Raw genomic sequence first — 72089 nt, forward strand, 5'->3', positions numbered from 1 at the left:
TGGTGTTGCGCCGCACTACATCTCGTCGCCATCAACCTTCAACGTGCTTCTTGACTCCTACTGGTTCGATAAACCTTGGTTTCTAACTGAGGGAAACTTACTGCTGTACGCATCACACCTTCCACTTGGGGTTCCCAATGGTCGCGTGCTGTACGCGTGTCAAGCTAAATTTCTGGCGCCGTTGTAGGGAGATCAAGACACGCTGCAAGGGGAGTCTCCACATCCCAATCTCTTTACTTTGTTTTTGTCTTGCTTAGTTTTATTTACTATTTTGTTTGCTGCACTAAATCAAAATACAAAAAAATTAGTTGCTAGTCTTACTTTATTTGCTATCTTGGTTGCTATATCAAAATAACAAAAAAATTAGTTACTTGCATTTACTTTATCTAGTTTGTTTTATTTACTACTGCTAAAATGGGTACTCCTGAAAATACTAAGTTGTGTGACTTCACAACCACAAATAATAATGATTTCTTATGCACACCTATTGCTCCACCTGCTACTACAGCAGAATTTTTTGAAATTAAACCTGATTTACTGAATCTTGTTATGCGAGAGCAATTTTCTGGTGTTAGTTCTGATGATGCTGCTGCCCATCTTAATAATTTTGTTGAATTGTGTGAAATGCAAAAATATAAAGATGTAGATGGTGACATTATAAAATTAAAATTGTTCCCTTTCTCACTAAGAGGAAGAGCTAAAGATTGGTTGCTATCTCTGCCTAAGAATAGTATTGATTCATGGACTAAATGCAAGGATGTTTTTATTGGTAGATATTATCCCCTGCTAAAATTATATCTTTGAGGAGTAGCATAATGAATTTTAAACAATTAGATACTGAGCATGTTGCACAAGCATGGGAAAGAATGAAATCTCTGGTTAAAAATTGCCCAACCCATGGACTGACTACTTGGATGATCATCCAAACCTTTTATGCAGGACTGAATTTTTCTTCGCGGAACCTATTGGATTCAGCTGCTGGAGGTACCTTTATGTCCATCACTCTTGGTGAAGCAACAAAGCTTCTCGATAATATGATGATCAATTACTACAATGGCACACGGAAAGAGCTCCACAAGGTAAGAAGGTAAATTCTGTCGAAGAAACCTCTTCCTTGAGTGATAAGATTGATGCTATTATGTCTATGCTTGTGAATGATAGGACAAATGTTGATCCTAATAATGTTCCGTTAGCTTCATTGGTTGCACAAGAAGAACATGTTGATGTAAACTTCATTAAAAATAATAATTTCAACAACAATGCTTACCGGAACAATTCTAGTAACAACTATAGGCCATATCCTTATAATAATGGCAACGGCTATGGTAATTCTTATGGGAATTCTTACAACAATAATAGGAACACACCCCCTGGACTTGAAGCCATGCTTAAAGAATTTATTAGTACACAAACTGCTTTTAATAAATCTGTTGAAGAAAAGCTTGGGAAAATTGATATACTTGCTTCTAAAGTCGATAGTCTTGCTGCTGATGTTGATCTTTTGAAATCGAAAGTTATGCCTAATGAAAATCTTCATAATAAAATTGTTACTACAGCAAATGCCATCCAAGTTAAAATTAATGAGAATATAAGATTGATGGCCGAATTGCGTGCTAGGTGGGAAAGAGAAGAAAATGAAAAAGAAGAGAATATAGCTAAAGTTTGGACTATAACCACCACTAGTAATGCTAATGCTACACAAGTTGCTGCACCTCCTACTAATACTAATAAAAGAATTGGTGTTAGCAATGTTTCCACTTCTAATGCAAAGCGCGAGAAACCGCTGAAATCGCTAAAAGCAAACTGCCTGTGATAAAACTGCTGAAATTTTTTCCAACATTGGGGATGATGATCCCATTGCTTTAGATTTTAATGGTTTGAATTTTGATGATTGCCACATCTCTGAAGTTATAAAGTTCTTGCAAAAGCTTGCTAAAAGTCCTAATGCTAGTGCTATAAATTTGGCTTTCACGCAACATATTACAAATGCTCTCATAAAAGCTAGAGAAGAGAAACTAGAGCGCGAAGCCTCTATTCCTAGAAAGCTAGAGGATGGTTGGGAGCCCATCATTAAGATGAAGATTAAAGATTTTGATTGTAATGCTTTATGTGATCTTGGTGCAAGTATTTCTGTTATGCCTAAGAAAATTTATAATATGCTTGACTTGCCACCGCTGAAAAATTGTTATTTGGATGTTAATCTTGCTGATCATTCTACAAAGAAACCTTTGGGGAAAGTTGACAATGTTCGCATTACCGTTAACAATAACCTTGTCCCCGTTGATTTTGTTGTCTTGGATATTGAATGCAATGCATCTTGTCCCATTATATTGGGAAGACCTTTTCTTCGAACTGTTGGTGCTATCATTGATATGAAGGAAGGTAATATTAAATATCAATTTCCTGTCAAGAAAGGTATGGAACACTTCCCTAGAAAGAGAATGAAGTTACCTTTTGATTCTATTATTAGAACAAATTATGATGTTGACACTTCATCTCTTGATAATACTTGATACACATTTTCTGCGTCTAGCTGAAAGGCGTTAAAGAAAAGCGCTTATGGGAGACAACCCATGTTTTTACTACAGTACTTTGTTTTTATTTTGTGTCTTGGAAGTTGTTTACTACTGTAGCAACCTCTTCTTATCTTAGTTTAGTGTTTTGTTGTGCCAAGTAAAGTCGTTGATAGAAAAGTTCATACTAGATTTGGATTACTGCGCAGAAACAGATTTCTTTGCTGTCACGAATCTGGGCAAAATTCTCTGTAGGTAACTCAGAAAATTATGCCAATTTACGTGAGTGATCCTCAGATATGTACGCAACTTTCATTAAATTTGAGCATTTTCATTTGAGCAAGTCTGGTGCCTCGATAAAATTCGTCAATATGAACTGTTCTGTTTTTGACAGATTCTGCCTTTTATTTCGCATTGCCAGTTTTGCTATGTTCGATGGATATTTTGATTCCGTTGACTTTCAGTAGCTTTGTGCAATGTCCAGAAGTGTTAAGAATGATTATGTCACCTCTGAACATGTATATTTTGATTGTGCACTAACCCTCTAATGAGTTGTTCTAAGTTTGGTGTGGAGGAAGTTTTCAAGGATCAAGAGAGGGAGATGATACAACATGATCAAGGAGAGTGAAAGCTCTAAGCTTGGGGATGCCCCGGTGGTTCACCCCTGCATATATCAAGAAGACTCAAGCGTCTAAGCTTGGGGATGCCCAAGGCATCCCCTTCTTCATCGACAACATTATCAGGTTCCTCCCCTGAAACTATATTTTTATTCCATCACATCTTATGTATCTTGCTTGGAGCGTCGGTTTGTTTTTGTTTTTGTTTTGTTTGAATAAAATGGATCCTAGCATTCACTTTGTGGGAGAGAGACACGCTCCGCTGTAGCATATGGACAAATATGTCCTTAGGCTCTACTCATAGTATTCATGGCGAAGTTTCTTCTTCGTTAAATTGTTATATGGTTGGAATTGGAAAATGATACATGTAGTAATTGCTAAAATGTCTTGTATAATGTGATACTTGGCAATTGTTGTGCGCATGATTAAGCTCTTGCATCATATACTTTGCACCCATTAATGAAGAAATACATAGAGCATGCTAAAATTTGGTTTGCATATTTGGTCTCTCTAAGGTCTAGATAATTTCTAGTATTGAGTTTGAACAACAAGGAAGACGGTGTAGAGTCTTATAATGTTTTCAATATGTCTTTTATGTGAGTTTTGCTGCACCGATTCATCCTTGTGTTTGTTTCAAATAGCCTTGCTAGCCTAAACCTTGTATCGAGAGGGAATACTTCTCATGCATCCAAAATACTTGAGCCAACCACTATGCCATTTGTGTCCACCATACCTACCTACTACATGGTATTTCTCTGCCATTCCAAAGTAAATTGCTTGAGTGCTACCTTTAAATTTCCATTCTCCACCTTTACAATATATAGCTCATGGGACAAATAGCTTAAAAACTATTATGGTATTGAATATGTACTTATGCACTTTATCTCTTATTAAGTTGCTCGTTGTGCGATAACCATGTTCACTGGGGACGCCATCAACTATTCTTTGTTGAATATCATGTGAGTTGCTATGCATGTTCGTCTTGTCTGAAGTAAGGGAGATCTACCACCTTATGGTTAGAGCATGCATATTGTTAGAGAAGAACATTGGGCCGCTAACTAAAGCCATGATCCATGGTGGAAGTTTCAGTTTTGGACAATATCCTCAATCTCAAATGAGAAAATTAATTGTTGCTACGTGCTTATGCATAAAAGAGGAGTCCATTATCTGTTGTCTATGTTGTCCCGGTATGGATGTCTATGTTGAGAATAATCAATAGCGAGAAATCCGATACGAGCTTTCTCCTTAGACCTTTGTACAGGCGGCATAGAGGTACCCCTTTGTGACACTTGGTTAAAACATGTGCATTGCGATGATCCCGGTAGTCCAAGCTAATTAGGACAAGGTGCGGGCACTATTAGTATACTATGCATGAGGCTTGCAACTTGTAAGATATAATTTACATAACACATATGCTTTATTACTACCGTTGACAAAATTGTTTCTTGTTTTCAAAATCAAAGCTCTAGCACAAATATAGCAATCGATGCTTTCCTCTTTGAAGGACCATTCTTTTACTTTTATTGTTGAGTCAGTTCACCTATTTCTCTCCATCTCAAGAAGCAAACACTCGTGTGAACTGTGCATTGATTCCTACATACTTGCTTATTGCACTTATTATATTACTCTATGTTGACAATATCCATGAGATATACATGTTACAAGTTGAAAGCAACTGCTGAAACTTAATCTTCCTTTGTGTTGCTTCAATGCCTTTACTTTGAATTATTGCTTTATGAGTTAACTCTTATGCAAGACTTATTGATGCTTGTCTTGAAGTACTATTCATGAAAAGTCTTTGCTATATGATTCACTTGTTTACTCATGTCATATATATTGTTTTGATCGCTGCATTCACTACATATGCTTACAAATAGTATGATCAAGGTTATGATTGCATGTCACTCCAGAAATTATCTTTGTTTATCGTTTACCTGCTCGGGACGAGCAGGAACTAAGCTTGGGGATGCTGATACGTCTCTGACGTATCGATAATTTCTTATGTTCCATGCCACATTATTGATGATATCTACATGTTTTATGCACACTTTATGTCATATTCGTGCATTTTCTGGAACTAACCTATTAACAAGATGCCGAAGTGCCGATTCTTTGTTTTCACTGTTTTTGGTTTCAGAAATCCTAGTAAGGAAATATTCTCGGAATTGGACGAAATCAACGCCCAGGGTCCTATTTTGCCACGAAGCTTCCAGAAGACCGAAGAGGAGACGAAGTGGGGCCACGAGGTGGCCAGACTATAGGGCGGCGCGGTCCAAGCCCTGGCCGCGCCGACCTATGGTGTGGGTCCCTCGTGACGCCCCTTGACCTGCACTTCCGCCTACAAATAGCCTTCGTCGCGAAACCCCCAGTACCGAGAGCCACGATACGGAAAACCTTCCAGAGACGCCGCCACCGCCAATCCCATCTCGGGGGATTCAGGAGATCGCCTCCGGCACCCTGCCGGAGAGGGGAATCATCTCCCGGAGGACTCTACGCCGCCATGGTCGCCTCCGGAGTGATGCGTGAGTAGTCTACCCCTGGACTATGGGTCCATAGCAGTAGCTAGATGGTTGTCTTCTCCCCATTGTGCTTAATTGTCGGGTCTTGTGAGCTGCCTAACATGATCAAGATCATCTATCTGTAATTCTATATGTTGCGTTTGTTGGGATCCGATGAATAGAGAATACTTGTTATGTTGATTATCAAAGCTATGTCTATGTGTTGTTTATGATCTTGCATGCTCTCCGTTATTAGTAGATGCTCTGGCCAAGTTGATGCTAGTAACTCCAAGAGGGAGTATTTATGCTCGATAGTGGGTTCATGTCTCCATGAATCTGGGGGAGTGAGAGAAACCTCTAAGATTATGGATATGCTGTTGCCACTAGGGATAAAACATTGGTGCTATGTTCGAGGATGTAGTCACTGATTACATTACGCGCAATACTTAATGCAATTGTCTGTTGTTAGCAACTTAATACTGGAGGGGGTTCGGATGATAACCTGAAGGTGGACTTTTTAGGCATAGATGCATGCTGGATAGCGGTCTATGTACTTTGTCGTAATGCCCAATTAAATCTCACAATATTCATCATAATATGTATGTGCATGGTCATGCCCTCTTTATTTGTCAATTGCCCAACTGTAATTTGTTCACCCAACATGCTGTTTATCTTATGGGAGAGACACCTCTAGTGAACTGTGGACCCCGGTCCAATTCTCTATACTGAAATACAATCTCTTGCAATCTTGTTCTACCGTTTTCGCAAACAATCATCATCCACACTATACATCTAATCCTTTGTTACAGCAAGCCGGTGAGATTGACAACCTCGCTGTTTCGTTGGGGCAAAGTACTTGGTTTGTGTTGTGCAGGTTCCACGTTGGCGCCGGAATCCCTGGCGTTGCGCCGCACTACATCTCGTCGTCATCAACCTTCAACGTGCTTCTTGACTCCTACTGGTTCGATAAACCTTGGTTTCTAACTGAGGGAAACTTACTGCTGTACGCATCACACCTTCCACTTGGGGTTCCCAACGGTCGCGTGCTGTACGCGTGTCAGCGTCTCTGGAAGGTTTTCCGTATCGTGGCTCTCGGTACTGGGGGTTTCGCGACGAAGACTATTTGTAGGCGGAAGGGCGGGTCAGGGGGCCACACGAGGGGCCCAGGAGACAGGCCGGCGCGGCCAAGACCTGGGCCGCGCCGCCCTACCTCCTGGCCACCTCGTGGCCCCACTTCGTTGACTCTTCGGTCTTCTGAAAGCTTCGTGTGAAAATAGGCCCCTGGGCGTTGATTTCGTCCAATTCCGAGAATATTTTCTTACTAGGATTTCTGAAACCAAAAGCAATGACAAAGAATCGGCTCTTCGGCATCTTGTTAATAGGTTAGTTCTAGAAAATGCATAAATATGATGTAAAGTATGCATAAAACATGTTGATATCATCAATAATGTGGCATGGAACATAAGAAATTATCGATACGTCGGAGACGTATCAGCTCTTCGGTGCATATGCTTCCTCCACAAAAAAAAACATATTTCTAATTGTCAAAAAATTGTAATAAAAAAATTTGCATGTACATCTCGACAATCTATGTGTGTTCATGCAGTTTCGCGAAAGACCTATATTTTTTGCGATCAATGTAAAAAAGACAAAATAAGTCTCACAAAAAGCCTTATTTTTAGACCTAAATTTTGTATTGTTTTACACAACCCAAAGGGCAAGTTCATTTTTCATGGAAAAATTTTGTGCGCACTTAGCATGTGAAAATGTACACGTGAATTTTTATTTAGATTTTTTTAACATTCTAAAATATGTCAAAGTTGCAGTTTAAACTATAGGGAATACACGTGTGAAAGTCGCTCTAATGAGTTATAGAAAGTATGGCCTCATGGAGGTTTAGCAAGTCGGATTAAAATTGGAAAATAATTGTCTTCCCCGGAATCACGCGCTGCGCAACCTCCGGGTACCTCGTGGTTGGATGGGACTTGGGAGCCATCGCGTGGACGTGAGTAGTCAGGGACAGCACCACGTGCGTGGGCCCCGCATTCTTTTCCCTTTCTTTCTTTATTTATTTTATCTTCTCAACATTGTCTTCTCGTTCTTCTTTCAAAGAGAGCTCGAGACCTCCGCTGAGCCGTCATCTCCGGCCGCCTCCTCCGCAGTGCCGTTGTCGCCCCACGCAGAGCTCTGCCTTCCCTGCCCGTGGTCGACGCCTCCCCTGACCTCCTCCTCCCGACTACCGTCGAGTCGTCTTCTCTAGCCGCCTCTGCAGGTTACGCGTCGTTGTCTTCCACACGTCGAGCTTTGCTTCCCATGCGTGTGGCCGCCGCCTTCCCCGACTTCCTCCGCATGCAGCCGCCGCGCCCTCGTCGTCGTCCGCCTCCTCATAGCCCCCACGCCGAGCACCGCCACTCCTGCCCGCTGCTGCCGCGCTGACCCTGAATCCTCCTGCAGCCGCTGTGTCCCGTCCTCGCCGGCGCCGAGATGCGCCTCCCCAACGCGAAGGCGCTGGCTCCCCTGATCCCCTCCACCTACAGCCGTCGTGCGGGAATCCAACAAAAACGTAGCCTGGAAGGGCGTGATATGCGGCCATTGTTGGAGTTAACCTTGTTTTTTTTTTGAGAGAAACCACATATTTCATTAATCGAAAACCAAGTTACATAAAGCAACATATGTGGAAACTAAAAGACAAACCGGGATAAAATGATTATCCTGAATTTGCAGAGAAAATCCTAAAAGATCGAGAAATACAAAACGATTCTTAGAGTTTCCTGCAACCACCATAGCCAGCGGCCGCCGTCTAAATCCACCGCCGCCGAGACGAACGCAAGAAGAGACGCCGAGCCTCCACCATTGCAAGATCCGAAAAGGCACCATCGCCAAAGAGGCTTTGTGAGTCGATGAACAGGCCTGCTGCAAGCAGCGATGCACATGTCGCTGTGGCACGTCGACCGGGGGACGTCCCCGTGCTGTCTTGGACCAAGATACGCCGCCTCCCATCGACGAAGTCGGAGAAGAACGGCATATCCACCACCTCCGGACCAACATCTTCGCTCCAGAAGAACCACCTCGCCCCGGCCCCCAGTATCGTCGTGGACAACGACAAACGCCAGTGACACGTCGAGAAACAGATCTCACCAGATCTGAAGAACGGCGAGAAGACCAAGCTACCGACCTGAAAGATCGACAAGCATACTTTGCCAACAGGAGTTAACCTTGTTGTGTAGGTGTCTAGCTCATGTTAAGTTCAGTTTCGTTTCTAAGTTTATTTGCATTCAGTCAAAGCTGCGGCAGTCTGCACTGTAGATGCGTTTTCAGGTGTACATGCAAGCTTGTTAGTCATGTCAGGATTAGCTTGGTGCTGTGCCTGTACGGTGGTTAGTTGCATGCCTTGCTAGTAGGAGGAGAGATATACATCTGCACGCGTGGATAGAGTTAGCTGATCGATAGGATTAGTATGGACCAGGTAATCACCCGTTGTCTCCAGCTGCGAGGAGAGCGGCCAAGTGGTGTGGTTGTGGTTACTGGGTAGTGGAGATCAAGCAGTCGTGGGCTAGGGGGGATGGGGCCACTCCATACTCCTCGAAACCTCTCCTTTCTTCCACCACCTTGAGAGTCGTTCCCGGATGGCCGGGCCGATCTGATGTCCCGCTCGGCGGCGTAGCCGGCCGGAGATGGACTAGGAAAGGCGCCGGATTTAGGCATGTATATAGTAGTCTGAATAAAGTTAGTTTCAGATGTGTTCGGCTTTATCTTTGGTCTTCACCTTGTCTTTGGGAGTTTGTCACTGGATTTTGCGGGCCGAATCCGGTGTCATCTACTGGTTTTCCTCGTCGTCGCGGTGCTCCTTTGGCAGGAGCCGAAGGTGACGATGAGGGGAAGCGCTAGAGGCTCCATCAATAAGGCCCCTTGTGGCTGTGGCGATCTCTGCCTCCAAGATGCGGTTACTCTTCCTCCTCTTACTCGCTGTGGTAGCGAGAGGAAAAGGAAGATCGATGGCCGACTTGGCGACGGAGCTCTGCTGCGGCGGGGAAAGTGCGGTGCGATTGTTCTCAACAGGAGCTCACCATCGGTGGTCCTCTGCCGACCATCGAACTCGGAAGCCGACGGGCGGCTGCTCTCTGCTCTGTGCCGGTTAATCGGCATCAATCTCTCAACCTCCAGAGGAGGCCCTATGTAGGAACTGCGGCGGCAATCCACGGCGTCATCGACCCAAGTGGCAGGTTCCCCGGCGATGGTGACGACGGCCGGCGGCAGTTTCCTTTCAATCGAAGCAGTGGTCAGGGACCCGATTGCTTTTCCCATTTTTTGGATATGGTCCGTTGTGCTAATTTGCAGGACGAGGTTGTATCTTTCTGTATTCTGAGGGTCCTGCTTGTAAATCACTGCTATAATCAATGCACTGTCTAGGCCCTTCGTGGCCTTTCCCTGGTTCAAAAAAAAAAAAAAGCAGTCGTGGGCTTGACCGTGTATGTGCATGCATTACTTATAGGCACTGTAACCAGTTTGTTTAGCGAGGGAGAACAAGAGAAAAGAGCACAAGTGCATGTGCGGAAAAGCTCTCTGTGTGTTCATTGTATCCAGCCGTGTGTGTCTCTGTCAATTGGTATCAGAGCCAGGTTGGCGCTTGTCCCGTACGGTGCCGGGGGGAGCTCGTTGTCGCTGCCAATGTCGATGCTCACGTCGACGAACTACACCGTCTGGGCTATCAAGGTGAAGGCGAACCTGGACGCTGCGGGCGTTTGGGAGGCGGTGTCTCCTGCGGATGGCGCGGCGGTGGACGTGAACAAGAACAAGGCGGCAAGGGCGCAGCTCCTCGACGCGCTGTCGGAGGACATCCTCATGCAGGTGTCCGCGAAGAAGACGGCCAAGGAGGTGTGGGACAGCCTCAAGACGAGGTTCGTCGGCGCCGATCGCGTCAAGGCAGCGCGGCTCTCCACTCTCCGTGGCGAGTTCGACAAGCTGTACATGTCGGAAGGGGAGCTGCGCGACGACTACGCCGGCAAGATCAGCGGCATGGCAGCAAGGTACGCGAGTCTTGGCTCAACGCTCGACGACGTCGCCATGGTGAAGAAGCTCCTCGACACCACGCCTGACCGGTTGTACCCCGCGGTGGCCGGGATCGAGCAGTTCCGCGACCTTGAGAAGATGGCGTTCGAGGAGGCGTTGGGCAGGCTCAAGGCGTTCGAGGAACGCTCACGACGGCGCGCGCAGGCTGGCGGCGCACGGAGTGACAACCACCTCCTCCTCACGGAGCGCCGCGAGGTCCACCTATCCCCCTTTATCAGCTGTTTGAGCTGCATGGCCTTGCTACCGGCGGAGGACGGCGTTGCTACATTTAGCGTCTAGCGTTGCTACCGGTGGAGGATGGATTTGTTACCTTATGTGTCCAACGTTGCTACCACCGGCAGTCTGAGGCATTGCTATCTTAGGTGGACTGAGTTGCTACAACTTTGGATGACGCTGCTACATGCGAGTTCTCATTTCCGACGAAGTCTCTATCGTGTTGTAACGTAGGTTTTTTTTGCTAGAACTTTTATGCGGCTTTGCTACAGTTACACAATATGTTTGCTACGAGGTTTCCGGCGAGTTCTCCGGTGAAGTCTCTAGTGAGGTCTCATTGTTGTCTCCGGCAACTTTTTTATTTTGCTACAATAGCATAACTATTTTGCTACGTGGTCTCCGGCGAGTCTTTGGTGAAGTCTTTGGCGAGATCATTTTTTTATTTTATTTCGTGGACGAACCATTTTTTGCTACACTAAAGAAAAAAAACCGAAACTTTTTTTCTACATGTAGCAAAAAGGACACGTATCAGCATGGGGATCAAGAGGCTGGGAAATCAAATCCCCAGGAGATTTCCAGCACTGTCCAAATTTAGGTACAACCTCTAATTTAAATTAGTTATCGCAGGTTTAATAAGAAACCTAAACAGATTTGGAATGGAGAGGGGGTAATTCTGTAAGCACCTCGTGGAAACTGTTTTTATTTGTAAGTGTCACGTTGAACAACCCGAAAGCTGAAACTACTCCAACACGTCCCTCCGTCCATGGATGAATCACTGAACATCGACAGATAGCTTCAAGCCGTCGTTGCAGTCGCCCCCGACGCCGCTGGAGAAGTACCACGTTCCGGACTGCCTCAGCACCACCGTGTCGTCCCCGGAACTCAGCGTCGGCAGGTAGTTCAGCGAGGTACAGTCGTTGTAGTCCCCCTCGTCCATCACCACCACGGTGTGGGCGTCATCTCTGCTCACAGAATACACGAACTCTGCACATACATATTTAATTAGATTAACCAGCTCGATCATTCTAACTCCTATATCGATCGTGGGTGCTGTGCCAACGGAGAACAATACCGAGCGTGTCGCCGACTACGAACTCTTTGCCTTCCACCCAAGCGCTGTAGTCGACCCCGGTGTTCCATCCGTCGTCATCTCCGACCATGTACGCCGTGGCGGCGGAGGCAGTCGCCGGGAATAAAGCGACGACGTACACGGCGACGACGATGGACATGACAGCGAGAGTAATCCTACGAGAAGCCATTAGGCGCAACAGAGATTAGTGGCTTATTTATTACTGGGTTATTTAGCGCAGTACGTGCTTACGATTAATGGAGGCCGCGCACGTACGTATATATCGAGTGGCAGCCGGGGCATGTCGGATATGCGTGTATTCGACCAGTGGCTTTTGGCTTGTTTGGAACAAGACGGGCATCCTACGATTTCATCTATGGCGAAATAATGCACCGTTTTGGTTTGACAAGCTCGCCAAGTTCTCGATACAAACGTGCAAACGCTTTCATATGTACATCCCCGCTGTCGTCAGGATAAATAAGAAAACTATCAGGAATAAAACAGAGAAAAACAACGATAAAAGATCAATCCATATAAAACTCATGTCATCAGCATCATCCCAACACATTTTTTTCTACGATAAAGGCATCAGCATCATCAGCACATACAAGAGTGGGTATACATTTTGTATTGTATACTAGTACTATGCGAGTTTATACCGAGTGTCAGTTTTCCAATTTCCACAAGTATGCTATTGATATATCCTTCAAACCTAAGTCAGCGTTATAGATCCTTGTTCAGCTTATTTTTTACTCTACACATTTCTTGTATATCTATCTCCCAATCATCTGAACATCAGGGACTAGAAGATCTTGGTGATTTTCTATGCAGAGGCGTCTTTGCAGATGCCAACTTAGTTTTGGAAATACAGTCTTCCCCCAATTTCCAGCAAACACGGGGAAAATATACTACCATACGAAAGTATATACGATACTCTATTGGTTTGAGTATGTTACTACACTATATCTAACATACTTCAAACCAAGTTTGATGAAAAAAATGCAATAGAGCCTATCATTTGCATCATATATCTGCAATACATGCATATTTATACGAAAAAGGTGTGTACGTAAAAAAAATTATACATACTACCTACAAGATACTATATACACTACTGAAATAGTCTTATATACTTCATCTACATATACATACTCTTCGGTATGATAGATACCCTCTAGATTGCGAGAAACACACGTGGGTGTAACTACCCTCTAATATGTTTTTTTGACATGGAGGGAAAAAATTTCCCCACAATTGATCAAAGAGGTTCCTCCTGGCAGCGCGCAAGGTTATCCTTATTGTTTCAAAGATGATTGAACAACATAACCACCCTTTGTGAGAGTCTTGTGACGAAGAAGATGTATTGAGGTAACGGGGGTCTTACGGGAGGATATATGAGTACGACACAAATATGATTATTACTTAAGAGATAGAAGTATCATACTGAGCAAGGTGCACAACATTATAGGTAGCATGTACCATTCCATATGTTACTGTCCATATAATCTATGTGAACTCTATGTCAACAGCTAACTATATATCGTAAGATGGGAAAGAATATATTGTTACGTCCACCAATTCAACCAACCAAAGAATTTAATATGGAAAAATCATCATAGTAATATACAATATGCATGTTTTGGGGATGTTTTCACATCGACGAACTATACAATATATATAATGCATTTGATGTATTGAGTTCACATAGATTATAATGCATTTCATTTATTTGTCAGGGTGAACAATTATTTCAAATTTCCATATACTGATGTCAAGAATTTCATCTAAATATTAAGTGAGTTCTTTTCTACAATCGGAACAAAATCACCCATGACTATTTTTCTTATATGTATTGTCATGACATATGTTCATTTTAATAAAAGCCATTAACCAAAATATTTTTTTATCACACTTAACTAAATTAGCGAATACCATTACTCATAAATATCAAGATACAATATCATTTTCCGTACGATAACAATGCTTATCATTGCAAACATATTTTCACTAAGTTTAGCTGGCAAAAGGAGCTCTATCAGTCATTTTTTTCCATTCATACAATGCCTTTTGAAAATACTCACAAAATTGAGTCCTCTTAGATAATGAGAATAAAATACAAAATCACCTCACATATCTAATTTACGGCACTCTTTTAAATTTTAGTGTATATAACTTTGTGTATATGTGTGTTCCTTCTAACTTATATATTGGTTTTAGATTTCTAGAATGTATAGTTTCCTATACGAGGTAAGTGGAGCATTCTAGGATATATGAGGTGAAGTACATATAAAGTTATAAACTGTAAGGAATCTCTAAAAGATATGTTCTGGGAACTTGATTTGGCAAGTCGATTATTGCTTCTTTTGGGCTTAACTGATTTTTGTTTTCTCTTGAGTTCAGCAATTAACGTTGAGCATATTTGTGCTAATAAAACCCGATTTGCTCTTAGAAAAGAGTAACAGATTGTATATCAAATGTGATATACATACTTGAGAGATATCGAAAGTTTCTACAACTGTATTGTTATGCTTTTTTTATGTTGCTTCTTTTTTGAGATGTAGTTTCTATATAAGGGCTTGTTTGATCCATAGCCTCTGCAAAGGAATTGTATAGGATTCTTACCCATACAATTTTTTTTCTATAGAGTCCGTTTAATCCAAATGATTAAACCCTACAAAATTCTTATGGATTGCTTTCCTATACCACAATCACATAGGATTTCTTGCAAGAGGTTAGATCTCTTGCAAAATTTCCTATATGCCTATGGAAAATATGACATGCACTTAATCTCTATAGAAATTTTCTTTTTTTTTCCTGTGGTACAATCAAACGACTTATACAGCTAATTCCTACGTTTTTTACTACTGTTCATATGTTTTCCCAATTTCTATGTTTTTACAATCCTTTGAAAAAAAACATGCCCTAAGTGTGGAACTCAACTAAGAAAATAATTGTTACTTGCACCACCCCTAAGCGGCTCAAAACCAGCCCAATTCACCAAGTTATATGTATTCACATGCTGATGTATGGAAATACAGTTGTTCCATTAGAAGATATTGATGTCCAAACTATGCTATGGCACTTGAACATGTGCAAACATTATGTACCGCATATATTTGGGGAGGTGGTGTTTGCATATATAGGTGCATATGAAATTATGAATCCATTATACAAAATGCATAAAAATAAAAATTTAAAATGTCAAAAGATTCCGAGATAAAAATTCATGTGTGTTCATTCGGACATTCTATGTTCGCACATAAGTTTCGGTGAAAGCAAACATTTTATGTGGCATGTGTGGAAAACACAAAAACATATCCCATGAAAAGTCATGTTAGAACATCAAAAATTGTCTTTTTTTTACACGGGGCACAAAAAAATGTTTTTGTTTCCTCAAATTTGTGTGCGAACATAGAATATCTAGATGTATTTGTGCAAATTTATTTCAAAACTTTTTTATATTTTAAAACATGTTTTCGCATAGCAGGTTCATATGCACCCATGTGAGAGAAATGAAAATGAATATCCCATATATTTGGTTATGAAAAAAGAAATGATGAGCACTTTACCAAGCAATTGGCACAAATCATCGGAAGCACAGTCGGACTGTATCCAACTATCCAAGGCACACTTCAACTGGGAAAATGGAGAGAAAAAATGTTTCCAAGCAAACGGAATTAAGAGCATCTTCAGTCGCGTCCCCCAGATCGTCCCCCAAAGCGATTTGGAGCGCGCCGGACAAAAAAACGTTTCCAGCCGCTTCCCCCAAACCCATTTTTTGTCCGTTGGGTCCGATACGGTGTCCGGCGCCCCGTGATACGTCTCCAACGTATCTATAATTTCTGATGTTCCATGCTAGTTTTATGACAATACCTACATGTTTTGCTCACACTTTATAATGATTTTATGCATTTTTCGGTACTAACCTATTAACAAGATGCCGAAGCGTCAGTTCCTGTTTTCTGCTATTTTTGGTTTCAGATATCTTACACAGGAAATATTCTCGGAATTGGACGAAACAAAAGCCCACGATAGGTTAGTGCAAATTGTCCGAGAATATTTCCTTTGTAGGATTTCTGAAACCAAAAACAGCAGAAAACAGGAAGTGGCGCTTCGGCATCTTGTCAATAGGTTACTGCCGGAAAATGCATAATAATGATGTAAAGTGTGTATAAAACATGTGAGTATTGTCATAAAAGTACCATGGAACATAAGAAATTATGGATACGTTTGAGACGTATCAAACATCCCCAAGCTTAGTTCCTACTCGCCCTCGAGTAGGTAAACGATAACAAGGATAATTTCTTAAGTGACATGCTATCATAATCTTGATCAATACTATTGTAAAGTATAAGAGATGAATGAAGTGATTCGAAGCAATGGTAAAGACAATGATTTAAACAACTGAATCATATAGCAAAGACTTTTCATGAATAGTACTTTCAAGACAAGCATCAATAAGACTTGCATAGGAGTTAACTCATAAAGCAATAGATTCTTAGTAGAAAGTTTTGAAACAACACAAAGGAAGATATAAGTTTCAGCGGTTGCTTTCAACTTCAACATGTTTATCTCATGGATAATTGTCAACACAAAGTAATATGATGAATGCAAATAAGCAAGTATGTAGGAATCAATGCACACAGTTGACACAAGTGTTTGCTTCTAAGATAGAAAGAAGTAGGTAAATTTACTCAACATAAAAGTAAAAAAATGGCCCTTCGCAGAGGGAAGCATGGATTGCTATATTTGTGCTAGAACTTTTATTTTGAAAACATAGAAACAATTTTATCAACGGTAGTAATAATTCATATGTGTTATGTATAATACATCCTATAAGTTGCAAGCCTCATGCATAGATTACCAATAGTGCCCGCACCTTGTCCTAATTAGCTTGGATTTACATGGATTATCATTGCATAGCATATGTTTCAACCAAGTGTCACAAAGGGGTACCTCTATGCCGCCTGTACAAAGGTCTAAGGAGAAAGCTCGCATTGGATTTCTCGCTTTTGATTATTCTCAACTTAGACATCCATACCGGGACAACATAGAAAACATATAATGGACTCCTCTTTAATGCATAAGCATTCAACAACAGATAATATTCTCATAAGAGATTGAGGATTGTTGTCCAAACTGAAACTTCCACCATGGATCATGGCTTTAGTTAGCGGCCCAATGTTCTTCTCTAACAATATGCATACTCAAACCATTTGATCATGATAAATCACCCTTACTTCAGACAATACGAACATGCATAGCAACTCACACGATATTCAACAAAGGTGTAATAGTTGATAGCGTCCCCGGAAACATGGTTACCGCTCAACAAGCAACTTATAAGAAATAAGACAGATAAGACATATTCTTTACCACAATAGTTTTTAAGGCTATTTTCCCATGAGCTATATATTTTAAAGATAAGGAATGAAATTTTAAAGGTAGCACTCAAGCAATTTACTTTGGAATGACAGAGAAATACCACATAGTAGGTAGGTTTGGTGGACACAAATGGCATAGTTTTTGGCTCAAGGATTTGGATGCACGAGAAGTATTCCCTCTCAGTACAAGGCTTTGGCTAGTAAGGTTGTTTGAAGCAAACACAAGTATGAACCGGTACAGCAAAACTTACATAAGAACATATTGCAAGCATTATAAGACTCTACACTGTCTTCCTTGTTGTTCAAACACTTTACTAGGAATGCTAGGATCCGATTTTATTCAAACAGAAACAAAAATAAAAACATACAGACGCTCCAAGTAAAGCACATAAGATGTGACGGAATAAAAATATAGTTTCACTAGAGGTGACCTGATAAGTTGTCGATGAAGAAGGGGATGCCCAAGGCATCCCCAAGCTTAGATGCTTGAGTCTTCCTGAAATATGCAGGGATGAACCACGGGGGCATCCCCAAGCTTAGACTTTTCACTTTTCTTGATCATATTGTATCATCCTCCTCTCTTGATCCTTGAAAACTTCCTCCACACCAAACTCAAAACAAACTCATTAGAGGGTTAGTGCATAATCAAAAATTCACATATTCAGAGGTGACATAATCATTCTTAACACTTCTGGACATTGCCCAAAGCTACTGAAAGTTAATGGAACAAAGAAATCCATCCAACATAGCAAAAGAGGCAATGCGAAATAAAAGGCAGAATCTGTCAAAACAGAACAGTCCGTAAAGACGAATTTTTCAGGGGCACTTAACTTGCTCAGATGAAAATGCTAAAATTGAATGAAATTTGCGTACATATCTGAGGATCACGCACGTAAATTGGCAGAATTTTATGAGTTACCTACAGAGGGGGCTACTCAATTTCGTGACAGTAAGAAATCTGTTTCTGCGCAGTAATCCAAATCTAGTATCAACCTTACTATCAAAGACTTTACTTGGCACAAAAATGCAATAAAGTAAAGATAAGGAGAGGTTGCTACAGTAGTAACAACTTCCAAGACACAACAAAACATTAGCAAAATAAACACATGGGTTATCTCCCAAGAAGTGCTTTCTTTATAGCCATTAAGATGTGCTCAGTAATTTTAATGATGCTCACATAAGGATGAGAGTTGAAGCAAAGAGAGCATCAAAAAGCAAGTATGAAACAAATTTAAGCCTAACCCGCTTCCTAGGCATAGTAATATTGTACACAAATAAATTCATGAAGATCAAAGTGACAAGCATTGGAAGATAAAACACGAGTAACTTCAAAATTTTCAGCATGTAGAGAGGTGTTTTAGTACCATGAAAATTTCTACAACCATATTTTCCTCTCTCATAATAATTTACAATAGCATCATGAACAAACTCAACAATATAACTATCACATAAAGCATTCTTATTCACATGCATAAAAGAATCATTACTCTCCACATAAGTATAATCAATTTTATTAGTAATAGTGGGAGTAAAACTATCACAACCATCATTGTAATCATCATAAATTGCAGGCATGGTATAATCATAATAAACTTTATCCTCCATAGTAGGTGGCATAAAAATGCCACTATCATTATAATCATCATAAATGAGAGGCAAAGTATCATCAAAGAAAATTTTCTCCTCCATGCTTGGGGGACTAAAAATATCAAGCTCATCAAAACCAGCTTCCCCAAGCTTAGAATTTTCCATAGCATTAGCAACAATGGTGTTAAAAGCATTCCTACTAATAACATTTCCATTAGCATGCATATAAAGTTACATAGGTTTTTTAATTTTCGCATCACACAATTCATGTCTTAACTCAGGAAATAGATTAAAAAGCTCACTGTTGTTTTCCATTATGCCTAACTAGTGAAATAAAAACAAGAAACAAAAAGATGCAATTGCAGGATCTAAAGGAAATAGCTTCGAGCACTCACACACCGGCAACAGTGCTAGGAAATAGCTTAGTATTCGGAGAATGTAAATACCTTTTACCTTACCTCCCCGGCAACGGCGCCAGAAAATAGCTCGATGTCTACACACGCTTCTATTCCTGTAGACAGTGTTGGGCCTCCAAGAGCAGAAGTTTGTAGAACAGCAGCAAGTTTCCCTTAAGTGAATCACCCAAGGTTTATCGAACTCAGGGAGGTAGAGGTCAAAGATATCCCTCTCAAGAAACCCTGCAATTAGGATACAAGAAGTCTCTTGTGTCCCCAACACACCTAATACACTTGTCAGATGTATAGGTGCACTAGTTCGGCGAAGAGATAGTGAAATACAAGTAATATGGATGATTATAAGTAGTAATTGCAATCTGAAATAAAGATGGCAGCAAGCGAACATGTAGTAGAACAGTAAATAAACGGTGATTTGATATTTGGAAACAAGGCCTAGGGATCATACTTTCATTAGTGGACACTCTCAACAATGATCACATAAATAAATAACTTTTCTTCACTTGTGCTACTTTCTCACACTCTCTTGTTGGATAACAAACACCATTCATTGTGTAGGGCTATAAAAGCACACCTCAAGCCGGAGTAAACAAGCTCCACAACATCCGGAGTTCATATTAAAGTAACCTCTAGAGTGCATAATAGACCGTTGCAATTTAGACCGAGTACTAACATAGCATACACGCTGTCAACAATAGCTATGAAAGGGGGAATAGATCGCATCAATACTATCATAGTAATAGTTAACTTCATAATCTACAAGAGATTACAATCATAACCTACGCCAAGTACTACATGATGCACACACTGTCAACACTACATCATGGAGGAGGAATAGAATACTTTAATAACATCACTAGAGTAGCACATAGATTAATAGTGATACAAAGCTCATGATCACATAAAGATCACACCATGGGAGAGAGAGATCAACCACATAGCTACCGGTAGAGCCCTCAGCCTCGGGGGAGAACTACTCCCTCCTCATCATAGGAGACAGCATCGGCGATGAAGATGGCGGTGGTGTCGATGGAGATGGCTTCCGGGGGCACTTCCCCATCCCGGCGGCGTGCCGGAACAGAGACTTCTGTCCCCCAAACTTGGCTTCGCGATGGCGGCGGCTGCGTAACTTTTCTCGTATCGTGGCTTATGTTTTTAGGGTTTTCGCGATGGAGAGACTTTATAGGCGGAAGGGCAGCCTCGGAGGAGCCACGGGCCCCCCCTCCCCATAGGCTGGCGCGGCCAGGGGGGCACCCGCGCTGCCTTATGGTGTGGGCCCCCTGCTGCCCGCCTCCGACTCTCCTTCGGTGTTCTGGAACTTTCCGGGGAAATAAGATATTTGGTCTTTGTTTCGTCGAATTCCGAGAATATTGCCCGAACAGCCTTTCTGGAACCAAAAACAGCAGAAAACAGGACTGACACTTCGGCATCTTGTTAATAGGTTAGTTCCGGAAAATGCATAAAATCATTATAAAGTGTGAGCAAAACATGTAGGTATCGTCATAAAACTAGCATGGAACATCAGAAATTATAGATACGTCTGAGACGTATCAGCTGCCACCGGCTGGTAGGACAAAAGATGTCATGCAAGTTTCTCATTGCGAGCACGTATGACTATATATGGAAAACATGCCTACATGATTAATAATCTTGATGTTCTATCTTAATGCTTTCAATCCTATCAATTGCCCAACTGTAATTTGTTCACCCAACACTTGTCACTTGTTATTGGAGAGTTACCACTAGTGTAGATAGCTGGGAACCCCGGTCCATCTCTCATCATCATATACTCGTTCTATATGTCATTGGAAGTAGTATCAACTATTTTCTGGTGCCATTGCCTTTGTGTTACTGTTACTGCTACTGCTGCTGTGTTACTGTTACTACTGCTCTCATATTACTGTTGCTTTCACATCACCCCTGTTCGGATGAAGCCTGGTGACCGGGTGTATACGTGAGCATGCACTGATTGACTGCCACGTGTCTAACGTCATTAGTTCAGCTGTGAGGCGCATGTGCGTGTGTGGCCCCGAGCGGTGGGCGTTGTGATTAGAAAACATGGATCCCTGCTCATTGCATCTTATCCCCTCCGTGTCCTTATCCTCTCGAGAAGTACGGAGTAATAGTACTCTTCACCACGCAGATCACCATGGAAATAGCATCGCTGCTGGAAAATGATCTGGGGAAGAGCCTGCCGCCGGCTCGCAGCAGTGGGAGAGGAGGTCACCGGCAGCCTGCAGCGAGGAAGGAGGCCGCGTCGAGCAGCGGGGTGAGGCCCGTCGCTGAGGACGCATGAGCGGAAGAGGAAGCTGCTGCGAGCGGACGAGGCACGGTCGTCCAGGACGGACGGCGCCGTCCGTGCTTCGCGTCGCGCTGCCGTCGGCCGCCGCCTGGGATTCGTGCATGTCCCATCTCCGACCGCGGCCCCGCGCTGTCTGGCTGCGGCCGTGCCGCCACTCCGATCGCGCGTCTGCGCGCAGCTGCTCCTCTCCCCCGGCGGAGGCCTGCTCGCCCGACCACGTCCTGCTCCGGCCGCCGCGCTCCTGGGCGCGCTCCGCTCGGCCCGGTCCGCTCCAGGCCGCAGTCAAGGCCCGAGCCCGCCTGCGTCCATGGTGTGGCCGGGATCGTGCAGACGCGGTTGTCAATCGTCCTCCTCCATGGCATGGCCGTACGCCCCCTCCACCACCGCGCATCGTCGTCGGCCCGTCCGTCCTCGACCCGTCGACTGCCTTCCGCCACACCTGCATCGTCATCGGCGACCCCGGAGCCATCGCCGATAGGCACGGGTGCGCGGGACAATGCGCAGCTCTCCTTGGCGAGTTCACAGGGGCGGCGTCTGTGAGCTTGGACGGGACGCGTGTGCATCCGCCCGGACCCTCCGTGCGCAAGTCCCAGCAGCAGGCGCCCGCTACTTCTCCTGCCCCGCGCTCAAGCTCCGCTGCCCGGCATGCTCACTTCTTCCCAAGCCCCGGCATGCTCGATCTCGCCGGCAATTTCTGGCGTCCCATCCTTGCGCGGCGCGGCTCAGCTAGCCTGGTGATCTATGGACATGGAGAACTGGAGATCCCCTAGCCTTGAGTCCACATAAGCATGGACTCGTCGCATCTCTATGGACATGGAGAACTGGAGATCCCCTAGCCGCTGCATACTGTGGAGCACATCTGTCGCCGGCGCGGCTCAGCTAGCCTGGTGACCTGACTGCACGAGGGGGTTCGTGTGGCTGCCGGCGGCGGAGCAACGATGGATGTTGAGGGTGCCGTCCGGGCAAGGTCAACGCTCTAAAGCTGCAATCCTTGCCCCTTTCCGGCCGCACAAAACATTATTAGCGCTAGAGACTTCGTTTATTACTACCACATGTACTAATTAGCTAGTACGGAGTACTATATTGCTAGTGGTTCATATCGGCCAGGGTAGCTGCGATGAGGTGCAGCCCTGAAGAGATGATCCACACCAGTACAGCACTACCACAGCTGCACGCGAAGGTTCAGGAAAAAGACAGTGCAGTTGATGGGTGCTTTTGGATTGGAGTAGTTTGTTTGCCCCGCGTCGTCAGAAAAGTGGACAGCAGCCCCAAAAAAATAGATCTAACGCCGTTTGGCTCCCGTTTGTGAGGCGAGCATCTTAAAGCAAATCCAATGGTAATGGATGCGTGCTCACGTATACACCCGGTCACCAAATCCACTCTTCGCCCCTGTTACTAGTGTTTTTCCAGGTGCAGCTGAATTGACAACTCAGTTGTTAAGGTTTATAAGTATTCTTTACCTCCCCTTGTGTCGAATCAATAAATTTGGGTTTTACTTCCCTCGAAGACTGTTGCGATCCCCTATACTTGTGGGTTATCACCCCGAGGCCATCCCCGACCCCACATGGGACACTCCGGGTACGCCGGACACACGAAAAGCGTGGCGTGGCGGGAACGACGTGTCAGCGGCTCGGAAGCCTAAAACCCGTTGCCTACCTTTGGTCAAGCGACGTTAATGGCGCTCCAGTTTTCCCAGGCGACGCAGGGACGCGTCTCATTGTGCATGGCCGCGTGGCCGTCCACGCCGGCGTTATTGCGTGCAACCACCCGCTGCCGCTTCGCCTGCCGCCGCTGTACATTAAGAGGTCCTGCGGTTCATCCCAATCTCTTGCCGCCCCCGGATCTTCTGCTCGCCGTTCCAAGCAATGTCTTCATCCTTCCGCAAGATCGCCGCGGCGAACGGCTTCGGCCGTGGCAGCCTCACCGTGAAGGAGGCATGGACGTTGTACCGCGCGGGATATCCCGTCCCGACGGACATGCGCCTGCCAAGCAGCGGCGGCTGGAAGATGGCCGTGAACGGCATAGGCGTCCCGCCGACGCCGGGCACGGAGCGCTGGAAGGACGCCATCAAGGCTCGGCGGGCTGAACTCGACGCCGAGGGGCGGGCCGATCCGACCTGGGCGGCCAAAAACAATGACGCCTGGTGGGGCACCTACTTCCAGGCGGAGTATGACATGGAGATACGTAGCACCACCGGCATCGTCGGCGGGCTGAACAGCTGGAACAGGGAAGGGCGCGCCCTGTTCTGGGGCGTTCCGGGGCGTACCCTGCAGAACGTCATCGACGACACCCACAACGGCGCTCCAAGGTTGGAGGCGCCATCCTCACCACCACCGCAGTGCAATGGCAGCCGTGGAGGACGAGTCCTCCTCCAACTCTTCCTCCTCAGGACCGGCCCGATCGACGCCGTCCTCGTCGTACCGCACCGCGCCCTACACCGTCCCCAATCGCGTGGTGAAGGAGGATCCGGCGATGCCCGTCAATCCGAGGCGCAGCGTTAGCCGGCGTCGGCAAGAGAGGCGCGGCGGCGCCCTCCTCATCCTGAAGCCGGAGGTGAAGGAGGAGCAGGACGATGAGGAAGCGGTGAAGGCGGCGCGCCTGGCGTAGTACGAGCGGCAGCAGCGGCTCATCGCCAGCAGCGACGACCCCGAGGACTGCCTAGGGCTGCGAGCGGCGTAGTTGGCGTCGCTGAACGACAAAGACGCCTGAAGGGGTGACCTTGATACGGTGATCGCCATGTCCATCCGCGACACCGGCAAGCCGCTCGTGGACCTCACCGACGACGGCGAGGCAGGACCAAGCGGCCTGGTGAAGGACGAGTCCGTCGATGAGCACGTTAAGTAGGAGGTCATCATCGACGACATGTACAACTTCCACCAGTACTATGACGCCTCCGGCCTCCGCAAGTACTTCTAGATTAGGTTTAGTTTAAAGTTAGTCGAATTTATGTAATATATGCCAAATTTGAATGAAATTTCGCTAAAATTTAAAATTTTATTTGGAAAACGCGACTAGAGATGCTCTAAAGTATAATCAGAAAGGTAAAAAAGATGGAGATGCGGGGTATCAGACTAGAGATGCTGATGCTCTAAAGTATAATCAGAAAGTATCTCATAAAAAAGATGGAGATGCGGGGTATCGATCCCCGTGCCTCTCGCATGCTAAGCGAGCGCTCTACCATCTGAGCTACATCCCCTCGATGCTGCAGTAACAACTTTGATCTTTATATCAGCTAATCTGCTCGCTGCCCTTTAACCGATCCGCCGCCTACGTCTCGGCGCCGCCAAAACGCAATGGACTCTGCTTCCGCGTCTGCGTCCTCGCCGGAGGACGAGCCCGAGCTTGCTCCACTGGCGCGCATGACCACAGTATCTCGCCACTACTTCGGCGGTGCCTCCTCCGAGCACGACCATACCCTCCGCGTCGACATCGTCGAGGTCCGTCTCGTCTCACCTCCCTCCCGCACACCCGCTCCACCCGTGGACGGTGCTCGTTAATTACACGGCCAAGAGCCACCGCTCCCACCCACTGTTTCCGCCACAGCACTCGATCTCGTTCGTCGGAGTGCCTTGCCGATCAGCGACGGCTGGTGATGTGTAGGCCGGACGGGCTCAGTGGGCGCAGCCCAGCCGTTCGGCGAAATGCGGCTGCCACCAGGAGTCCAGGGCTAGTGCTCGGCTGTCTTATCCTCCAGTGCTGATGCTATTCTACGTCCATAACTCCATATTGACTTTCACTGACAAGCTGAAGCTGCATGAATTTTGGGTGCGCAGAATATCGAAGAGGATTACGGGATGTTCGTCTGGCCGTGCAGCGTCATCCTCGCGGAATACGTCTGGCAGCAGAGGCCGCGGTTCTCCCACTCAAGAGTTGTCGAGGTACTTGTCATCTTTATGCCAATCCTGAATTTTATGTCAACCATGAATCGAACAGTATGCCTGTTATGGCCTCTTTGTATTCGTGATGGAGTGTTGTAGGTCTGAAGTCCCTTGTTGTGAAACTTAATTTTGTTATGGCAGAAGAACTACTTTTCGGTTCTACAAATAAAAGATTTCTCTGAAACTGGGTGTCATTGTTCTTATTTTACACTTTTCTGATTCACGTCTATGGCTTACAGCTTGGTGCCGGAACCTCGCTACCCGGTTTAGTAGCTGCAAAAGTTGGAGCAGATGTCACGCTGACAGACATTGCACATAATACAGAAGTCAGTTAGCTCAAATCCATCTTGGCGAGACCTAAAACGTAATTGATGCGACCTTATTCAGTTGTTGATCTCTCAATACTGACAGCTTTTCGCTTTTGTTGTCAATGCGTAGGTGCTGAACAACATCAGACAAATATGCGGGCTCAATGATGCCAACTGTAAGGTATGCTTTGATCTGAAGTTGTTTGTTACAGGTTGCATCCTTGGAAAGTAGCTTTACAAGTAGGACACCACTTAACGATACAGGTGGTAGGGCTTACTTGGGGAGAATGGGATGAACCTGTATTTGATTTGCACCCTGATATTATTCTTGGAGCCGATGTGCTTTATGATTCAGCCAGTAAGCTACTTATTTATTACTTCATTTGGTTTGCATTCTTCATGCTGGTGGACCTACATTAAGTAACATGCGCTTCATCTATTTTGGTAAGAATTTGATGATCTGTTCGCGACGGTCACCTTTCTCCTTGAAAATTCTCCTGGGGCAGTGTTCATTACCACATACCACAACCGGAGGTTTGAAGAAATCGCTCAACTTGATATGCTGTGATTCCTTCAAAGAAATCTGCTGGGAGTGTTCCCTAATATACCACTTTGATTCTTCTGTGCAGTGGTCATCATTTGATTGAATTCTTGATGGTGAAGTGGGGTTTGAAATGTATGAAACTCTTGGATGGGTTCTCTTTCCTTCCCTCGTGCAAGGCTGATTCACTACAGGGAAACATCCAGCTTGTTGAGATTGCACTTGAGAAGGCAAAACCTAAATGATCTTCAGGTAATGGGAGTACACTAGCTTCATGTATTTGATTAGATTAAAAAATAGCATGTAATATTCAGAACGGTTCTTTGTTTTCATGTGCTCTAGTCTTAGGGGACTTGACTGACAGAATAACCAACAAGGACATGACAATAAAATGTTTGGGCAATGACGACATGCAACCGTGTACATTAGGTAATTCCAGCAGCTTGCAGAATCATCCACCAGAACCTTAGTCTGGAAGGATTTGTTTGTTTGGAAGGAAACATTCTCCTTATTTGGATTTCTTCAGGAATTGAACCATGCAATAGCTTTGGCAAGTGAATATACAATCTTTTGTGTAAAATCTGATCCAGTTATAATGACAGATGTGCATTGCTTGTTGATTCATTGATTGCACCATTGCCTTCTTGAAGTTTCAAACAGCTATCAATTTGATCTTCATCTTTTTGTTTGTAGCATAGTTCTTTTCGGATAGTACAATAATCTTATATCAGCTTTCTATGCTTTTAATCTGGATTGCTGCTTTGGTAGACCATAGAAAATGTGCCAGTAGTTATATCTAGAAGTATTATGATGTCATAGTTTGCATAGACAAATAGGGGAGTGTTTAACACGAAAAAACATACTACTCGGGGAGAAGTGATGGAAGTGCGTGTTTCTCTAGTGCACTGGGAAAAATGATGCGTTTGTGCCAGTGTATCGTAATATACAAGGAAAACAAAAGGTACGTGAAAGGTATTTCGTTTATCTTACAGATAAAAAACAATTCCCGATGTTTTGTGCTCTGTGACCTGTTAGTTTCAGCTAGCCTTCCTGGCGATTGCGGTCTCTGAGATTCCGGTGCCTTGAAAGGCTATTGGTTAGTTACTCATGCGGATTACATCACAAGGCACCTCCAATTAATCGGTGTGGTTATCTTCATTGTCTTCCCTCAGCGTTTTGCGTGCATGATGGTGGACGCAGATATTAGACACATACCTTTTGGTACTTCTTAATGGAAATCATGAGCTTGTTTGTCTCGACAGAGGTAGCTTTGAATATTAGACACATAACTTGATGTGCCTAAAGTAAAAAAACAAAATACAGAGGATTGATAAGATGCACTAAATCAAATGAAAAATAAAATCCGAAGTAGTGCATGCGATGAGGGGACAAAAGCTGGGGTTCTTGTGAATCGCCACATCATCATAGTTAGTGGGTGTCGGCATGGCCATTTATTGTCCGCACGGACGGGGAGCAGAGCGTGCACGTCTACGTTAGTTGGGGCCGGCGCTGCAGGGGGTCTGGGGGTGTAGGCTTGACTTTCGGCGTACTGCTCGCCGTGTCCTCCAACACCTCTTAGGGCATCTCCAACCGGGCGACCCATCCCGCGCCCGCGCGTCCGGATGGGTCGAAACGGACAAAAACGCGGCCCAACGCGGGAACGCACCGCAAAAGCGGACGGCCGCGGCGTCCGGAACGACGCAAACCCGGCCCAAATCTGGGCCGGGTTTGCGTGGCCGCGGATGGCACGCGGCGTCCTCGCGTGTCCGCCCTGTCCGCCTGGCTGGCCCACCTGTCGGTGCCCCAGTCCTATTAAACGTGGACTGGGGAAGGGGACTGTCCCTATCCAGTCCCCACTTTCCACTCCGTCCGCACGCGCGAGCTCGAAGCTTCCGCGCCGCCATGGCCCCGAAGCGCGAGTTCGAGCCGTCCGCCAACGACCACGAGGCCGGCAGCAGCCGGCAAGTCGCGCCGCCGGCGTTCGCAATGGGGCCGCCGACGCCTCCCAGACGCGATCGGATCTACGTCACCGTAGCGGTGGCGCAGATGTTCTGGGACGCCGGCGTCCCAATGCCGTGGGGACGTGCACCTCCCCACGGCCGGCACCTCGAGCCCGGATTGGGTTCCGGTGCCGCCCATCCCGGCCCGGTCGCGCCCGCTACGCCGAGATCCGGAGGCGCCGCGCTCACCGCCGGCGGACCTCCGGCAGGACCCCGCGTACGGCGACGCAAGTCCCAACCGGGACTTGTGGTTCGAGGTGGAGCACGATGCGCGCGGCGCACATGCTTCACATCCGCGACGGCGCGGCCTCGCGCGTAGCGCCCACACCGCTAGGCGGGCTGGCCGCGCCCCGGCGGCCTCTACATCAACGAGCCCGCGCCGCCCCCCAGCCCGCAGCCCCAGGAGGAGGAGAACGACCCGGAGCTGCAGGCGGCGCTCGCGGCGTCCCGCGAGCAGCGGGACCTCGACGAGCTGGCCAAATGGCCGCACCTCGCCGAGGCGCCGCGCACCTCCGCGTTGGAGGAGGCGGCAGGAAGGCCCGGGGAGGACGCCAGGGCGGAGGCGTGGGCCTTCCCGGAGCCGGCGCGCCGTCAGAGGAGGCTACGCGTCGGGCGGCGCTCCGGGAGGAGGAGCGTCGGGCCGCGCGCCGGCGGAGGAGGAGCGCTCGGCGGAGGAGGAGCGCTGTGCCACGCGCACGGCGGAGGAGCAGCTCCGGCAGCAGTCCGCGCGCCGGGCACGGCTGCTCAGGCCGGCGAGCCCGCCGAACCCGCAGTCCGCCTGGGAAAGGGCGCAGTGGGAGCCCTGGCCGGAGTCCCCGGTGCCCTCCGGCGTGTCGAGCCGGAACAGCGCGTCGCCGCCGGGGGGCGTCGTCGTCATCGACGCCGACGATGACGAGTACTACTGGGGGTAGTACTGCCGGCGGCCACCGTGCTCGCAAACCCTGTGTAGGGTTTCTTTTTTTTTTAGTTTAAAGCCCATATAGGGCTTTCTTTTGTGTAAAAATTGCCCAAAATAGGGCTAAGTTTAATTAACCACTAGTTTAATGTTTTTTTGGCTGTTTTCCTTTTTTATTTTTATTTTTGTTATTTTAATTACATATGCGGTGCGTCCGCGCGTTGGGCGCTGCGTGCGACCCAAACGGACACGCGGGCGCGGGGCGCTGTCCGGGTGTCCGTTCGGCCACCCAAACGGCCCAAAACGGACGGCCCAGCGCGTCCGTTTGGGTCGCCCGGTTGGAGATGCCCTTAGAGCATCTCCAACAGCCGCGGTATATCGCGACGCGCTAAACCTCCGATTATGCGCGCTGTAAACCGATAGCGCGCGGTGCCGATTTTTCCTCCGCCGGACGCGCTAATTTGCAGCGCGTGCGCGGGCTGAAAAAATGTTCTCCGCCAGGCGCGGTAAAATACAGCGCGCGCGGGCGCGGAAAACAGATTTCTAGACTATTTTGCATTCACAAAGATCAAATAAACACACATAATTCATGAAACAAATGACACAAAGTGCAACAACATCACATAGTTCAACAACGACACAACAAAATGACGTAGTTCAACAATGACACACGACATATGGTTCAAATGGACAAAGTGGAACACATAATGCATATCACAAATGCATATCACACTTCCGCACTTTCCAAGTCAACACCTTCTTCTTCCTCCTCGTCATCTTGGGTTGAAGGAGGAATAGTAGCATTCATGGAAGACACGAAGCCTCCCGGTGGTGCTCCCATACTCCCATACACACCACTCACCGAGCCTCCCATGGTCCCTCCAAACACTCCTCCATAGATTGGTCCTCCCATGCCGGCCATGCCTCCATAGCCTCCCATGCCGGCCATGCCTCCCATGCCGGCCATGGGTATGCTTCCCATGCCGGCCATGCCTCCCATGGTGGGCATGGGCATGCTTCCCATGCCCGCCATGCCTCCCATGCCTCCTCCAAACGTCGGCATGCCTCCTCCAAACATGCCGGTAGTGGAAGTGTTCATGTTGGCTACCAACAATCTCTTTTTGGCCAACACTTCATCGCGAAGAAGGTTGATGTACTCCTTTTGCCTCTCATCCATATGGGAAGTATCCATCAAGAAAAGCTTCCTCTCCTCCTCCGCTAGGCGTGCATGCTCCTCGGTGGCTTGCCTCTTCTCCTCCAAAGCCAACTAGTGATTTTTACCTCTCGGGCATTTCATCATCCACCATATGTGCGCCCGCGCGGTTGCCGGACGGAGGCGTCGGCTGGGTCGGCTGGGTCGGCGGAGGAGGAGGAGGCGCCTGGTTCGGCGCCGGAGGAGGAGGCCGCCGGCGAGGGATGGGCTTCTTCCGTTTCTTCAGCGGCGCGACGGTGGCGGGGCCGAGGTGCGGCCGTTTGTTCGACGGCACCTTCCCCCTCCTCAGCGCGGTGCCTGCGCGCGGCCTCTGCGCCGCGGCCAGCGCTGCGTGCAGTGCAGCCCGCGCGGCGGGACGAAGACCGCGCGCGCAGCAGCCATTGGGTTGCCGCCGTCGGCGCCGCCGCTAGGGTTTGGCGGTGGCGCGGCGGAAGTGGCGGCGGCGGACGGTTGGACAGAGTAGGGAGGGGTCGGCGGGTTGCCGGAGGGGTCGTCCATCGTCGGGATCGCCGGCGGCGCGCGGAGACGACGGATTGGGCGCTCGGGACGGCGACGCGGAAGAGGAAGTTTCAGCGCGGGGGATTTTTCGCGCTTGGACGAGCGTTGCCGCGCGCTGTAGCCGACGCGCCAGATATGCCGCTCCGGTTTGTGCAAAACGCCGCGCGCTCTAAACTTTTTAGCGCGCCGCGCCGTTTACCGCGCCTGCTGGAGCACCACGTTCCCTCCCGCGCGCGCTATATCGGACGTTTTTATGCCGCGCGGCCTATATAGCGCGCCTGTTGGAGATGCTCTTATAAGTGTTAGGTCTCCAGCGGTGCGACGCATTTTAATATCCGCGAGCGTCCGTTTGCGTCGCGCTGCGGACGCAAAAAAGACCGTTTTTGTCCGTGCGTCCGTTTGCGTCTGGGGTCTGCTCCAGCGGGGCGACGCATTTTTTTTCTTTTTTCCCTCTTCTCTATTTAAACATAGTTTCAAATATAATATTTTGAAATATGATTTTACACAAACTAACACATAGTTTGGAACATGGTTTACACAAACTAACACATAGTTTGAACCATGGTTGACACAAATATAATTTTTTTTTAAAAAGAAGCCAGTTGTGTTGATTTCCGTATGTTCGCTGCCAAGAAAGAACATTCGAGGGCACACCCAATCACCCAAACTAAAAAATCCAGCGGGAGGAGGTGGTGCCCTTGTTGGTTCTACCGATGAGGCGAACATCCAGAAACCTCGACTACTGGCTTCGTCTGTCCCGTAGCCAGATTCACTGCAAAGAAAGAACACTCAACGTTCTAACTATCGGTGTCGGAGCCGAGTCGTCGGTGTGGTAGTGCCTGCGGCAGGCTGTGTCGTTGATACGTCTCCAACGTATCTATAATTTCTTATGTTCCATGCTAGTTTTATGACAATACCTACATGTTTTATTCACACTTTATAATGTTTTTATGCATTTTCTGGGACTAACCTATTAACAAGATGCCACAGTGCCAGTTCCTGTTTTCTGCTGTTTTTTATTTCAGAAAAGTTGGTTTACAAATATTCTCGGAATTGGACGAAACAAAAGCCCACGACCCTATTTTCCACGGAGTGTTCCAGAAGACCGAAGAAGAGTCGAGGAAGGCCAGCAGGGGGCCCACCCCATAGGGCGGCGCGGGGGGCCCCACTGCCGCGCCAAGGTGTGGGGAGGGAGCCCCCTGGCTCCCCCGACGCTGCCCCTTCGCCTATTTATTCCTTCGTCTCTGAAAACCCTTGTACGGAGAGCCAAAATAGCAGAAGAGTTCCGTAGCTCCGCCGCCACCAAAAACCCTAATTCGGGGGGACATAAGTCTCTGTTTCGGCACCCTGCCGGGACGGGGAATTGCCCCCGGAGCCATCTCCATCGAATCCATCGCCATCTTTATCACCGTTGCTGTCTCTCAAGATGAGGAGGGAGTAGTTCTCCCCCGAGGCTGAGGGCTCTACCAGTAGCTATGTGGTTCATCTCTCTCTCCCATGGTGTGATCTTTATGTGATCATGAGCTTTGTAATCTAGTTGAATATGTAGATGTTGCTCTTGTCTATTATGCACTCTAGAGGTTACTTTAATATGAACTCCGGAGTCACTCTCAACGGTGTGATGGTGACAGTGTGCGCATCGTGTGTGATTCCTTTATGACGTTGTGGAGCTTGTTTACTCCGGCTTGAGGTGTGCTTTTGCAGCCCTACACAATGAATGGTGTTTGTTATCCAACAAGAGAGTGTTTGAGAGTAGCATTTATTTATTCAATTATATGATCATTGTTGAGAGTGTCCACTAGTGAAAGTATGATCCCTAGGCCTTGTTTGTAAGCATTGAAACACCGTTTCCAACAAGTTCTGCTACATGTTCGCTTGCTGCCATTTTTATTTCAGATTGCAATTAGTACTTATAATCATCCATATTACTTGTATTTCACTATCTCTTCGCCGAACTAGTGCACCTATACATCTGACAAGTGTATTAGGTGTGTTGGGGACACAAGAGACTTCTTGTATCTTAATTGCAGGGTTGCTTGAGAGGGATATCTTTGACCTCTACCTCCCTGAGTTCGATAAACCTTGGATGATTCACTTAAGGGAAACTTGCTGCTATTCTACAAACCTCTGCTCTTGGAGGCCCAACACTGTCTACAGGAATAGAAGCATGCGTAGACATCAGTCGTCGAACACCTTGACGATCTTCTCGCCGTCCCCCTCGTAGAGGAAGGTGAGCTGGCAGCCGGGCTCGAGGTCGAGGTCACGGGCGAACTTGTCCCACCCCGTGTGCAGGTACATCTTGCCCTGCCCGTCGAAAAGGACCTCCACGGTCCAACGGCAGAAGTTGCAGCTGGCCTCCTGTAGCTGCAACTGCGCCGGCTCGACGCCGTCGACGAACTCGGCGAACTTGTCCGGTAGCCACTTGATGGCGAGTGGGTCGTCGTCGATGCGGAGGAGGAACTCGAAGCAGCGCTCCTCCTGCGAGGACGAGGAGGGCGCAAGCGACGGCGAGCGTGGGGCCGTAGCTGCTCCACCACGGCGGCCCCTACCCCGGCCACGGGGGCGCCCAGGGCCGCGGCCTCGCCGGCCACCAGGACCGGCCATGGACTTCGTCGCGGGCTTGGCTGCGTCGCAGGAACACCTAGGCGGCGCTACGGTCGAGCTTTGTGGCGGCTAGGGTTTCTTTGGAGGAGTGGATGTGGAAGAAGAACGCGCGCCCCCTTTATATAGGCCGGCGGCATGCGGTGGCCGTGGGACGCGTGGCGTCGCCATTAACGTGGTTGGCGGAGATGGGCGGCCGCTCGGCAGCCGAGGCATCGTCGCCATTAACATGGCGCAGAGTGCCGAAGCGACGCAACTTTGCAGTCGCTGGCGCGTTTGAGAAGACGCATCGACGCAGGGTCGCTGCCAGGCGGGCCCGCCGAAATGTCCGCCAAACGCGAGCGGACGTTTCCGGACGTCCGCAGAGACGCATCCGAGGCGCATATTTGGGCCAGGTTTGCGTCTCCGCGGACGGCCCGGTCACTTTGCGTCGCCCCGCTGGAACAGGCCCCAGACGCATTTCCGGTCACGGCGGACGAAAACGGTCGCTCAGCGACAGTTTGCGTCGCGCCGCTGGAGATGCCCTTAGGAGTACACAGCCAGCAGGTGTAAAAGCATCTCCAGCCAGCCGTCTTCCGGACGAGGCCTCGGCAACCACTTTTTTCATCCAAACGGTGAAAAATGGTTCATTCGCGTTTCCGGATTCTCGTTTTTGCCCGGATTTAGGCTTTCATCCATTCGGCGAGCCCATGTCATCCCCGATCACCGGAGAGCGCGCGGGGAGTCCGGAGAAAACAAAACCGCGGGAAACAACGAGGAAACTTCCCGCGCGCCTGGTGGCCCCAACTTGTCGGTGAGAAAGGCCGATTGTTGTCCTCATCTCATCGTCTTCCGCACGCTATAAAAGCCTGCCGCCGGTCAGTCTTCGCCGGGCGCGTCGCTTCCACTCGGCGAGTTAATAACGTCGCCTCGAATTCACGCGTGGTTCCCTCTATTTATCGCGGAACTGCCGCATCTGGCCACATTCACCACCCCCGTCTTCCTTCTCTCCCCATCCCAAACTTCTCTCCCCAATCTCCTCAAGCGAGCAATGGCGGGCTACGGCGACGACACGGCGAACAACGGCTTCAACTTCCCAGCAGAACCAGATCAAAATCCCAGGGACAGCAAAATGCCTCTCTTCCATCGCTGCTCTGCAGTTTCAGATAACACCTCGGTTAAAATTCAGTTAACGATTCATGTAGAAATATCTGTCTTTGTTTCTGTATCTTTTCAAGCCAGCGAATTAGCTCCAGATCTGGGATCAAACACTAGCACCAGGGGATTAAATTCATCCTTCCTGCCGCCATTTATCTTTATTTTGCAAAAATTGTTTATCATATATCTTTTGTTCTACAAATCCAATTGCTACAAACAATATGTCTACCTTTATCAGAAAAATGCATAGATTAATAAATTGACATCCATTCATCTGTTTGCATCCCGCATCATGTCGTGCCCGTGATAGTTTGTGCATGTCCACCTAATATATATGCGGAGTATTTTGGACACCGACTAAGATTTTCCCGCTCCATTTAATATTGAAGTAGCTCACTCATGCCATGCATTACCATGCTAATCAACAATTAATTTGAGCGGTAGAAAGATAACTTGAACCATATAATTGTGTGTCGAGATTCCGATTCCGCTTAATTTTGATAAGTTGCATAGCATCATCACTGTCATGCCATGCATATCATCTCGATCATGCCGGTTCTTCTTCCGTAGTAGTAAGACTTGCATCCGTTATTTGTCCAGCATTTGCTTCTTCTCGGATAGGATCGTGAAGTGGTGTTGTGAGATACGACAAGTCCTCCGGATGTTCCTCGACAATCCTTAACAGGCAAGCATTTCCTAAACTCCTGTCTCTGCATGAGTCGCTCACCTATTTTATTTTGCCTTCTCTCTTATGCTAGCCTTAAGTTACGTTCTTCTCACGTGTACTATCCACTTGTTACCTCAAGCAGCTCATATTGCCTCCACCACCCTCCTACAGCTGTTGTTTGGTTATCGGGTCTGCCTTGCGAGTCGTAGTGCATGCTACTGCTGATTCTATCGTGTTACCGTTACCGCTATCTTATCGGGTTATCTGTTGGGGAATCATGACACATGGTTTATGGATATATTTGTTGGAGATACACATGCTTTACTTAATTGTTAACAACTAAAATTGTAAGTAGAGGCATCTGTGAGCCCCTTTGCGAAAACATCGGAAGTTTGACTCGCTAATATCCCCTAGGACCCGAGTTCTTGTTATCTGTTCCGAGATTGAGCACTCTACCCGTACGTGAGGGAGTGGGACCCCCATCACCCACTACCTTTCCTCGAGTCTGTTTATTGGGAGCCACAACCTTGGTTTTATTTGCCCATATGCACGATGCACGATTTACTTCCTGTTGCCTTCGGGTGTTTATATTCTGTATTGTACTCATATCGTGGAACGATTAGCGAAAGCAGGTTGTTCAGACTTAGCTTAGCCGTTGGCACAAACCTCTGAGTCCGTATCGGAGTACGGCCGAACTTCATCACGGGTAGCTTAGTGGGGTGGCTCCCCTTAAATTTTCTCTTGCATTGGGAACGATCATGTTGTGAGACTCCACATGTAGTAAGTGGGTTTTTTTTTGAAGCAAGATTGTGAGGCAAAAAGCCCCACAGCAAAAATTTATTAAATTTTATATAAAAGAGGGTTATATACAGAAAAGAAGCTAAAAAAGACTAGACTAAAACTAACACAGACTCTAAGGTAGAGACTTAAGCCAACTAAGGAGCCTATCTTTATGCTTGGCTTTAATTCTGTACTGCAGCCAAAACATATCATGTACAAACCTGGCCTTTGATACGTCTAATTTGCATCACTATTTTATATCATAATTTGCTGTTATTCATTGATATATTTCATATTGGGACACAATACTTATGTTATTTCATCTATTTTGCATGTTTCATCATTATTGGAGGATCAAGCACCGGAGCCAGGATTCTGCTGGAAAAAACACTGTCAGAATGCAATATTTCGGAAGGTCAACTGTGGAAGGAAATTATACCAAAAATCCTATTTTTCAAGATAACGAAGGAAGCCAGAAGGAGGAGCTGAGAAGGCCCAAGGTGGGGCCAGACCATAGGGCGGCGCGGCCCATGGCCTGGCCGCTCCACCTTGTGGTGTGGGGGCCCCACAGCCCCTTTCGCCTCCTTTTCTTCGCGAAACCCTTCGTCCCGAAGACCTAAGCCACAGAGGATACCTCGCGAAGAGTTACAGCCGCCTCTGCGGGGCGGAGAACACCAGAGAGAAAAGAGCTCTCCGGCGGCTGAAATCCGCCGGGGAAATTCCCTCCCGAGAGGGGGAAATCGACGCCATCGTCACCGTCATCGAGCTGGACATCATCTCCATCACCATCATCATCATCTTCATCATCATCACCGCCGTCTCCACCGCAGCACATCGTCACCGCCGTAGCAATTTGGGTTTGATCTTGATTGTTTGATAGGGGAAACTCTCCCGGTATTGATTTCTACTTGTTGTTAATGCTATTGAGTGAAACCATTGAACCAAGATTTATGTTCAGATTGTTATTCATCATCATATCACCTCTGATCATGTTCCATATGATGTCTCGTGAGTAGTTCGTTTAGTTCTTGAGGACATGGGTGAAGTCTAAATGTTAGTAGTGAACTATGGTTGAGTAGTATTCAATGTTATGATATTTAAGTTGTGGTGTTATTCTTCTAGTGGTGTCATGTGAACGTCGACTACATGACACTTCACCTTTATGGGCCTAGGGTAATGCATCTTGTACTCGTTTGCTAATTGCGGGGTTGCCGGGGTGATAGAAACCTAAACCCCCGTTAGTATATCGATGCAGGAGGGATAACAGGATCTCAGAGTTTAAGGCTGTGGTTAGATTTATTCTTAATTACTTCCTTGTAGTTGCGGATGCTTGCAAGGGGTATAATCACAAGTATGTATTAGTCCTAGGAAGGGCGGTACATTAGCATAGGTTCACCCACACAACACTTATCAAAACAATGAAGACTAATCAGCTATATGTAGCGAAAGCATTAGACTAAAATCCCGTGTGTCCTCAAGAACGTTTGGTCATTATAAGTAAACAAACCGGCTTGTCCTTTGTGCTAAAAAGGATTGGGCCACTCGCAGCAATTGTTACTCTCGCACTTTACTTACTCGTACTTTATTCATCTGTTACATCAAAACCCCTTGAATACTTGTCTGTGAGCATTTACAGTGAATCCTTCATCAAAACTGCTTGTCAACACCTTCTGCTCCTCGTTGGGATCGACATTCTTACTTATCGAAGATACTACGATACACCCCCTATACTTGTGGGTCATCAAGACTATTTTCTGGCGCCGTTGCCGGGGAGTGAAGCGCTATTGGTAAGGGAAACTTTTACTGTTAGTGTTGATTTTATTTCTGCCTGCTGCTATAATTCATTATGGAGAGATCTTCTCTCGAATGTTTATTTGGGAAATCTACTACTACTGCAAAGGTAGTGGATAAGGCACCAGGTGAGGAAGAGACACCATACAAAATACCTATGAAAATTATTGAACGTGTAGTGGATAACCGTTATACAGGGGATGGAACTGTCCACCCTGGAGATCATTTACTGTTCTTACATGAATTATGCGGTTTATTCAAGTGTGCAGGTATTGCTATGGATGAAGTGAGGAAGAAACTATTCTCTATATCGCTGTCTGGTAAAGCGGCGCATTGGTATAAATTATTGGATGATGGGGATTCTCTTGAATGGAATGATATTGTGCCCCGGTTTTATTCTAAGTTCTATCCTCCAAGTGAAATTCATAAGGATCGGAACCGCATATATAATTTTTGGCCTCATGATGGAGAGAGTATTGCCCAAGCATGGGGGAGATTGAAGTCTTTAATGCTCAAATGCCCCATTCATGAGCTTCCTGGTAATGTTATTATTGATAATTTCTATGCAAGACTTTCTTTTGAAGACAAGACCTTGCTGGATACTTCTTGTTCTGGATCATTCACGCGCAATAAGGAAGAGTTTAAAAGGGACCTTCTTAATCGGATCCAGGAAAATACTGAAGGATGGGAAATCGACAAAGAAAGAGAATCAGGTATAAATTATGATTACAAATGCATTGAAGCTTTTATGGAAACTGATAAATTTCGTAATATGAGTGCTACTTATGGTCTTGATTCTCAAGTTGCTGCAAATCTTTATAAAGCTTTTGCCTCTCATTATGAATTGCCTAAGAAGAATTTTGATAAGTTTCATGAACCGTATAAAGATAAAATTGATTCATCTATAAATAAATGTGTTGTAGTTGAAACTATGGATCATGTTATTCCTGAAGCTTATATTGAAAAAACTCCTTTCCCTGCTAAAATGAAGGAGTACTCTGTTATAAGTAGTGCGGTTCATAAAAGTGTAAGAAACCTATAGAACCTGAAGAACAAATAAAAATTGAACCTGCTGTTGCAATAGTTAAAGATCTTGTGACTGAAAATGTAGAGGATGGTCATATTATTTTCTGTGAAGATGCTTCTAATATTGTTTCACATCCTAATAAACCCAAGCAAGCTAGTGTTCCTATGCTATCTGTTAGAATTGGTGATCATTGCTATTATGGTTTATGTGATATTGGTGCAAGTATTAGTGCTATTCCTTATGAGCTTTACACGGAGATTATGCACGAAATTGGTTCTCGTGAACTTGAAGATATTGATGTGGTTATTCAACTGGCTAATAGAGAAACTATCTCTCCGATTGGTATTGTTCGAGATGTGGAAGTTCTATGTGGTAAGATTAAATATCCTGCTGACTTTTTGGTTCTTGGTTCTGCTGCTAGTGATTATTGTCCTATCATTTTTGGTCGACCTTTTCTAAATACTTGTGGAGCTATTATAGATTGCAAGAAAGAGAAAATTTTGACTAAATTTGCTGGTGAATCTTATGAGTTTAACTTTTCTAAATTTACCAAAACTTCTTATAAAGCTGATTTGCCTAGTAATGATTTTAAAATGGAGCAGTGTGCATCTATTGTTCTTGTTCCTAATAATCCTTTGCAGCAACATTTGGAGAATAGCGAGAGTGAAGTTTTTAGGAAGGAAAGAGATGAGCTTGAGGAAATTTTCCTTCGCCAACCTATTCTTAAGCACGATTTACCGGTGGAAGATTTGGGTACAACACCGCCACCAAAGGAAGATCCTGTCTTTGAATTAAAACCTTTGCCTGATAATCTTAAATATGCTCATATTGATGATAAGAAAATATATCCTGTTATTATTAGTTCTACGCTTACAAAGTTTGAAGAAGAAAGACTATTGGAAATATTGAAGAAACACCGAGGTGCTATTGGCTATACTCTTGATGACTTGAAGGGGATTTCTCCCTCTATTTGCCAACACGCCATTAATATGGAAGATGATGCGAAACCTGTTGTTGAACCTCAGCGTCGTCTAATTCCTAAGATGAAGGATGTGGTAAGAAATGAGGTATTACGACTTCTTGAAGCTGGTATTATATATCCTATTGCTGGTAGTAGATGGGTTAGTCCTGTGCATTGTGTTCCTAAGAAAGGAGGAATGACTGTTGTGCCTAATGATAATGATGAGCTCATACCTCAAAGAGTAGTTGTAGGTTATAGAATGTGCATTGATTTTCGTAAAGTTAATAAAGTTCCTAAGAAAGATCATTATCCGTTGCCTTTTATTGATCAAATGTTAGAAAGGTTATCCAAAAATACTCATTTTTGCTTTCTTGATGGTTATTCTGGATTTTCACAAATTGCTGTTAAAGCTAAGGATCAAGAGAAAACCACTTTCACTTGTCCCTATGGAACCTATGCTTATAGACGTATGCCTTTTGGTTTATGTAATGCTCCTGCTACTTTTCAAAGATGCATGTCTGCTATTTTTCATGGTTTTTGCGAGAGTATTGTAGAGGTATTCATGGATGATTTTTCTGTCTATGGGAATTCTTTTGATAATTGTTTGCGGAACCTTGATAAAGTTTTGCAGAGATGTGAAGAAACTAACCTTGTTCTTAATTGGGAGAAATGCCACTTTATGGTTAATGAAGGAATTGTATTGGGACATAAAATTTCCGAGAGAGGTATTGAAGTTGATAGAGCTAAAGTGGAAGCAATAGAGAAGATGCCCTATCCTAGGGATGTTAAAGGTATTCGTAGTGTTCTTGGTCATGCTGGGTTTTATAGGAGGTTTATTAAAGATTTCTCCAAGATTTCAAAGCCTCTTACTAATCTTCTTCAAAAAGATGTACCTTTTGTTTTTGATGATGATTGTAAGGAAGCTTTTGAAACTCTAAAGAAAGCCTTAACAACTGCTCCTATAGTTGAACCTCCTGATTGGAATTTACCATTTGAAATTATGTGTGATGCTAGTGATTTTGCTGTAGGCGTTGTTCTTGGACAACGAGTAGATAAAAAATTGAATGTTATTCATTATGCTAGTAAAACTCATGATGCTTCTCAAAGAAATTATGCTACTACTGAAAAAGAATTGTTAGCTGTAGTCTTTGCTTGTGATAAGTTTAGATCTTATATTGTTGATTCAAAAGTTACTATTCATACTGATCATGCTGCAATCAGATACCTTATGCAAAAGAAAGATGCTAAGCCAAGGCTTATTAGATGGGTACTTCTGTTGCAAGAATTTGATTTACATATTGTAGATAGGAAAGGTGCTGATAATCCTGTTGCTGATAATTTGTCTAGATTGGAAAATATTGCTTATGATCCTGTTCCTGTTAATGATAGTTTTCCAAATGAACAATTGGCTGTAATAAAGGTGAGCTCGCGAGATAGTCCTTGGTATGCTGATTATGCTAACTTTATTGTTTCCAAGTACTTGCCTCCGACCTTTTCAGCTCAGCAAAGGAGGAAATTCTTTTATGATTTGAGGCATTATTTCTGGGATGACCCACACTTATATAAAGAAGGAGTGGATGGTATTCTGCGAAGATGTGTTCCCGAATATGAACAACAGGAAATATTGAGTAAATGTCATGGGAGTGCTTATGGAGGACATCACGCCGGAGAAAGAACCGCGCAAAAGGTTCTACAATCAGGTTTTTATTGGCCAACTCTCTTCAAAGATGCAAGGAAGTTTATTTTATCTTGTGATGAATGCCAAAGGGTTGGTAATATCTCCAGACGCAATGAAATGCCTATGAATTATACTCTTGTTATTGAACCGTTCGATTGTTGGGGATTTGACTTCATGGGACCTTTCCCTACTTCAGAAGGTAACACTCATATACTTGTTGCTGTTGATTATGTTACTAAATGGGTGGAAGCCATACCTACAAAAAGTGCTGATGGTGAGACCTCTTTAAGAATGCTTTTAGATATTATTTTTCCTCGATTTGGAGTTCCTAGATATATTATGACTGATGGAGGTTCTCATTTTATTCACGGTGGTTTTAGAAAAACTCTTGCTAAATATGGTATTAATCATAGAATTGCTTCTGCTTATCATCCTCAAACTAGTGGGCAAGTAGAACTATCAAATAGAGAAATTAAATCTATCTTGCAAAAGACTGTTAATAAAACTAGAAAGAATTGGGCTAGTAAATTGAAGGAAGCATTATGGGCTTATAGAACTGCTTATAAAAACCCCATGGGAATGTCACCTTATAAAATGGTTTATGGAAAAGCTTGTCATTTACCTTTAGAATTAGAGCACAAAGCTTATTGGGCTATTAGGGAATTAAATAAAGATCCTAAACTAGCTGGTAATAAGAGTTATTGCAATTGAGTTCTCTAGATGAATGGAGAAGTGAAGCTTATGAAAATGCTAAACTCTTTAAAGAGAAAGTTAAAAAATGGCATGATAGAAGGATTATCAAAAGAGAATTTAATATTGGGGATAAAGTCCTATTGTATCGGTCTCGTCTCAGATTCTTTGCAGGGAAATTACTCTCGAAATGGGAAGGACCATATGTTGTCGAGGTGGTGTATCGTTCAGGAGCAATTAAAATTAGCTCTCTCCAAGGCAATGCCACGCAAGTGGTGAATGGACAAAGGCTCAAGCATTATATCTCAGGTGATTCTTATAATGTTGATGTTGATATTATTCGAGTGGAAACACCGGAGGCTTTCATCAAAGGACAAATTGACAGTTCGCCAGAACTCGACTTTGAATAGGTAACAGTACTGGTAATAAAAAGTTCGCGATTTACTTTCTGAACAATATTTTTGCTGTTTTTGGAAAATATGAAAAATTACGAGATCGAAACGGAGTGGAAAAGACGCACGAGGGCGTGCCACCATAGGCCGGCGCGGCCTGGCCTGGGCCCGCGCCGCCCTATGGTCTGGCCGCCTCGACGCCCCTTTCCGACTCTGGTTCGATCCGGTACTTTCCGTTTGTCGTAAAAATTTATTCTATATAATCCCCCGGACCCTTGGAGGTCCGTATATCGTTTTCTCGACGTGTTTTGTTTTGAGCTGTTTCTGCCAGGTTCTACTCCGGATCTAGATCCATCATGTCTTCGTCGGAAACTCCGAAGGGCAGCTCCTGCAAGGACGTTGACAACTTGTACATGGAGGAGCTGAGGATGCACCCAAAGGAGTTGACGCTCGTCGAGGCAAAACTGCAGATCAAGGATGTTCAGGGTCTTAAAGGAGAAGGAAGCTTGGAAGACAGGATGGAGAAGCTAGAACAAGAGGTCTTCAAATACAAGAAGATGGCTGAGCGTGAGGTGGATATCTTCCACAAGATTGTGTCTGAACTCATTGCTGAGCACGAGAAGGAAACTGCAAAGCTTTGGGGCGACATCCTTTCACTTCATGACACCACCAACCAACTCCAAGCTCAACTCTATGACATTCGGAATCAAAACTGTGAGTATGAAAACAGGTTTAAACGCATAAGCCGTGCTGCTAGTTTCAGGATCCCCGAGACCAAGATGTCATTTCTTGATGGAGAGCCTGTTCCCTGGAAGTTTGATGACGGGAGTTCATCACCACCATCACTGAAGGAGTAATTCATCATCGGTATTGGCATCTGCTGACGCGTAGTTGACGTGGGCGTAGTAGCTTCCTTGTGACGGTAAAGCACTCGTCCGTTGGGAACCCCAAGAGGAAGGTATGATGTCGTATAGCAGCAAGTTTTCCCTCAGTAAGAAACCAAGGCTTAATCGAACCAGTAGGAGTCAAGAAGCACGTTGAAGGTTGTTGGTGACGGAGTGTAGTGCGGCGCAACACCAGGGATTCCGGCGCCAACGTGGAACCTGCACAACACAGCCAAAGTACTTTGCCCCAACGAAACAGTGAGGTTGTCAATCTCACCGGCTTGCTGTAACAAAGGATTAGATGTATAGTGTGGATGATGATTGTTTGCAGAGAACAGTAGAAACAGTATTGCAGTAGATTGTATTCGATGTAAAAGAATGGACCGGGGTCCACAGTTCACTAGAGGTGTCTCTCCCATAAGAAATAGCATATTGGGTAAACAAATTACAGTTGGGCAATTGACAAATAGAGAGGGCATGACAATGCACATACATGACATGATGAGTATTGTGAGATTTAATTGGGCATTACGACAAAGTACATAGACCGCTATCCAGCATGCATCTATGCCTAAAAAGTCCACTTTCAGGTTATCATCCGAACCCCTTCCGGTATTAAGTTGTAAACAACAGACAATTGCATTAAGTATGGTGCGTAATGTAATCAATAACTACATCCTCGGACATAGCATCAATGTTTTATCCCTAGTGGCAACAGCACAACACAACCTTAGAACTTTCTGTCACTGTCCCGGGTGTCAATGCAGGCATGAACCCACTATCGAGCATAAATACTCCCTCTTGGAGTTACAAGCAATGACTTGGCCAGAGCCTCTACTAGCAACGGAGAGCATGCAAGATCATAAACAACACATAGATAGATTGATAATCAACATAACATAGTATTCTCTATTCATCGGATCCCAACAAACACACATGTAGCATTACAAATAGATGATCTTGATCATGATAGGCAGCTCACAAGATCAGACAATGAAGCACAATGGGGAGAAGACAACCATCTAGCTACTGCTATGGACCCATAGTCCAGGGGTGAACTACTCACTCATCAATCCGGAGGCGACCATGGCGGTGTAGAGTCCTCCGGGAGATGATTCCCCTCTCCGGCAGGGTGCCGGAGGTGATCTCCAGAATCCCCCGAGATGGGATTGGCGGCGGCGGCGTCTCAGTATGTTTTCTCGTATCGTGGCTCTCGGTACTGGGGGTTTCGCGACGAAGGCTTTAAGTAGGCGGAAGGGCAACGCGGGGGGCCACACGAGGGCCCCACACGCCAGGGACGCGCGGCCAAGCCCTAGGCCGCGCCGCCCTGTTGTGGCGGCGCCTCGTGGCCCCACTTCCTTTCCCCTCAGGTGTTCTGGAAGCTTCGTCCAAAAATAGGACCCTGGGCGTTGATTTCGTCCAATTCCGAGAATATTTCCTTACTAGGATTTCTGAAACCAAAAACAGCAGAAAACAGCAACTGGCTCTTCGGCATCTCGTTAATAGGTTAGTGCCGGGAAATGCATAATAATGACATATAATGTGTATAAAACACGTGAGTATCATCATAAAAGTAGCATGGAACATAAGAAATTATAGATACGTTTGAGACGTATCAAGCATCCCCAAGCTTAGTTCCTACTCGTCCCGAGTAGGTAAACGATAACAAAGATAATTTCTTAGTGACAATGCTACCAACATAATCTTGATCATACTATTGTAAGCACATGTAATGAATGCAGCGATCGAAACAATGGTAAATGACATGAGTAAACAACTGAATCATAAAGCAAAGACTTTTCATGAATAGTACTTAAAGACAAGCATCAATAAGTCTTGCATAAGAGTTAACTCATAAATCAATAATTCAAAGTAGAAAGTATTGAAGCAACACAAAGGAAGATAAAGTTTCAGCGGTTGCTTTCAACTTGTAACATGTATATCTCATGGATATTGTCAACATAGAGTAATATAACAAGTGCAATATGCAAGTATGTAGGAATCAATGCACAGTTCACACAAGTGTTTGCTTCTTAAGGTGGAGAGAAATAGGTGAACTGACTCAACATAAAAGTAAAAGAAAGGTCCTTCAAAGAGGAAAGCATTGATTGCTATATTTATGCTAGAGCTTTTATTTTGAAAACAAGAAACAATTTTGTCAACGGTAGTAATAAAGCATATGAGTTATGTAAGTTATATCCTACAAGTTGCAAGCCTCATGCATAGTATACTAATAGTGCCCGCACCTTGTCCTAATTAGCTTGGATTTACATGGATTATCATAGCATAGCACATGTTTCAACCAAGTGTCACAAAGGGGTACCTCTATGCCGCCTGTACAAAGGTCTAAGGAGAAAGCTCGCATTGGATTTCTCGCTTTTGGTTATTCTCAACTTAGACATCCATACCGGGACAACATAGACAACAGATAATGGACTCCTCTTTAATGCATAAGCATTCAGCAACAAATAATATTCTCATAAGAGATTGAGGTTTGTTGTCCAAACTGAAACTTCCACCATGGATCATGGCTTTAGTTAGCGGCCCAATGTTCTTCTCTAACAATATGCATACTCAAACCATTTGATCATGATAAATCTCTCTTACTTTAGACAAGACGAACATGCATAGCAACTCACATGATATTCAACAAAGAAATAGTTGATGGCGTCCCCAGAAACATGGTTATCGCACAACAAGCAACTTAATAGAGATAAAGTGCATAAGTACATATTCAATACCACAATAGTTTTTAAGCTATTTGTCCCATGAGCTATATATTGTAAAGGTAGAGAATGGAAATTTTAAAGGTAGCACTCAAGCAATATACTTTGGAATGGCGGAGAAATACCATGTGGTAGGTAGGTATGGTGGACACAAATGGCATAGTGGTTGGTTCAAGGATTTTGGATGCATGAGAAGTATTCCCTCTCGATACAAGGTTTAGGCTAGCAAGGTTATTTGAAACAAACACAAGGATGAACCGGTACAGCAAAACTCACATAAAAGACATATTGTAAACATTATAAGACTCTATACCGTCTTCCTTGTTGTTCAAACTCAATACTAGAAATTATCTAGACCTTAGAGAAACCAAACATGCAAATCAGATTTTGGCATGCTCTATGTATTTCTTCACTAATAAGTGCAGAGTATATGATGCAAGAGCTTAAACATGAGCATAACAATTTCCAAGTATCACATTATCCAAGATGTTATACCAATTACCACATATATCATTTTCCAATTCCAACCATATAACAATTTAACGAAGAAGAAACTTGGCCATGAATACTATGAGTAAAGCCTAAGGACATACTTGTCCATAAGCAACAGCGGAGCGTGTCTCTCTCCCATACAATGAATGCTAGGATCCATTTTATTCAAACAAAACAAAAACAAAAACAAACAGACGCTCCAAGAAAAGTACATAGGATGTGACGGAATAAAAATATAGTTTCAGGGGAGAAACCTGATAATGTTGTCGATGAAGAAGGGGATGCCTTGGGCATCCCCAAGCTTAGACGCTTGAGTCTTCTTAATGTATGCTGGGGTGAACCACCGGGGCATCCCCAAGCTTAGAGCTTTCACTCTCCTTGATCATGGTGTATATCATCCTCCTCTCTTGATCGTTGAAAACTTCCTCCACACCAAACTTAAAGCAACTCATTAGAGGGTTAGTGCATAATTAAAATTCACATATTCAGAGGTGACACAATCATTCTTTATACTTCTGGACATTGCACAAAGCTACTGAAAGTCATTGGAATAAAGAAATCCATCAAGCATGACAAAACAGGCAATGCAAAATAAAAGGCAGAATCTGTCAAAACAGAACAGTTCGTAAAGACGAATTTCTAACAGGCACCAGACTTGCTCAAATGAAAACACTTAAAAATAATGAAAGTTTCGTACATATCTGAGGATCACTCACGTAAATTGGTATAATTTTCTGAGTTTCCTACAGAGAATTGGACCCAGATTCGTGACAGCAAAGAAAACTGTTTCTGCGCAGTAATCCAAATCTAGTATCATACTTCTATTAGAGACTTTACTTGGCACAACAATGCAATAAAACTAAGATAAGGAGAGGTTGCTACAGTAGTAAACAACTTCCAAGACTCAAATATAAAATAAAAGTACTGTAGTAAAAACATGGGTTGTCTCCCATAAGCGCTTTTCTTTAACGCCTTTCAGCTAGGCGCAGAAAGTGTGCATCAAGTAACATCAAGAGACGAAGCATCAACATCATAATTTGTTCTAATAATAGAATCAAAAGGTAACTTCATTCTCTTTCTAGGGAAGTGTTCCATACCTTTCTTGAGAGGAAATTGGTATTTAATATTACCTTCCTTCATATCAATGGTAGCACCAACAGTTCGAAGAAAAGGTCTTCCCAATATAATGGGACAAGATGCATTGCATTCAATATCCAAGACAACAAAATCAACGGGGACAAGGTTATTGTTAACGGTAATGCGAACATTATCAACTTTCCCCAAAGGTTTCTTTGTAGAGTTATCAGCAAGATTAACATCCAAATAACAATTTTTCAATGGTGGCAAGTCAAGCATATTATAGATTTTCTTAGGCATAACAGAAATACTTGCACCAAGATCACATAAAGCATTACAACCAAAGTCCTTGACCTTCATCTTAATGATGGGCTCCCAACCATCTTCTAGCTTCCTAGGAATAGAAGTTTCGCGTTCTAATTTCTCTTCTCTAGCTTTTATGAGAGCATTTGTAATATGTTTTGTGAAAGCCAAATTTATAGCACTAGCATTAGGACTTTTAGCAAGTTTTTGTAAGAACTTTATAAATTCAGAGATATGACAATCATCAAAATCTAAACCATTATGATCTAAAGCAATGGGATCATTGTCCCCAATGTTGGAAAAAATTTCAGTAGTTTTATCACAGGCAGTTTCAGCAGTTTTAGCAGTTTCAGGCAGTTTTGCTCGCTTTGCATTAGAAGTGGAAACATTGCTAACACCAATTATTTTACCATTATTAGTAGGAGGTGCAGCAACATGTGGAGCATTAGCATTGCTAGTGGTGGTAATAGTCCAAACTTTAGCTATATTATCTTCTTTAGCTAGTTTTTCATTTTCTTCTCTTTCCCACCTAGCATGCAGTTCAGCCATTAATCTTATATTCTCATTAATTCTAACTTGTATGGCATTTGCTGTAGTAACAATTTTATTATCTATATCCTCAGGTTTAGCAGCCATTTTATTAATTAAAGAAGATTGTGACGCAGACATGTATGAGATTCGGGTTTCAGCATTTGCAAGTTTAGTTTGCAACCCATAGATCTCCATATTCAGATTTTCAAGTTGATTTCCTATATTCTTCAACAAGGTAGATTGCTCATTCATAGTTTTAGTAAACAATTTATTTTGCTCATATTGTGATTGCATAAAGTTCTTGGTGGATCTTTCAATTTCTAACATCTTTTCCTCATTAGGTGAAGCATATCTACCATAAGCATTAGCAGGATATGTCCTAGAATCATTATAATTGTTATTTTTAATGAAATTCACATCAACATGTTCTTCTTGTGCAACCAATGAAGCTAACGGAACATTATTAGGATTAACATTCGTCCTATCATTCACAAGCATAGACATAATAGCATCAATCTTATCACTCAAGGAAGAGGTTTCTTCGACAGAATTTACCTTCTTACCTTGTGGAGCTCTTTCCATGTGCCATTCAGAGTAATTAATCATCATATTATCAAGAAGCTTTGTTGCTTCACCAAGAGTGATGGACATAAAGGTACCTCCAGCAGCTGAATCCAATAGGTTCCGCGAAGAAAAATTCACTCCTGCATAAAAGGTTTGGATGATCATCCAAGTAGTCAGTCCATGGGTTGGGCAATTTTTAACCAAAGATTTCATTCTTTCCCATGCTTGTGCAACATGCTCAGTATCTAATTGTTTAAAATTCATTATGCTACTCCTCAAAGATATAATTTTAGCAGGGGGATAATATCTACCAATAAAAGCATCCTTGCATTTAGTCCATGAATCAATACTATTCTTAGGCAGAGATAGCAACCAATCTTTAGCTCTTCCTCTTAATGAGAAAGGGAACAATTTTAATTTTATTATGTCACCATCTACATCTTTATACTTTTGCATTTCACAAAGTTCAACAAAATTATTGAGATGGGCAGCAGCATCATCAGAACTAACACCAGAAAATTGCTCTCGCATAACAAGATTCAGTAAAGCAGGTTTAATTTCAAAGAATTCCGCTGTAGTAGCGGGTGGAGCAATAGGTGTGCATAAGAAATCATTATTATTTGTGGTTGTGAAGTCACACAACTTAGTATTTTCAGGAGTGGCCATTTTAGCGATAGTAAATAAAGTAAACTAGATAAAGTAAATGCAAGTAACTAATTTTTTTTGTGTTTTTAATATAGCAAACAAGATAGTAAATAAAGTAAAACTAGCAACTAATTTTTTTGTATTTTGATATAATGCAGCAAACAAAGTAGTAAATAAAATAAAGCAAGACAAAAACAAAGTAAAGAGATTGCGATGTGGAGACTCCCCTTGCAGCGTGTCTTGATCTCCCCGGCAACGGCGCCAGAAAATATGCTGCTGACGCGTAGTTGACGTGGGCGTAGTAGCTTCCTTGTGACGGTAAAGCACTCGTCCGTTGGGAACCCCAAGAGGAAGGTATGATGTCGTATAGCAGCAAGTTTTCCCTCAGTAAGAAACCAAGGTTTAATCGAACCAGTAGGAGTCAAGAAGCACGTTGAAGGTTGTTGGTGACGGAGTGTAGTGCGGCGCAACACCAGGGATTCCGGCGCCAACGTGGAACCTGCACAACACAGCCAAAGTACTTTGCCCCAACGAAACAGTGAGGTTGTCAATCTCACCGGCTTGCTGTAACAAAGGATTAGATGTATAGTGTGGATGATGATTGTTTGTAGAGAACAGTAGAAACAGTATTGCAGTAGATTGTATTCGATGTAAAAGAATGGACCGGGGTCCACAGTTCACTAGAGGTGTCTCTCCCATAAGAAGTAGCATATTGGGTAAACAAATTACAGTTGGGCAATTGACAAATAGAGAGGGCATGACAATGCACATACATGACATGATGAGTATTGTGAGATTTAATTGGGCATTACGACAAAGTACATAGACCGCTATCCAGCATGCATCTATGCCTAAAAAGTCCACTTTCAGGTTATCATCCGAACCCCTTCCGGTATTAAGTTGTAAACAACAGACAATTGCATTAAGTATGGTGCGTAATGTAATCAATAACTACATCCTCGGACATAGCATCAATGTTTTATCCCTAGTGGCAACAGCACAACACAACCTTAGAACTTTCTCACATCGTCCTGTGTGTCAATGCAGGCATGAACCCACTATCGAGCATAAATACTCCCTCTTGGAGTTACAAGCAATGACTTGGCCAGAGCCTCTACTAGCAACGGAGAGCATGCAAGATCATAAACAACACATAGATAGATTGATAATCAACATAACATAGTATTCTCTATTCATCGGATCCCAACAAACACACATGTAGCATTACAAATAGATGATCTTGATCATGATAGGCAGCTCACAAGATCAGACAATGAAGCACAATGGGGAGAAGACAACCATCTAGCTACTGCTATGGACCCATAGTCCAGGGGTGAACTACTCACTCATCAATCCGGAGGCGACCATGGCGGTGTAGAGTCCTCCGGGAGATGATTCCCCTCTCCGGCAGGGTGCCGGAGGTGATCTCCAGAATCCCCCGAGATGGGATTGGCGGCGGCGGCGTCTCAGTATGTTTTCTCGTATCGTGGCTCTCGGTTCTGGGGGTTTCGCGACGAAGGCTTTAAGTAGGCGGAAGGGCAACGCGGGGGGCCACACGAGGGCCCCACACGCCAGGGCCGCGCGGCCAAGCCCTAGGCCGCGCCGCCCTGTTGTGGCGGCGCCTCGTGGCCCCACTTCCTTTCCCCTCAGGTGTTCTGGAACCTTCGTCCAAAAATAGGACCCTGGGCGTTGATTTCGTCCAATTCCGAGAATATTTCCTTACTAGGATTTCTGAAACCAAAAACAGCAGAAAACAGCAACTGGCTCTTCGGCATCTCGTTAATAGGTTAGTGCCGGAAAATGCATAATAATGACATATAATGTGTATAAAACATGTGAGTATCATCATAAAAGTAGCATGGAACATAAGAAATTATAGATACGTTTGAGACGTATCAGCATCCCCTTGGTTTGTTCCAAGCTTGGGGGAGTGCCGCGGTATCACATCATCACTATCTTTTACTTTTTACTATCAAGTAGTGTCATATCATGAGTAGGGAAGTTATCATATAAGATGGGTTGCAGTATGGAAGTATCTCTCCTTTAGTTGGTTGTCTATGTATCCCTTGGTGTGAGTTATCGTTAGTAAATATTAATGAGAAGTCTTATCATTTACATATTGCACATCTTATTTTAGTTTGCAATCCTTATGATTGATCTTGTTATTAGTATTGGTATCACTTTGGGAGCATTGAGTAAATCTATTTGGTTTTGGCAAACTTAGCATTGGTCAATAGCAACAACACTTTGAGGTTTAAGTAGAAAAGAGAAATATATGTAGATTGTTTCATTATCCTTCTTTCTTGTTAGCTCATAGCTTATTATTCTGAAGCTAAAATTGTTTGTGGTTACAAGGAAGATGCATGATTTTGTCTATCATATGTATATTTGTTTGTTTCCATCAACTCTTATGCTTGCTAATTAACCTTGCTAGCCAAAGACCTGTACTGAGAGGGAATGCTTCTCGTGCATCCAAACCTGAACCCAAACCTATGCCATTTGTGTCCACCATAACTACCTACTACATGGTATTTTCTGCCATTCCAAGTAAATACTTCATGTGCTACCTTTAAACAATTCAAAAATTTATTACTTCTTATTTGTGTCAATGTTCTATAGCTCATGAGGAAGTATGTGGTGTTTTATCTTTCAGTCTTGTTAGGCAGCTTCCACTAATGGACTAGTGGCTTCATCCACTTATCCTATAATTTTGCAAAAAGAGCTGGCAACGGGGTTCCCAGCCCCAATTAATCAACTTTCATTAATAATTCTCTTCACATGTTTTGCTCGATTCATCGCAAGCAACTTAATTTTGCAATAGACACTCCTCCATGGTATGAGATTGTTGGAAGGCACCCGAGGATTCGGTTAGCCATGGCTTGTGTAAGCAAAGGTTGGGGGGAGTGTCATCCTTAAGTAAACTAAAATACATGTGTAAACAAAAGAGAAGAGGGATGATCTACCTTGCTGGTAGAGATGACATCCTTCATGGGAGCCGCTCTTTGGAGGTCTGTTTGGCAAGGAGGTTAGAGTACCCGCTACCAGTCGTTGACAACAACAAACACCTCTCAAAATGTTACTTTCATTCTCTTTATATGATTTCAAAACTGAAAAAGCTCTAGCACATGATTTAATCCCTGCTTCCCTCCGCGAAGGGCCTATCTTTTACTTTATGTTGAGTCAGTAAACCTATTTCCCTCCATCTTATGCAAGCATTTGAGTTGTTGTGATGAAACTATCTATATTGTGATTTACTTTATCATGTCTTCCTTGTTTAGTACAAGTTTTATCTGAATGAATATAACTTTGCAAGTTATCAATGATCATTATGATTGAGTATGCAAGTTTACCATAAGATTTAAATATGAGAGCATTGCTCAATAGATAAGTATAACCTGTTAATTGTTCTCTGACAAAGAACGAAGTTTGCCATCACCAACTATGATTTCTTATGCACCTTTATTTGTGATTACCTTATACTTGTTTCAAGTTGAGTTATATGAGGAAGTTGTTTACTAGAATGATTTGTGTGAATGAATATGATGCTTCTTGTCCGTATTTTATTTATCGACTTTTCACTCCATAAACATGTGGTCCTGTTTACCGAGTTCAGTTTCGCTTGGGGACAAGCGAAGTCTAAGCTTGGGGGGAGTTGATACGTCCAATTTGCATCACTACTTTATATCATAATTTGCTGTTATTCATTGATATATTTCATATTGGGACACAATACTTATGTTATTTCATCTATTTTGCATGTTTCATTATTATTGGAGGATCAAGCACCGGAGCCAGGATTCTGCTGGAAAAAGCATTGTCAGAATGCAATATTTCGGAAGGTCAACTGTGGAAGGAAATTATACCAAAAATCCTATTTTTCAAGATAACGAAGGAAGCCAGAAGGAGGAGCTGAGAAGGCCCGAGGTGGGGCCAGACCATAGGGCGGCGCGGCCCATGGCCTGGCCGCGCCACCTTGTGGTGTGGGGGCCCCACAGCCCCTTTCGCCTCCTTTTCTTCGCGAAACCCTTCGTCCCGAAGACCTAAGCCACAGAGGATACCTCGCGAAGAGTTACAGCCGCCTCTGCGGGGCGGAGAACACCAGAGAGAAAAGAGCTCTCCGGCGGCTGAAATCCGCCGGGGAAATTCCCTCCCGAGAGGGGGAAATCGACGCCATCGTCACCGTCATCGAGCTGGACATCATCTCCATCACCATCATCATCATCTTCATCATCATCACCGCCGTCTCCACCGCAGCACATCGTCACCGCCATAGCAATTTGGGTTTGATCTTGATTGTTTGATAGGGGAAACTCTCCCGGTATTGATTTCTACTTGTTGTTAATGCTATTGAGTGAAACCATTGAACCAAGATTTATGTTCAGATTGTTATTCATCATCATATCACCTCTGATCATGTTCCATATGATGTCTCGTGAGTAGTTCGTTTAGTTCTTGAGGACATGGGTGAAGTCTAAATGTTAGTAGTGAACTATGGTTGAGTAGTATTCAATGTTATGATATTTAAGTTGTGGTGTTATTCTTCTAGTGGTGTCATGTGAACGTCGACTACATGACACTTCACCTTTATGGGCCTAGGGGAATGCATCTTGTACTCGTTTGCTAATTGCGGGGTTGCCGGAGTGACAGAAACCTAAACCCCCGTTAGTATATCGATGCAGGAGGGATAGCAGGATCTCAGAGTTTAAGGCGGTGGTTAGATTTATTCTTAATTACTTCCTTGTAGTTGCGGATGCTTGCAAGGGGTATAATCACAAGTATGTATTAGTCCTAGGAAGGGCGGTACATTAGCATAGGTTCACCCACACAACACTTATCAAAACAATGAAGACTAATCAGCTATATGTAGCGAAAGCATTAGACTAAAATCCCGTGTGTCCTCAAGAACGTTTGGTCATTATAAGTAAACAAATCGGCTTGTCCTTTGTGCTAAAAAGGATTGGGCCACTCGCAGCAATTGTTACTCTCGCACTTTACTTACTCGTACTTTATTCATCTGTTACATCAAAACCCCTTGAATACTTGTCTGTGAGCATTTACAGTGAATCCTTCATCAAAACTGCTTGTCAACACCTTCTGCTCCTCGTTGGGATCGACATTCTTACTTATCGAAGATACTACGATACACCCCCTATACTTGTGGGTCATCAGCCTTCCATCTAACAAAAGAAACATTCTCCTGCCTAAAAATTCTTCCATTGCGGATGAGCCAAATATTCCAGCAGGCAGTGATAATAACCTCCATGAAAAAAGGCTGCCGAAAGCTTCTTTTGGCCTCACTCAACACCATCTGTAAATCATCATGCTATTGCCAATCAATCTACAAATAATTCCATATTCTAGCACTGAAATTGCAGTGGAAGAACAAATGAATCCTATCTTCATACACCCTAGCTGGACAAAGCACACAAGTATTATCCTCAGTGACATTCCATTGCCTCCTCCTGAGTAGGTCTCTAGTATTCAGCCTATAAACCAACAATAACCATGCAAAAACCTTTGTCTTCATCACACAGGAGGACTTCCAGAGCCATGTATAAACCTTAGGAACCAAAATGTGAGCATGGATATGATCATAGAACTGTTTAGCAGAGTAGCTCTCACCCCAACAATAGTGCCATTCATCCTTTGTCCCTGACAATTGATTGTGATGCATTAAACTTTGCATAGTCTGCAGCTCCTGGAAAGCTTGAGTAGACAGAGGTCTATAAAACAAATCTGACAAATCATTTACACTATACACCTCCAGATATGTACATAAATAGCCTAGCCAACCCATCCACCTTCCAATTATCCTGCCAGAACATAAAAGTATCCCCAGTTCCCATAGAAATGACAGATATACCTCTAAAATTATCCACTTGTTTCATGACATCCTTCCACCAAAAAGAACCACACAACTCCTCATGTGGAACTTTCCCTTGATAATGAGCAAACCAAACCAACTGAACCCAGGGAATGTCCCTTTTATTGTAAAACTTATCCAGAAATTTTAGCAACAGAGCAGCATTCTGCTTCTGAAAATTGACAATACCAAGTCCTCCCTTAAGTTTAGGATTGCAAATCATTTCCCAAGCTGCCAAGGACTGCTTAGGGTGTCCCTCTTGATCCCTCCATAAACATTTCCTCAAAATCCTGTCTAATTGCTTAGTGAGGCCAGGAGGTAACTGCAGAGTACACAAAAAATGCAGAGGCATTGAAGCCAGAGCAGAATTAATCAATTGCAGCCTAGCTCCTTGTGAAAGAAAACTAGAGCTAGCAGTGAGTTTTCTCTCCAATCTGCACACTAAAGGTGACAACTCTGTAATAGTTGGCTTGGTTGTTCCCAGAGGAAGTCCCAAATAGGTGAATGGCATAGCTCCCACTTGACAGCCAAACACATCAGCCAGTTCAGCAAGAAGCTCAGGGGGAACTTTAATTGGCACCATCTGAGACTTATCATAGTTTATTTTTAAGCCTGTGGACAGGGTGAACTTATTCAGAGTTTCCTTCAAGGCCAACAATTGCAGCCTATCAGCTGGCAAGATCAACAAAGTATCATCAGCATACTACACTATAGGAAAATCCTCCTCATTTGTGTTGATAGGTGTAGACAACAACCCCTGGGCTACCATATCATTGACAGCAGATTGCAACAAATCAGAACCAAACAAGTAGAACATAGGAGAGATAGGATCACCCTGCCTGACCCCCTTTTGCATTCAAACTGTTTACCAGGAATTCCATTCAACAAGATAGCTGAAGTGGCAGTAGAAAGAATTTCCCTTGCCCAATTCAACCATTTATTGTTAAACCCCTTATGCTGCATCACTTGCAAGATAGCCTCATGCTCAACAGTGTCAAATGCCTTAGCAAAATCCAACTTGAGTATAATAATTGGTTTCTTTGAAGCATGACATAAATAAAGGTATTCAAAAGCCCAAGCTAGACAATCTTGAATGGATCTACCTCTGAGAAACCCATATTGATTCTTATGTATGCAAGACAAGATTAGATCTTGCAATCTATTAGCAGCTAGCTTGGTAAGGAACTTGACACAAACATTTGTCAAAGATATAGGCCTAAAATCATTCACATGCAGGGGTACTTGCTTCTTAGGTACCAAAGTAATGTAAGACCCATTTATGTTCTTTAACTGAACAGTTTCACTATGAAAATCTGCTGCTAATTTATAAAAATCTGCTTTAATAATGGACCAACATTTCTTTAAGAACAAACCATTGAATCCATCAGGGCCAGGAGCTCGATTAGCTAGCATATATTTAATGACATCATCCATTTCCTTTTCCTCAAAACGCCTTGTCAATGAATCCAATCCATCTACTTTATGTAGCAGCACACTCAAATCAAACTTCATATCAATTGGTTCCGACTGCACCAATCTTCCTTTATATTCCTTGAGAAGCATGCTAGCCATCAATTGATGATCATTCACTTCATTACCTTCATCATCATGAAGTAAAGCAATGGAGTTTCTTCTATACCTTTCAGTTGCCATAGCATGAAATTTTTTAGTATTATCCTCCCCTTGCTTAATCCACCTAATAGTGCACATCTTCCTCCAATAGTTGCATTCCACTAGCAATAATTCATCAAGGTGCAACTTCACAATGCGCCTAAAATTAAACTCCACATTGTATAATTGCCTTTTTTCCTCCAAGGAGTCGAGAATCAAAATCACCTCATTACACCTCTTCATTATCTCCTTAAGCTTAGACAAACTAGTATGCCATTTCCTCAATTCATATGTTAAATTCTTCAATTTATCTGCCACTGCAGAACTATACATCTTATGAGAGTTTTTACTCCAAGAACTATCAACACATTCTTTAAACCCTGGAAGATCCACCCAGTAGTTATCAAACCTGAATATTTTAGCCTTGGGGATAGTTGTATCAATATTAATCACACATGGCACATGATCTGATCCAGTTTTGGCAAGAGGAAGCACAATTGAATTAGGATAATCAGAAATCCAATGAGCACTAGTGAAGAACCAATCCAGCTGCTCCAGCAAAGGGTCTCTCTGCATATTGGACCAAGTGTATGCTCTTCCTTTTATAGGCAACTCCAATAAACCAAGATGTCCAATAATCTCATTGAACAAAAACATATCATTAACATCCCCACCAGGTTTGTTCCTATTACCCTGTGCTCTGATGAAATTAAAGTCACTCACTATAAGCCAATTATCCTCTGGGGCAATTTGTAAGTTATATAACCAAGACACAAAATTATCCCTCTCAATTCCATGACAAGGCCCATACACACACACAAGATACCAGAACTGATTATTGTGGACATAAGTAAATTTAATTACCAGCCCAAACTTCTCTGACTGTGTTATCACACCTTGGAATATAGCAGAATTCCAGATTACAATTATACCACCAGAAGCACCCACAGAGGAAGCATAAGCAAAGGAGTCAAAAAATTTAGGACAGAATTTCCTAATTAATCTCCAATCAAACACTTCACACTTAGTTTCTTGGAGACAAATGACATCACATTCACTTTCATCAATCTTGGCTCTTACTTCCCTTTGTCTGTTTTCAGCATTGAGTCCACGCACATTCCAACATAACACATGCCACTTCCTCATATAGATCTTACTCATAATAATGATAAATAAAGCAAGGTAAGACTAAGCTGACATGTAATACCAGCTCATTACTGTAGCATAAAATATACATCATGGATAATAAAATATAGCAGCTGTGATGAACTCCATGATCAGCAAACACAAGAGCTAGGACTCCCACAAAAGAAACCACATCAGTAGGATGCAACAGTTCACACACTCCCCACACTAGACCAAGCTCCACAAAAGCTTTCACAAAAACTATAAGACTAGACACAGCCCCCACATATACTTTGCCCATCAACCTACACATTATCTGCTTGTTTAGAAGGCCCCTTCACAGGTACAGCCTCAAGCTGCTCCTTTGTAAGCTTTTCTGGTGCAATCCCCAGAGCAATCCCCACAGACTGAAGCACAGGCAGAGGTGTAACAGGTATATCTGTAGATGGCTCATCATTCTCTTCCTCCCTTGTATCCTCATCATGCAAGTTATGCTGGTCCTCCTCATCATTCTCTGTAGCTCTGACTAACAATGGCTTAGCCCTTGACTTCTTCTTAATTTTTGGCTGGATGTCCAAAACAGGTATGGGTCTATAACCCTCCTTATTGAGACAGCTCCTAGTAAACCTCCTCTCAGAACTCTCCACAAGTGGGGCCACTTTCTTCCTTTGCCTCCTCTTCTTAGGTGTCTGAAGAGACAACTGTCCAGACAACAGATCCTCCTCCTCAAGTATCTTGCATCCCTCCCCATCAAAACATTGGAGTGTAGACAAGCACCCAACTGTTCCCAGCATTACAACATCATGCTTCAGAAATAAAAAGGGAGATAAACCCAGCTTTTTGACCTGCAATACATGATGAACTGTGGGAAGCACTGTAGTCAACCACCTATGCCTCATCATCTCAGGAGAGGGAGAGGGACCAATAAACATCTCCACCATAGCAAACACCTGCATATTCTGATGTACTGGTACGACCCCATCCAAGACCATATTAACTAAAGAATCAGAGCTCTCAGAAAATATACATAACCATAGAGACAGGTAACTCCTCCTGTTGCTCTGGCTCTTCATCTTGCAAATCCCACAAAGGATGATTATGTTGACCAGCCTCATTGCCCATGTGATTCACATCATTACCAGGTGGCTCCTGCACTACATCGAGCATGCGTATGGTTACATTTGGACAACCCCTGCAGGGTGTACATCTTATCGATAAGCCGTGTCCGCGGTTATGGACGACTTGGAATTGTATAGCTCGATCATAGAACAACTTACACCTTTATGTTGATGTTAATAATTTGCTAGTAACTTGCGTACTAATATAGCATTACTACAACAGTTACCTAATAAAACTTGTCCACCGTGTGAGTGCCTTTGTAAGTACTTCCTTGCGAGGGGGGAACGCATCGGTTGTGTTATGTTTGCAGAGTATAGAACTGTTAGTTTATGCGCTCTCTCAACTTCTCTGACTAGACGAATGTTGTATAGTGTCTCTATAGGTTTTTACTGCTTGCGCGCTGCCGCTTAACCCCACCATATTGCCTATGATGTTCCTCTTGCGTCCTCTAAGTCCCCTGCGTGCCTCAAGTACAAAGGATGACTGGTTGACGACTGCTTATACGTCTTGAAGTCTTGTTAAGTACGAACCCGTACTTATTGCTGCTTCTTTGGGACATAACCGGGCAGGTATGAAGTTATGTTCGATGAAGACGACGTTCGCAAGGTTACCCTTCCGGCTTGTCCTGGGCAGGGTTATGGACGCCATCTTTTATCTTCAGGAATCTTAGTCCAATTTGTATCTTGTCCGTACTCGAACGTATTTGATCTTCTGTATGATTTGGATCTTTGTATTGTATATTTGTATCTTGACTCGTTGGAGTCGTTGTTGTAATATATGTCTCTTGTGGGATTTATTGTGAACCTGTTGTAATGTTACTACTCGTGTTAATTCCTCTCGCATCACGTGCGTGATTCGTCGCGCACGTCGTGTCGGAGGCCGTCTCTGAATCGATATTGTGCGGATTTCGGCGGGATCGCTGGAATCCTCTTGGTACCGGTGACAAGGGATTAACTTATCAATGCCTACAAATTGTAGACTAGGGTTTTAGTTAGAAGTAGAGGGCAAGTAGATCTCGAAGGTTTCAGCCGAAAGTACTCGACGATTATGAAAACTAGGGTTTCATGAGACAATGAATCGATCCTTTCTTTGTCCCTCGACCCCCCCTTATATAGGAGGCGGAGCCGAGGGATTCGTGATACAAAAGTTACAGAGTCCGGGAGGGTTTCTGACCCGTCCTGCAAAATTACAAATCTGTATTTCCTAATACAACTCTAGCTTTCCTTAATTACTATCTTGGGCCGCCGAACTTCATATTCTTCGAGTCGTGGGCCTTCAGTAAACCCCGGGTACCATCTTTGGCAGGTCCATTGGGGATGCCTATGTCAGTATCCCCCGAGATTTTGCTTGAATCTAAGAGTCAGGGAAAATCTCCAATTTTATATTTTTGCCCAGCTCATCACATATCTTTAGATACGCAATTCTATATTGTACAGGGATAATGGTAGTTGGGGCTAGTTCATCTGACGGATCAGGTACTAGTTAACTACTCTAGTGGCAATCCGCAAAAACCTTCTTCAAGATCACGTCCCTGGACATGATCTCGGGATACTGGTGTAAACTTCGACAGGTGCCGCTTAAGGTCTTACCATTATGTCGAGTCCCGGTCATATTTTATCGGGTACCTAACGCGTCCGTTAGGATTTTTCTTCGTATCTGTTGATACGGAAAAAAGTAGCAATCCGACGTCAGAGACGGTGCCACACCGCTCAGAACGGATCTGGGGTCTTACCTTCGCAAAGTTTTGCGGCATTCAGAGATTATTCACGACTTTTATCGCTCTGAGAATATATTGTCGAGTGCTTTTTCGGCTATTGGAATAGCACATTTTATTGAGTCACGGATGACTTATATTGACTTCCCGATGGGAGTATATGTCGAGTTATTTGCATGACTCAAAATATGCTCACTTCTTGTATTATTTCATCGGGCACGCGAACATTGTTTCCGATGGGAGTAGCCCCCGAGGCTACAACCAAGGACTTGTACTTGGTTGTAGGCTCTACACTTTTATGCCGCTATATTGTCATTCTTTCTCGAGCTTTTCATATCTATCAGGTGCGCGAACAGCGCTCCCGATGGGAGTAGCCCCCGAGGCTATGAACAAATGCTTGCGTTTGATCATAGGCTCCCGCAATTTCTATCTTGTCATACTCGAATTTTACTTTTTTCCAAAGTAGCCCCCGAGCATTTGGGCAAAAACTTGTATTTGATCAAAGGCTCTCAAAATAATCGATAATTTTTCCTGCCGCCAATATTCTTAATTTTCACTGTCGAGATTTTTCCCTTGGTCAAAGTGACCTCATTACTGACGATAGCCACGATCGATGCATCCGGAAAGCGCGAATGCTGCTCTCTCTCTGTCTTGTGGGTCCAAATTTCTCGTCAATTTGACACGTCGTGCAAGTGGGGGACACACGTCCTCCGCTTTTCCTGGCGCACGTATTGTAGCGCCTGTTCTGTTCCTTCACAGTAAAAATACTGTTTTACCCCTTAGTTACGAGTGCAGTATCCACCGCACTATTTTTCCATCCAACGGTGCATTGCTTCGCCAAATCCCTATATAAATCCTTCTTCTTCCTTCGTTCACCTCTTCGCTCGCGCCGCACCTCTGCTCTCCTCTACCAAAACCTCCATTGCGCCCAGTGCTTCCTGAACTCATCCACGCCCAAACTTCGCGCGTTCGCCATTGTTGATGCCACCACGCGCGCGACTCACTCGCCACAGCACTCCCGAATCCAAGATGGCTGCTGAGGATCTGGAGTGGGAGAGATCCAAAATCTCCAACCAAGACATGAACCTGATGAAGAAGCTCGGGCTTATGAAGAAGGAGGGTGCCATTCGCTTCCCCAGCGAAGAAAGCTACCCCTCACCTCCAATTGAGTACCGAGTTAGTTTTGTCGACCATTTCATTCGCGGTCTTTCCACCCCCATTCATGATTTCCTCCGCGGCCTCCTCTTTGTCTATGGGGTGCAGCTGCATCAGCTAACCCCCAACTCCATCCTCCATGTCGCAATTTTTATCACCCTCTGTGAATGCTTCCTCGGAGTCCCTCCTAACTGGGCTCTTTGGAAGCGCATCTTCTGCCTCCGCCGTAATGGCTCCCACAACACCGCTTACAACATAGGCGGTGTTGTTATCTGCGTTCGCTCTGACGTCGAGTATTTTGACGTCAAATTCCCCGACTCCGTCCAAGGGTGGCGCAAAAGATGGCTCTATGTGCACGAAGAAAGTGCTAACTCAATCGAGCACAACATAGCTCCTTTTGATGGAAGCGCCAAGATTCTTCGCCGCCGTTCCTGGGATGCTGAAGCTACCGAAGAAGAAAAAACGGCGGCAGAGGCGCTAATGTCCCGTATCCATGAGCTTCAGAATACCCGCGGCAAGGAACTTTCGGGTATCCAGATCACAGCTTATTTCCTTAGGATTAGGGTGCAGCCTCTACAGGCTCGCAAAAATCCCCTTTGGACTTATGCTGGCGAAAAAGATGCTAACAGGCTCTCCAAGGATCTTTCTGTAAAAGACTTGGAGAAACTTATTCGAAGAATTTCGCCGCTCAGCAAGAAGGACCCTATTCCATCTTCTTGCCGCGTGGAGCCATACAGTGCCACCAATTCTCTCCCCCAGGTATTTTCTTCGTCTTATATCTTGTCCTCTCGACTTTTTTGACTTCTCGAATATTTTTCGTTTTGTCGACTGCTATTTTTACTGACACTCCTGCATAACTTTTTTTGTCGACTTTTGTCTGTAGAATCATCCAACTCTAGCTTCTCTTCCTCCTCTTCCTGAAGATGGAGAAGTCGAAGAACAGGTTGTTGTCACTGACGACAACCTGAAAAGAAGTTGAATCTGACGCCAGCGAGTCGACACATTCTCTTCCTTCTGCTGTTTCCCCAGGGAACAAAATAAAGAGGATTGAAGTTGTCGATACTGGTGTTATCACCAGAATTTGACTGGATCAGAGGTGGGCCGCGATTAAAGATGGGCTTGAAGGATATACATGGAAGGAATACATGAATCGGCCTTATATGCAAAGTTTGGGCTAGTTTGCCCGTGTATCTGTAATATAGTAGGATACGTGTCGATTAGATAAAGTTTGGCTCGTGCCCGGTTGGGATTATTCCCACGTTAGAAAGTCTACGGACTATAAATATGTATCTAGGGTTTATGAAATAAACAACAATCACGTTCACCACAAACCAATCTAGGCGCATCGCCAACTCCCTTGTCTCGAGGGTTTCTTCCGGGTAAGTATCATGCTGCCTAGATCGCATCTTGCGATCTAGGCAGTACATGTTTATTCGCCGTTCATGCGTTGCTCGTACTGAAGCCTTTTTGATGGCGAGCAACGTAGTTATCTCAGACGTGTTAGGGTTAGCATTGTTCATCGTATCATATGCTGTCGTCGTGCAACCCTGAGACGTCTAGCCGTCCTTACACCTATCTTAGGTGTAAGGGCGGCATCCCGCTTGATCATTATTTAGTAGATCCGATCCGTTATGATTGCTCCTTGTTCTCCAAGGATTAGTTTAATATCTGCATAGTTAGGCCTTACAAACGGGTTGAAGGATCCAGTGGCGCGTAGGGTGTAGTTTGCTAGCCCTAGACAGGATGTTCCGGGGATCAACCTCGTGTTGGTTTTTAGGCCTTGTCTAGGGTCGGTTTACGATCACCGTGCGTGGTCGCCAGGCTCAATCACGAGTAGGATGTTCCGATTATGCGGTGAAAACCCTAAATCGTAGTAGGTCATTTTAACTTTATTTTGATCAAGCAGGACCACCATATATTCGTACACCTCGTACGGATCATGAGTGGATCGGCTGTTTGAGCCGATTCACAGGACAACCTGAGAGCCGATCGAGGCTCGTATTTAATGTTTACGTGTATGCCATGCAGGAAACTAAGCGAGGCACATCCATCACCTTCCTGACCAGGTATAGGTCAGGTGGCACGCCCTTGCACCAGCATCGGACGTGCGTGCCAAGTCTTTGCGGCCGTCGCTCGGAGGGACCAGGACCAGCCGCAGCCCTGGGAGCCTCCCGGCTCTACTGTGTTTCCCGTCGCTGCTCGCCGGTGGGTTTCTGACCGCAACACATTCTGGCACGCCCGGTGGGACCATCTTTGACATCAACCGCATCGCCATCTACATCTGAGATGGCGGAAGGCACCCCAGTCACGTACGAGGATCTGACCGTAGGAAGGAAAACCATCCCTACGACGTTCTTTATTGTCGATAGCAAGAGCACCTATACTGTCCTGCTAGGAAGAGATTGGATCCACGCCAACTGTTGCATTCCATCCACGATGCACCAATGCGTAATACAGTGGGATGGAGATGAAGTAGAGGTCGTCCATGCAGATGACTCAGCCGAGATTTCAACGGCTGGCATGAACGCTTGGGAGACAACAGGCCAAGAGCCACTCTCAGACATCAATTTGGACGACTGCGAGCGCATCGACGTGACGAAGGACGGGGTTAGGCTGGTCTTATCCACCGGCCTGACCGTATAGCAAGAACAAACCTATGGACAAACGTGGCAAGGCCGATCCTTGGGATCGGCCCCAAAGATCTATGGAGGAACATTGCAAAACCTTCATTGAGCGATTCAATCAACGTGGAGGCCGATTCCAGCAATCGGCCAAAATTATCTTCACCACACGTTCTGCCTGTGTTCAACGTCGATCTAATGAGCAGCGGTTTTACGTCGGCTGATGAGAGTCAACATTAGTCCTAACGGAGCCGACGTTAAAATACAGTGCCTTGGCTAACTACAGAGCCGATATCCGCAGTTACCTGACAGATTCGGCTCGGGGGGGGGGAACCTAATCAGATGAACATGTGCGATACATGTGCAGTGAAATATTGGGGGCCGATAGAAAAATTGGCCAGTAAAAATTTTTCTCATGGTATACAGCTGATGCACGGACATCGACTTTAGAGCTAAGAAACAAAGCCGATGCACAGCCGTCGACTCTAGTACAATTACACAGGATCTACCCGCTGTGTGTTCAAGACGCGGATTTTCACCAAGTCGGTCTTCAGTTCAGCTTCAAGGCCTTCTGCTTCCTTGAGGGAGTGAACAATGAGAGCTCCCTCAGCTACAATGAGCCGATTTTGGTGCCCGAACCTCCTCTTCGAGGACTTCGTTTTGGCGATGCCGAGCCAACCCTTTATGCCAGTTCAGCAGTACTGTCGGAAGCGTCAGTTTGGCATACAAGACAGCCTTTTGTTCATCAAGCCGTTGGTGTTTCGTCTGCAATATCGGCTTTCGACGGTGGCAAGTCTGGCTGCCTCTGCATGATGGCTGTCTCAGAATTGCCTGAGGTCGAGGCCCTTTGACTGAACTGTGTGTCCTCGCTGCTGTTCTTGCCCTAACTGAGGCTCGGGGGCAGTTGATTTGGTGGATACTCTGTTTTTGGAAGCCGATTGGAGTGTCATCGGCTGACCCTGTGCTGACGCGTAGTTGACGTGGGCGTAGTAGCTTCCTTGTGACGGTAAAGCACTCGTCCGTTGGGAACCCCAAGAGGAAGGTATGATGTCGTATAGCAGCAAGTTTTCCCTCAGTAAGAAACCAAGGTTTAATCGAACCAGTAGGAGTCAAGAAGCACGTTGAAGGTTATTGGTGACGGAGTGTAGTGCGGCGCAACACCAGGGATTCCGGCGCCAACGTGGAACCTGCACAACACAGCCAAAGTACTTTGCCCCAACGAAACAGTGAGGTTGTCAATCTCACCGGCTTGCTGTAACAAAGGATTAGATGTATAGTGTGGATGATGATTGTTTGCAAGAGAACAAGAGAAACAAGATTGCAAGAGATTGTATTCGATGTAAAAGAATGGACCGGGGTCCACAGTTCACTAGAGGTGTCTCTCCCATAAGAAATAGCATATTGGGTAAACAAATTACAGTTGGGCAATTGACAAATAGAGAGGGCATGACAATGCACATACATGACATGATGAGTATTGTGAGATTTAATTGGGCATTACGACAAAGTACATAGACCGCTATCCAGCATGCATCTATGCCTAAAAAGTCCACTTTCAGGTTATCATCCGAACCCCTTCCGGTATTAAGTTGTAAACAACAGACAATTGCATTAAGTATGGTGCGTAATGTAATCAATAACTACATCCTCGGACATAGCATCAATGTTTTATCCCTAGTGGCAACAGCACAACACAACCTTAGAACTTTCTGTCACTGTCCCAGGTGTCAATGCAGGCATGAACCCACTATCGAGCATAAATACTCCCTCTTGGAGTTACAAGCAATGACTTGGCCAGAGCCTCTACTAGCAACGGAGAGCATGCAAGATCATAAACAACACATAGATAGATTGATAATCAACATAACATAGTATTCTCTATTCATCGGATCCCAACAAACACACATGTAGCATTACAGATAGATGATCTTGATCATGATAGGCAGCTCACAAGATCAGACAATGAAGCACAATGGGGAGAAGACAACCATCTAGCTACTGCTATGGACCCATAGTCCAGGGGTGAACTACTCACTCATCAATCCGGAGGCGACCATGGCGGTGTAGAGTCCTCCGGGAGATGATACCCCTCTCCGGCAGGGTGCCGGAGGTGATCTCCAGAATCCCCCGAGATGGGATTGGCGGCGGCGGCGTCTCAGTATGTTTTCTCGTATCGTGGCTCTCGGTACTGGGGGTTCGCGACGAAGGCTTTAAGTAGGCGGAAGGGCAACGTGGGGGGCCACACGAGGGCCCCACACGCCAGGGCCGCGCGGCCAAGCCCTAGGCCGCGCCGCCCTGTTGTGGCGGCGCCTCGTGGCCCCACTTCCTTTCCCCTCAGGTGTTCTGGAAGCTTCGTCCAAAAATAGGACCCTGGGCGTTGATTTCGTCCAATTCCGAGAATATTTCCTTACTAGGATTTCTGAAACCAAAAACAGCAGAAACAAAGAATCGGCTCTTCGGCATCTCGTTAATAGGTTAGTGCCGGAAAATGCATAATAATGACATATAATGTGTATAAAACATGTGAGTATCATCATAAAAGTAGCATGGAACATAAGAAATTATAGATACGTTTGAGACGTATCAAGCATCCCCAAGCTTAGTTCCTACTCGTCCCGAGTAGGTAAACGATAACAAAGATAATTTCTTAGTGACAATGATACCAACATAATCTTGATCATACTATTATAAGCACATGCAATGAATGCAGCGATCGAAACAATGGTAAATGACATGAGTAAACAACTGAATCATAAAGCAAAGACTTTTCATGAATAGTACTTAAAGACAAGCATCAATAAGTCTTGCATAAGAGTTAACTCATAAAGCAATAATTCAAAGTAGAAAGTATTGAAGCAACACAAAGGAAGATAAAGTTTCAGCGGTTGCTTTCAACTTGTAACATGTATATCTCATGGATATTGTCAACATAGAGTAATATAACAAGTGCAATATGCAAGTATGTAGGAATCAATGCACAGTTCACACAAGTGTTTGCTTCTTAAGGTGGAGAGAAATAGGTGAACTGACTCAACATAAAAGTAAAAGAAAGGTCCTCCAAAGAGGAAAGCATCGATTGCTATATTTGTGCTAGAGCTTTTATTTTGAAAACAAGAAACAATTTTGTCAACGGTAGTAATAAAGCATATGAGTTATGTAAGTTATATCCTACAAGTTGCAAGCCTCATGCATAGTATACTAATAGTGCCCGCACCTTGTCCTAATTAGCTTGGATTTACATGGATTATCATAGCATAGCACATGTTTCAACCAAGTGTCACAAAGGGGTACCTCTATGCCGCCTGTACAAAGGTCTAAGGAGAAAGCTCGCATTGGATTTCTCGCTTTTGGTTATTCTCAACTTAGACATCCATACCGGGACAACATAGACAACAGATAATGGACTCCTCTTTAATGCATAAGCATTCAACAACAAATAATATTCTCATAAGAGATTGAGGTTTGTTGTCCAAACTGAAACTTCCACCATGGATCATGGCTTTAGTTAGCGGCCCAATGTTCTTCTCTAACAATATGCATACTCAAACCATTTGATCATGATAAATCACTCTTACTTCAGACAAGACGAACATGCATAGCAACTCACATGATATTCAACAAAGAAATAGTTGATGGCGTCCCCAGAAACATGGTTATCGCACAACAAGCAACTTAATAAGAGATAAAGTGCATAAGTACATATTCAATACCACAATAGTTTTTAAGCTATTTGTCCCATGAGCTATATATTGTAAAGGTAGAGAATGGAAATTTTAAAGGTAGCACTCAAGCAATATACTTTGGAATGGCGGAGAAATACCATGTGGTAGGTAGGTATGGTGGACACAAATGGCATAGTGGTTGGCTCAAGGATTTTGGATGCATGAGAAGTATTCCCTCTCGATACAAGGTTTAGGCTGGCAAGGTTATTTGAAACAAACACAAGGATGAACCGGTACAGCAAAACTTACATAAAAGACATATTGTAAACATTATAAGACTCTATACCGTCTTCCTTGTTGTTCAAACTCAATACTAGAAATTATCTAGACCTTAGAGAAACCAAACATGCAAATCAGATTTTGGCATGCTCTATGTATTTCTTCATTATTAAGTGCAGAGTATATGATGCAAGAGCTTAAACATGAGCACAACAATTGCCAAGTATCACATTATTCAAGATGTTATACCAATTACCACATATATCATTTTCCAATTCCAACCATATAACAATTTAACGAAGAAGAAACTTCGCCATGAATACTATGAGTAAAGCCTAAGGACATACTTGTCCATATGCAACAGCGGAGCGTGTCTCTCTCCCATACAATGAATGCTAGGATCCATTTTATTCAAACAAAACAAAAACAAAAACAAAAACAAACAGACGCTCCAAGCAAAGTACATAAGATGTGACGGAATAAAAATATAGTTTCAGGGGAGGAACCTGATAATGTTGTCGATGAAGAAGGGGATGCCTTGGGCATCCCCAAGCTTAGACGCTTGAGTCTTCTTAATGTATGCTGGGGTGAACCACCGGGGCATCCCCAAACTTAGAGCTTTCACTCTCCTTGATCATGGTGTATATCATCCTCCTCTCTTGATCCTTGAAAACTTCCTCCACACCAAACTTAAAGCAATTCAATAGAGGGTTAGTGCACAATTAAAATTCACATATTCAGAGGTGACACAATCATTCTTTATACTTCTGGACATTGCACAAAGCTACTGAAAGTCAATGGAATAAAGAAATCCATCAAGCATGACAAAACAGGCAATGCAAAATAAAAGGCAGAATCTGTCAAAACAGAACAGTTCATAAAGACGAATTTCTAACAGGCACCAGACTTGCTCAAATGAAAAAAACTTAAAACTAATGAAAGTTGCGTACATATCTGAGGATCACTCACGTAAATTGGCATAATTTTCTGAGTTTCCTACAGAGAATTGGACCCAGATTCGTGACAGCAAAGAAAACTGTTTCTGCGCAGTAATCCAAATCTAGTATCATACTTCTATTAGAGACTTTACTTGGCACAACAATGCAATAAAACTAAGATATGGAGAGGTTGCTACAGTAGTAAACAACTTCCAAGACTCAAATATAAAATAAAAGTACTGTAGTAAAAACATGGGTTGTCTCCCATAAGCTCTTTTCTTTAACGCCTTTCAGCTAGGCGCAGAAAGTGTGTATCAAGTAACATCAAGAGACGAAGCATCAACATCATAATTTGTTCTAATAATAGAATCAAAAGATAACTTCATTCTCTTTCTAGGGAAGTGTTCCATACCTTTCTTGAGAGGAAATTGATATTTAATATTACCTTCCTTCATATCAATGGTAGCACCAACAGTTCGAAGAAAAGGTCTTCCCAATATAATGGGACAAGATGCATTGCATTCAATATCCAAGACAACAAAATCAACGGGGACAAGGTTATTGTTAACGGTAATGCGAACATTATCAACTTTCCCCAAAGGTTTCTTTGTAGAGTTATCAGCAAGATTAACATCCAAATAACAATTTTTCAATGGTGGCAAGTCAAGCATATTATAGATTTTCTTAGGCATAACAGAAATACTTGCACCAAGATCACATAAAGCATTACAACCAAAGTACTTGACCTTCATCTTAATGATGGGCTCCCAACCATCTTCTAGCTTCCTAGGAATAGAAGTTTCGCGTTCTAATTTCTCTTCTCTAGCTTTTATGAGAGCATTTGTAATATGTTTTGTGAAAGCCAAATTTATAGCACTAGCATTAGGACTTTTAGCAAGTTTTTGTAAGAACTTTATAACTTCAGAGATATGACAATCATCAAAATCTAAACCATTATGATCTAAAGCAATGGGATCATTGTCCCCAATGTTGGAAAAAATTTCAGCAGTTTTATCACGAGCGTTTCAGCTTTTAGCAGTTTTGCGAGTTTTGCTCGCTTTGCATTAGAAGTGGAAACATTGCTAACACCAATTATTTTGCCATTATTAGTAGGAGGTGCAGCAACATGTGGAGCATTAGCATTGCTAGTGGTGTTAATAGTCCAAACTTTAGTTATATTATCTTCTTTAGCTAGTTTTTCATTTTCTTCTCTTTCCCACCTAGCATGCAGTTCAGCCATTAATCTTAATTATATTCTCATTAATTCTAACTTGTATGGCATTTGCTGTAGTAACAATTTTATTATCTATATCCCTATTAGGCATAACTTTCAATTTCAAAAGATCAACATCAGCAGCAAGACTATCAACTTTAGAAGCAAGTATATCAATTTTCCCAAGCTTTTCTTCAACAGATTTATTAAAAGCAGTTTGGGTACTAATAAATTCTTTAAGCATGGCTTCAAGACCAGAGGGTGTATTCCTATTATTGTTGTAAGAATTCCCATAAGAATTACCATAGCCGTTGCCATTATTATAAGGATATGGCCTATAGTTGTTACTAGAATTGTTCCGGTAAGCATTGTTGTTGAAATTATTATTTTTAATGTAGTTTACATCAACATGTTCTTCTTGTGCAACCAATGAAGCTAATGGAACATTATTAGGATTAACATTCGTCCTATCATTCACAAGCATAGACATAATAGCATCAATCTTATCACTCAAGGAAGAGGTTTCTTCGACAGAATTTACATTCTTACCTTGTGGAGCTCTTTCCATGTGCCATTCAGAGTAATTAATCATCATATTATCAAGAAGCTTTGTTGCTTCACCAAGAGTGATGGACATAAAGGTACCTCCAGCAGCTGAATCCAATAGGTTCCGCGAAGAAAAATTCAGTCCTGCATAAAAGGTTTGGATGATCATCCAAGTAGTCAGTCCATGGGTTGGGCAATTTTTAACCAAAGATTTCATTCTTTCCCATGCTTGTGCAACATGCTCAGTATCTAATTGTTTAAAATTCATTATGCTACTCCTCAAAGATATAATTTTAGC

The 72089-nt window shown here is 44.1% G+C and overlaps 3 protein-coding genes and 1 non-coding gene across 5 annotated transcripts; 2 read left to right on the top strand and 2 right to left on the bottom strand.

Moving 5' to 3' along the window:
• Positions 1 to 9623: 9623 nt before the first annotated feature.
• On the top strand, positions 9624 to 10977 carry LOC139832311 (uncharacterized). The gene is made up of 2 exons (XM_071822041.1): positions 9624 to 9668; positions 10213 to 10977. Exons 1-2 carry the CDS (start codon positions 9624 to 9626, stop codon positions 10975 to 10977), a joined length of 810 nt encoding a protein of 269 aa, XP_071678142.1.
• Positions 10978 to 11683: 706 nt separating this feature from the next.
• On the bottom strand, positions 11684 to 12140 carry LOC127310713 (blue copper protein-like). Its single transcript, XM_051341364.1, has 2 exons — positions 11984 to 12140; positions 11684 to 11895 (listed from the first exon to the last, which is right to left on the bottom strand). Exons 1-2 carry the CDS (start codon positions 12138 to 12140, stop codon positions 11684 to 11686), a joined length of 369 nt encoding a protein of 122 aa, XP_051197324.1.
• A 12649-nt stretch (positions 12141 to 24789) lies between these two features.
• TRNAA-AGC (transfer RNA alanine (anticodon AGC)) lies at positions 24790 to 24862 on the bottom strand. Its single transcript has one exon. It is a non-coding gene; the product is annotated as a tRNA-Ala (tRNA).
• Positions 24835 to 26804, top strand: LOC127308707 (uncharacterized). Of its 2 annotated transcripts, XM_051339611.2 has the most exons (8): positions 24837 to 25103; positions 25440 to 25544; positions 25784 to 25870; positions 25983 to 26033; positions 26117 to 26210; positions 26302 to 26386; positions 26482 to 26645; positions 26736 to 26804. In XM_051339611.2, exons 1-7 carry the CDS (start codon positions 24960 to 24962, stop codon positions 26636 to 26638), a joined length of 723 nt encoding a protein of 240 aa, XP_051195571.1. In that variant the 5' UTR covers positions 24837 to 24959; the 3' UTR covers positions 26639 to 26645; positions 26736 to 26804. The 2 variants fall into 2 exon arrangements, with proteins under 2 accessions (XP_071677542.1, XP_051195571.1); XM_071821441.1 differs by having other exon boundaries at positions 24835 to 25103; positions 26482 to 26804.
• Positions 26805 to 72089: the final 45285 nt, after the last annotated feature.

This window comes from Lolium perenne, chromosome 6, assembly GCF_019359855.2.
Source record: "Lolium perenne isolate Kyuss_39 chromosome 6, Kyuss_2.0, whole genome shotgun sequence".
Classification (NCBI taxonomy): domain Eukaryota; kingdom Viridiplantae; phylum Streptophyta; class Magnoliopsida; order Poales; family Poaceae; genus Lolium; species Lolium perenne.

Excerpts from the sequence above, each read along its gene's own strand:
- LOC139832311 (XM_071822041.1), top strand. The coding sequence starts at position 9,624 with ATGGCCGACTTGGCGACGGAGCTCTGCTGCGGCGGGGAAAGTGCG. Across the intron at positions 9,669-10,212 it reads GCTGCGGCGGGGAAAGTGCG|CCGTGTGTGTCTCTGTCAAT; the intron begins GTGCGATTGTTC and ends CATTGTATCCAG.
- LOC127310713 (XM_051341364.1), bottom strand. The coding sequence starts at position 12,140 with ATGTCCATCGTCGTCGCCGTGTACGTCGTCGCTTTATTCCCGGCGACT. Across the intron at positions 11,896-11,983 it reads CGTAGTCGGCGACACGCTCG|AGTTCGTGTATTCTGTGAGC; the intron begins GTATTGTTCTCC and ends ATGTATGTGCAG.
- LOC127308707 (XM_071821441.1), top strand. The coding sequence starts at position 24,960 with ATGGACTCTGCTTCCGCGTCTGCGTCCTCGCCGGAGGACGAGCCCGAG. Across the intron at positions 25,104-25,439 it reads TCCGCGTCGACATCGTCGAG|AATATCGAAGAGGATTACGG; the intron begins GTCCGTCTCGTC and ends TTGGGTGCGCAG. Across the intron at positions 26,034-26,116 it reads TCAATGATGCCAACTGTAAG|GTGGTAGGGCTTACTTGGGG; the intron begins GTATGCTTTGAT and ends TTAACGATACAG.